The sequence below is a fragment of the Lolium perenne genome, chromosome 3 (genome assembly GCF_019359855.2).
Source record: "Lolium perenne isolate Kyuss_39 chromosome 3, Kyuss_2.0, whole genome shotgun sequence".
Lineage (NCBI taxonomy): Eukaryota > Viridiplantae > Streptophyta > Magnoliopsida > Poales > Poaceae > Lolium > Lolium perenne.
In genome coordinates, this window is record NC_067246.2 from 179,211,596 (window position 1) to 179,283,684 (window position 72,089).

General features: G+C 43.7%; 1 protein-coding gene, 1 long non-coding RNA gene and 1 other non-coding gene across 3 annotated transcripts; 1 reads left to right on the plus strand and 2 right to left on the minus strand.

Moving 5' to 3' along the window:
- Window positions 1–14,387: 14,387 nt before the first annotated feature.
- On the minus strand, window positions 14,388–16,960 carry LOC139837605 (uncharacterized). Its single transcript, XR_011754160.1, has 3 exons — window positions 16,879–16,960; window positions 15,793–15,855; window positions 14,388–14,619 (listed from the first exon to the last, which is right to left on the minus strand). It is a non-coding gene; the product is annotated as an uncharacterized lncRNA (long non-coding RNA).
- A 12,677-nt stretch (window positions 16,961–29,637) lies between these two features.
- Window positions 29,638–32,588, plus strand: LOC139838056 (uncharacterized). The gene is made up of 5 exons (XM_071827407.1): window positions 29,638–30,514; window positions 30,674–30,943; window positions 31,057–31,304; window positions 32,142–32,278; window positions 32,378–32,588. The coding sequence occupies exons 1-5, from the start codon at window positions 29,638–29,640 to the stop codon at window positions 32,586–32,588; spliced, it is 1,743 nt and encodes a 580-aa protein (XP_071683508.1).
- LOC127346261 (small nucleolar RNA R71) lies at window positions 30,007–30,110 on the minus strand. Its single transcript, XR_007879431.1, has one exon. It is a non-coding gene; the product is annotated as a small nucleolar RNA R71 (small nucleolar RNA).
- Window positions 32,589–72,089: the final 39,501 nt, after the last annotated feature.

Consider the following 72,089-nt stretch of genomic DNA (forward strand, 5'->3'; position numbering starts at 1 on the left):
AAGTGTTCCGGCATGGGTTCTACTGGCCCACGACACTAGAAAACGCTGAGGATTTGGTACGAAAATGCAACGGGTGCCAGAGGTACGCCAAGCAAAACCATACCCCAGCATCCGGTCTCAAGACTATACCATTAACTTGGCCGTTCGCTGTTTGGTGCCTTGACATGGTTGGTCCATTCAAAACTTCAAGGGGAAACATGACCCACATCTTGGTAATGGTGGATAAATTCACCAAGTGGCTGGAAGTGAAACCTATCGCAAAGTGTGATGGGCATATGACGGTGAAGTTCTTGAAAGATGTTATCTTGCGGTATGGATACCCGCATAGCATCATCACTGACAATGGGACAAACTTTGCCCAAGGAGAGTTTAAACGATTCTGTGAGGATAACAATATCCGGTTGGATTTGTGTTCGGTAGCACACCCGCAAGGCAATGACCAAGTGGAAAGAACTAACACTCTGGTGCTTTCTGGTATCAAACCAAGGCTGATTGAACCGCTTGAAAGGACACCGGGATGTTGGCTCGACGAGCTATGATACGTCTCCAACGTATCTATAATTTCTGATGTTCCATGCTAGTTTTATGACAATACCTACATGTTTTGCTCACACTTTATAATGATTTTATGCATTTTCCGGGACTAACCTATTAACAAGATGCCGAGGTGCCAGTTCCTGTTTTCTGCTGTTTTTGGTTCCAGAAAAGTTGTTCAGGAAATATTCTCGGAATTGGACGAAACGAAAGCCAAACCTTCTATTTTACCGAGGCGGACCCAGAACACCGAAGGAGAGACGGAGAGGGGCCAGGGGCCCCACACCACCTGGCGGCGCGACCAAGGAGGGGGGCGCGCCCAGGTATGGGTGGGCCCCTCGGGACCCCTCCGACGCCGCCCTTTTGCCTATATATTCCTCGCGACACGAAAACCCTACAACGAATCGATCATATTCCAGAAAGGCTCCAGGGGCGCCGCCGCCATCGCGAAACCAAGATTCGGGGGAAATAATCTCTGTTCTGGCACGCCGCCAGGACGGGGAAGTGCCCCCGGAAGCCATCTCCATCGACGCCACCGCCTCCATCATGCTCCGTGAGTAGTTCCCCCATGGACTATGGGTTCTAGCAGTAGCTAGTTGGTACTCTCTCTCCCATGTACTTCAATACAATGATCTCATGAGTTGCCTTACATGATTGAGATCCATCTGATGTAATCGGTGTTGTGTTTGTTGGGATCCGATGAATTGTTACATTATGATCAGTCTATCTATAAAGTTTGTGAAGTTATTGTTGCTGCAATCTTGTTGTGTTTAATGCTTGTCACTAGTGCACGAGTGGCATGATCTTAGATTTAAGCTCTATAATTATTGCTTAGATTGTATCTACAAGTTGTTTGCACATGTCTATGTCCGGAACCCGAGGCCCCGCAGTGACAAAGCTGGGATAACTGGAGGGGAAGGCTTAGATATGAGGATCACATGTTTTCACCAAGTGTTAATGCTTTGCTCCGGTGCTCTATTAAAAGGAGTACCTTAATTACCAGTAGATTCCCTTGAGGCCCGGCTGCCACCGGCTGGTAGGACAAAAGATGTTATGCAAGTTTCTCATTGCGAGCACGTATGACTATATATGGAAAACATGCCTACATGATTAATAAACTGATGTTCTGTCTTAATGATATTTCAATCCTATCAATTGCCCAACTGTAATTTGTTCACCCAACACTTGTCACTTGTTATTGGAGAGTTACCACTAGTATAGATAGCTGGGAACCCCGGTCCATCTTTCATCATCATATACTCGGTCCTATATGTCATTAGAAGTAGTATCAACTATTTTCTGGTGCCATTGCTGCTGTGTTACTGTTACTATTGCTCTCATATTACTGCTGCTTTCACATCACCCATGTTACTAGTGCTTTTCCAGGTGCAGCTGAATTGACAACTCAGTTGTTAAGTCATATAAGTATTCTTTGTCTCCCCTTGTGTCGAATCAATAAATTTGGGTTTTACTTCCCTCGAAGACTGTTGCGATCCCCTATACTTGTGGGTTATCAAGACTATTTTCTGGCGCCGTTGACGGGGAGGCATAGCTCTACTCATAAGTTCACCTGGGGAGTACACTCTACCTCTCTCTCTGTTTTTTGTTTTGTTTTGCTTAGTTTACTTTTGTCTAGTTTATTTGTGCTTAGTTTATTTCTGTCAAGTATTATTTTGCTTAGTTTACTTTTGTCTAGTTTTTTTGTCTTGTTTTATTTTTCTTATATACCCAAAAATCCAAAAAAAATTGAAAAACCGAAAAATTAAAAACTGTTGTTATGGAAGAACCCATAACCATGATGGAGCTTATAAAATTATATATGAATTATAGAGAATGAAGAAAGGGTAAAGTCATGAGTGTCATGTTAGAAAAATTGAATACAATTGCTAAAATCTTTCTTAAACGCCATGATATAAACTGTTGCTCTAAACAGGATACTAAACATCTTAAATTTCAATGTGGCTTTAGTGAAGAAGTTTTAATTATGAACTATCATTGGAATAACTATATTCATCTTGGGTTCGAAGAAGTAGAACAATTTGTCTTTTTTATGGGAGCCTCTGAGATAGAATCCTTCATGGCTAAAAATTATGAAACTTGTATTGCTTGTAAGAACCTTACAGATTATGTCTCTTCTATCCTTGATTTTTGCATAGAAAGTTACAACAATAATCCTTATATCATTGATTATAAAGAGAGACTCATTCATGCACAAGAATGCACTCACAATTTGCAGGAACCTATGGAAATTGATGAACCTGAAAGCTCATTGGATGAAAAAGAGCAGGAGAGTGATGAACAAAAGGAGGAAGAATGGATTAGCTACCCATGCCAACCTTCTAATGAGAGTAACTCTTTATCTCTTACACTATTTGATTGTCCTCCATGCTTACCAAAGGAGGATGAATGTTATGTTCCTGTGGATTCTCTTGAAATATTTCCTATGAGTAAAACTTGTGAGAATAATTATGCTACTGTTATCTATGATAATCCATGCTATTTTGATAAATCTTATGATAATGCTTTGTTTGTGCCTGATATCGAAATGCATGGTACTAAAGAGTTTTTCTTGGCAAATGTTTATGATAAAGCTCTAGATGATGGTCCTATGTTACTTGATAATATTAATTGTACTACTAATGAAAATGGGATTGGAAAGGTCTTGACTTTATCTAGTAGTCCCATATCTCTTGAGATTGATCAATCATCTTGTTATATTATTGATAAAAGTGGGTTTGGAAGTTTTAATCCCATTATTTTTTAGCTTGATAAAAATTATGTGTTTGTAGATCATGAAAAACATGCTTTATGTGATAGTTATATTGTTGAGTTTATTCATGAAGCTACTGAAAATTATTATGAGAGAGGAAAATATGGTTGTAGAAATTTTCATGGTACTAAAACACCTCTCTATATGCTAAATTTTTTGAAGTTACTCTTGTTTTATCTTCCTATGCTTGTCACTTTGTTCTTCATGAATTTATTTGTGTACAAGATTCCTATGCATAGGAAGCGGGTTAGACTTAAATGTGTTTCTTATTTGCTTTTGATGCTCTCTTTTGCTTCAACTCTTATTTCTTGCGAGAGCATCATTAAAATTACTGAGCCCATCTTAATGGCTATAAAGAAAGCACTTCTTGGGAGATAACCCATGTTTTTATTTTGCTACTGTTTTGTTGTGTCTTGGAAGTTGTTACTACTGTAGCAACCTCTTCTTATCTTTATTTTATCGCATTGTTGTGCCAAGTAAAGTCTCTAATAGAAAGTTGATACTAGATTTGGATTTCTGCGCAGAAACAGATTTCTAATTGTCACGAATTTGAGTAGGTCTCTCTGTAGGAAACTTAGAAAAATCTGCTCAAATTCATGAGTGATCCTGAGATATGTACGCAACTTTCATTAGTTTTGAGTTTTCTGATTTGAGCAACGGAAGTACCTCGAAAAAAATCATGTTTATTGGCTGTTCTATTTTGACAGATTCTGTCTCTGTTTTTTGCATTGTCTCTTGTGGACTTTAAGTAAGGCTTTCTAGATGTGGAGAGCTGTAGCTAATGTTTTATTGAGTTCTTGCAATATGTCACTACAGGACTAAAGTGGATTAAAGTTTTTTGAGTACTAACCCCTCTAATGAAGTTTATGAGAAGTTTTGGTGTGACAGAAGTTTTCAAGGGTCAAGAGAGGAGGATGATATATGATCAAGAAGAGTGAAAAGTCTAAGCTTGGAGTTGCCCCCGTGGTTCATCCCTGCATATTTCAAGAAGACTCAAGCGTCTAAGCTTGGGGATGCCCAAGGCATCCCCTTCTTCATCAACAACTTATCAGCTCACCTCTAGTGAAACTATATTTTTATTCGGTCACATCTTATGTGCTTTACTTGGAGCGTCTGTATGTTTTTATTTTTGTTTGTGTTTGAATAAGATCGGATCTTAGCAATCCTTGTGTGGGAGAGAGACACGCACCGCTTTTTCATATGAACATTGGTGTTCTTCGTTTTACTTTAAATGTTCATGGCGAAAGTTGGAAGCTACTGCATTTATTGCTATTTGGTTGGAAACAGAAATGCTTCATATTGTCTTGAATAATTTGATACTTGGCAATTGTTTTTTGTTCTCAAGTACATCATGTTTAAGCTCTTGCATCATGTAGTTTAAACCTATTAGTGGAGAACTACCGTAGAGCTTGTTGAAATTTGGTTTGCATGATTGGTCTCTCTAAAGTCTAGATATTTTCTGGTAAAAGTGTTTGAGCAACAAGGAAGACGGTGTAGAGTCTTATAATGCTTGCAATATGTTCTTATGTAAGTTTTGTTGTACCGGTTCATACTTGTGTTTGCTTCAAACAACCTTGCTAGCCAAAGCCTTATACTGAGAAGGAATGCTTCTCGTGCATCCAAAACCTTGACCCAAAACCTATGCCATGTGTGTCCACCATAACTACCTACTATGTGGTATTTTTCTGCCATTCCAAGTAAATACTTCATGTGCTACCTTTAAACAATTCAAAAGTTATCATCTCTTATTTGTGTCAATGTTTTATAGCTCATGAGGAAGTATGTGGTGTTTTATCTTTCAATCTTGTTGGGCAGACTTTCACCAATGGACTAGTGGCTTCATCCGCTTATCCAATAATTTTGCAAAAAGAGCTGGCAACGGGGTTCCCAGACCCAGTTAATTAACTTTCATTAATAATTCTCTTCACATGTTTTGCCCTGATTCATCAGTAAGCAACTTAATTTTGCAAATAGACACTCCTCCATGGTATGTGAAATGTTGGAAGGCACCCGAGGATTCGGTTAGCCATGGCTTGTGAAAGCAAAAGGTTGGGAGGAGTGTCATCCATAAATAAAACTAAAGTACATGTGTAAACAAAAGAGAAGAGGGATGATCTACCTTGCTGGTAGAGATAACGTCCTTCATGGGAGCCGCTCTTTGAAAGTCTGTTTGATGAGGGGGTTAGAGTGCCCACTACCATTCGTTGACAACAACAAACACCTCTCAAAAGTTTACTTTTATGCTCTCTATATGATTTCAAAACTTGAAAAGCTCTAGCACATAATTTAATCCTTGCTTCCCTCTGCAAAGGGCCTTTCTTTATTTTATGTTGAGTCAGTTTACCTAATTCTTTCTATTTTAGAAGCAAACACTTGTGTCAACTGTGTGCATTGATTCTTACATACTTGGTTATTTGCACTCATCATATTACTTTGTGTTGACAATTATCCATGAGATATGCATGTTAAAAGTTGAAAGCAACAGCTGAAATTTAAATCTTCCTTTGTGTTGCTTCAAAACCTTCTATTAAGAATCTATTGCTTTATGAGTTAACTCTTATGCAAGACTTGTTGATGCTCGTCTTGAAGTACTATTCATGAAAAGTCTTTGCTATATGATTTAGTTGTTTAGTCATTATCTATTTGTTAACAAACTATAGACCATTGCTTTGAATCACTTCATTTATCTCATATGCTTTACAATAGTATTGATCAAGATTATGATGGTAGCATGTCACTTCAGAAATTATCCTTTTTATCGTTTACCTACTCGAGGGCGAGTAGGAACTAAGCTTGGGGATGCTTGATATGTCTCAAACGTATCTATAATTTCTTATGTTCCATGCTAGTTTTATGACAATACTCACATGTTTTATATACACTTTATATCATTTTTCTGCATTTTCCGACACTAACCTATTAACAAGATGCCGAAGCGCCAGTTCCTGTTTTCTGCTGTTTTTAGTTTCAGAAATCCTACATAGGAAATATTCTAGGAATTGGACGAAACAAAAGCCCACGGTCTTGTTTTCCACGGAGTCTTCCAAAACACCGAAGAGGAGACGAAGAGGGGCCACGAGGCGGCCACACCATAGGGGGGCGCGGCCCCACCCCTGGCCGCGCCGCCATATGGGGTGGGCCCCTCGGGCGTCCCCCGACTCTGCCCCTTCGCCTATATAATCCTTCCGTCGCGAAAACCCTAGTACTGAGAGCCACGATACGAGAAAAGTTCCTGAGACGCCGCCGCCGTCAACCCCATCTCGGGGGGTTCTGAAGATCGCCTCCGGCACCCTGCCGGAGAGGGGAATCATCACCGGAGGGCTCTTGTGAGAACCGGAACTTAACATTCCGACCCCCCTGTGTTACTCGTCAATCCCAAGATCAAGTTGACGACACAGCGAAATGAATATCATTGCAGAACGTGCAAAGAGTAATAATTATTACAAAGTTTGAGCCACATAGTGAAATGTCTTGTGACATTTATTACAACCAGAAAGCACAGCGGATAATAAAATGCGAAGTAACTCCATCTCAGCCACAGGCAGTCGATGTAGTCCACGAGGCCTCACTCCTCAACGTCGTTGTAGTCGCCATAGTCTTCACCATCTTCATAGTACTCTGAATATCAACAAATTTTTTGCCATGAGTACATTTCGTACTCAACATGCCCCCTCGATGCAAACCTACTAAATCTACATGAGGCTTCAAAGGAAGGTTGTAGGTTCTTTTGCATAAAAGCCAATTTTATTTGCAATATATTTGATAAAAGCAGTTTTCGACGAAAACATGTTTTATAATGAGTGTAATATTTCTCATCAATGTGGTTGTCCTCGACAACTCACGTATCTCATAGGATTCAGATTCTAAGGGAAAGAGAAGGAAAGGAAAGAGAGGGGAAGAGGGAAATAGCAAGACAGGTTCCTGTATGTCAAGAAGGATTCATGTGTCGTCCATGACTGTGGACACGACTAGTCGAATAGTTTTAACTCTGCGGAGGTTGTACACTTTGCCCACACGACACAACCCCGTCTTGTTGCCCACCAGTGGCCTCTGGTTTAGTACACACCATTTGGTGTACCGGCAGAGGGATTGTGACAAGGTCTTTTAGCTAGATCCCCCAAAGATGTGACATGCCCACCGGGTCTGGCGCACGGTACTGAGAGTACGTCCTCAAACCGGTCCCCCCATCTGTGCCGAAGGTTCTCCCGTAGGCAGCCACCTCATCTGCGGTACGGCGACATCAACACCTAAGGCTGACTAACTTACTTAACCAGGCCAGTGCCCATATAGCATGTGGTTGTACGGTTGTCACAATCTTCAAATCCAAGACTTATTAGGACCCTTATACGGCACGAACGACGGATTGCTCCCTCCAACTTGTGAAGGGCAGCCAATCGCTCCTTCAACATTTGATTCAGCTGTCGCCCGCGCCATGTTTAGATGGTAAGTTTCACCCAGAGTAGAAGAGAGAGAGTAGAGGAAGCAACAACGGCTAATCAGCCTAGCTCAACGAGCTCAACAACTTTCAAAAGGGTATGTTTGACCCGAAGGTCGATCAATTCCTCCAAAGAGGCAATAGTCCTAATGAATATTTAGCATGCTAAGCATCTCTACTCTATCAGGATAATTATATAATCTCTACTCAGGGTATCAAGTAAAAGGCGACAAGCAGATCAAGGTTGGTGTGTCAATCGACACGCTAGCTACTGGAATAAAATAGCATATATATTTGTAAAACATAAAATAGCATGCAATTTGTAAAACTGGGATAAATATGATGAGAGGGCATGCCTTCGTTGTCAAACTCCTGCTCTCCACTTCCTTGGTCGTGATTGTACCACTCTCCGTTCACTCCTAATCGTCGTATCGAAGCAATAATCAATACAAATGAATACAAACAATACGACGAATAAGATGCAAATGAAAAGTGAATAAGATTCAAATGAAAAGATCCAAATAAGAGGTATTGTCTCGGTCGTTCGGCTTACATAGAGTACACGAAAAGACCGGAATGGCTCGTACGGGATTTGGATTATCTAAGACATATGGCGTGAGGATCGCTCTAAATCGGGTAACAAAATATTCTAGAAAACATATTGAGCGGAAGTCACACATGTATAGATGGCGTTGATGTAAAATGCGATGTGCAAACAACTACATGCTAATGCATAGGTAAAATATTTACTAGCACATGTGATGGTGCAATATCTAAAGTCCATCGGCATATTAACTGAGTAAGCTAGCATGGCATTAATGCATTGATCAACAGATAAGTGCATCAAGCTTTAATATCGACCTATAGCTCTATATGCAAGCAAATAAATCTTATGAATACTCTAATCTACTAGCATGATGAACAGACAATGCTACTACTGAATATAATCAAACTAATTGACGCGGAAGAATATATGCTGGTATGACATGGATTAAAAACCTATAGCTCTATATGCAAACAAATGCAATTGCTGAGATCAAATCGTCCTCTCCTGAGTAAAGAAGTAGTTAGCAGCAGTATGGTAGGCAATATGCAACTACAGACATATGCATGCTCATGCGCTTCAATTTACACGTACATGCATGTGCATAGGCTTCCAGTATATAACAACTTCAACATAAGTTTTCAAAAACAGTTATAAACAACGAATATACACTCCACTAATCGCAGTACTGGCTTCGCAGAGTCCAATGGTACATATCATGTGTTGGGATCAATATCAGAAAACGAGTGCAGGATAGGCTAACACGACCATGCCGTTCCGTGGCATTCGGTTCACCGGCAGCGCGACGAACTACCGAACTAAGGCTGAGGATCATGTCTAGGAGGTAGCTCTATGGATGGAGATCGCGTTCCGGGCAAAAACAAACGGCTGGTTCTCACCGAGTTCGTCGCAGTTTGAGGTAGACGTCGGTGGCCGGAGTCGATCGCGTTGCCGTGGGTGTCGTCGGTGATCAGCAGCTCGGCCTTCTGGTTCTGTGAATGAACTTCCCTTCCTTCCGTGATCCTCCTTGTGCAGCAGCTCCTTCGGTCGTAGACCGAGTCGCCGGGAACGTGGGCGGCGTTCGTCGACGGCCTTGCGAGTCTGGTTTGTTGTGTGAGCCTATGGCTCCAGCGATGGTGTGGATGAAAGAGGAGAGCGGGGCGTCGGTTTGAGGCTGTGTAGGAGAAGTTCGGGCGTTCTAAGGGACGTGGTTAATGACAGGTTTATGGCGAGGTAATTGCAGCAGTTTGCTAGCGTTTATGGCTGGCGTTTCGCGTCGTGAGTTCGTGTGCACGTTAGAGAAGACGAAGCAGCTGCAACGCTTCGCCTGGTCGTGGCCCCGTAGGACTGTGTCTTCTTCGTGCAAAAATAAGAGCGACCGAGGGCTTCTACCTGGGCTGACTCGGCTGGGCTTAAGCGGCCTTGTTCGTAACGATTGTGCTCAGTAATTAGACGTAAGGCCCTAGGTTGCTAATCGGTAGAAAAGAAAAGAATAGGTAGAAGTACTAGTACGTACGGGAAGAAAGGAAAAGGAGCACTATGTGCCGGTGCAGGTGCAACCTAGAATGGCCTGCATGCTCGTGCATGCATGTGGTTGACTAATGTGTATTTTGGAAAGAACCAAATAAGAAAGGAATTGGCAAATTTAAAACAGATCCACTAGAAGAAATACTATGAGAAAATATTCTCCTTCTTTTATATATCAAATTAATTTCAAAACTTTTGAAATTAATTTTAACAACTCAAAATAAAATATTTATTTTTATTCGACCGTGTTGCAACATCCTTTGTTTAGAAAAAAAATCCAGACCGTAAAAAATCAGGATGTTACAATTCTACCCCCCTTAAAAGGAATCTCGACCCCGAGATTCGGCCTAAGAGAAAAGATTTGGAAACTCCTTCCGAAGGGCATCTTCCCGCTCCCATGTCGCTTCTTCCTCGCTATGGTTGCTCCATTGAACTTTGCATAACTTGATCACATTCCTTCTAGTTGTTCTCAATTGTTCGTCAAGAATTTTCACGGGGTACTCTTCATAAGTCAAGTCATCTTGAACTCCTATGGCATCCAACGAGGTTTTCCGAGCCTCTTCTTCCGGCTTATTAAAACATTTCTTAAGCTGGGACACGTGAAACACATTATGCACTTTCGATAGCTTCTCGGGTAGTGCTAACTCATAAGCAACCTCGCCACGCCGGGCGGTGATCATAAACGCTCCAATGTATCGAGGTGCGAACTTTACCTTGAGTCCAAAACGTCGCATCCCGCGAAGTGGGGATACCTTCAAGTACACCTCATCACCTTTCTCAAAAGATAACTCATGTCGACGTCTATCGGCATAGACCTTTTGTTTAGACTGGGCAGCCCGTAGCCTTTCCTGGATCATCTTCCCTTGCTTGTCTGCCTCCTCTAGAGTATCGGGTCCAAACACTTGGTTCTCTCCCACTTCATGCCAATTGAGTGGGGTATAACACTTCCGTCCATATAAGGCTTCAAATGGAGACATCTTCAAGCTTGCTTGAAAGCTATTATTGTAAGAGAATTCAGCGTATGGCAAACTCTTGTCCCAAGTGCGCTGGCAAGTTAGAGCACATGCCCGAAGCATGTCTTCCAAGATTTGGTTCACTCGCTCGGTTTGTCCATCAGTCCGCGGATGGTAAGCGGTACTAAAATTTAACTGTGTGCCTAGAACTTCATGTATCTTCTTCCAAAACCTCGAGGTGAACTGAGTACCTTGATCAGATACAATCTTTTTAGGAACTCCATGTAGGCAAACAATTCTAGCCATGTATAATTCGGCCAATTTCTTCCCCTTAAAAGTCGTCTTCACCGGGATAAAGTGAGCCGACTTGGTCAACCTATCGACGATGACCCAGATAGAATCATATCCTGCTGTCGTCCTCGGGAGTCCTGTAATGAAGTCCATCCCGATTTCTTCCCATTTCCACTCGGGGACTTTGAGTGGTTGAAGCAGTCCCGCAGGCTTCTGATGCTCCGCCTTGACTCTGCGACATACATCACACCTAGATACATACTCGGCAATCCCTCGCTTCATGCTAGACCACCAGAAACTATCTCGAAGATCGTGATACATCTTTGTGCTTCCCGGGTGTATGGAGTATGCTGATTCATGCGCTTCCTTCATGATTGAATCCTTGAGATCCTTTTGGTCTGGCACCAATAAACGATCTCGGAACCAAATATTTCTCTTTTCATCCTCCTTATACTCAAGCGCTTCTCCTGACTTGATTTTTGCTCGAATCTCTTCGATTCCCTTATCATTTTTCTGGGCTTCTCTAACTTGACCCTCTAGAGTGAACTTGACTTCTAGCACATCCACATTCTCAGCGAGGCTCACGTTCAAGTTTAACTTCCTGAATTCTTCATGAAGTTCTGGTTGAGCTTCTTGAATCATCAAGTTATTACAATAAACTTTTCTGCTCAACGCATCAGCTACGACATTTGCTTTACCAGGGTGGTAATTGACGCCAATATTGTACTCCTTAATTAATTCAAGCCATCTCCTTTGTCTGAGGTTCAAATCTAGTTGAGTGAAAATATACTTCAAACTTTTGTGATCCGTATATATTTCACAACGGTTACCAATAAGGTAGTGCCTCCAAATTTTCAAAGCATGTACCACGGCAGCCAATTCCAAATCATGAGTAGGATAGTTCACTTCATGGGAACGTAATTGTCTTGATGCATAGGCTACAACCTTGCCTTGTTGCATGAGCACACAACCCAACCCTTGTTTAGAAGCATCACAATAGACTTCAAAGTCCTTTCGAATATCCGGCAGTATTAACACCGGAGCAGATGTCAATCTTCTCTTGAGTTCTTGGAAACTTGTTTCGCAAGCTGGTGTGCACTCAAACTTATTATCCTTCTTGATCAATTGTGTCATCGGCCTTGCAATTCTTGAGAAATCTTCTATGAAGCGGCGGTAGTATCCTGCAAGTCCGAGGAAACTGCGTATCTCTGATACATTCTTTGGTTGTTTCCAGCTAAGTACTGACTCCACTTTAGCTGGATCCACTGCTACTCCTTCAGCTGAGATAACATGACCAAGAAAGTCCACTTGCTTCAACCAAAACTCGCACTTACTAAACTTTGCATAGAGTTGATGTTCTCTAAGCCTTTCCAAAACAATTCGAAGATGTTTCTCATGCTCTTCTTCATTACGAGAGTAGATCAATACATCATCAATAAACACCACAACGAATTTATCCAAGCAATCCATGAACACTTTGTTCATGAGATTCATGAAGTAAGTTGGTGCATTTGTGAGTCCAAATGACATCACCAGAAACTCATACAGACCATACCGAGTAACAAAGGCTGTCTTGGGTATGTCTTCTCGTCGGATCTTCAACTGATGGTATCCTGACCTGAGATCTATCTTTGAGAAGACAGAAGCTCCTTTCAACTGATCAAACAAATCATCGATCCTCGGCAAAGGATATTTGTTCTTGATGGTTACTTCATTTAGGGCACGATAATCCACACACATGCGCATGGTACCGTCCTTTTTCTTCACAAACAACACGGGTGCTCCCCAAGGTGAGGTGCTCGGTCTAATATATCCCTTCTCTATAAGCTCTTGAATTTGCTTCTTCATCTCAGTTAGCTCATTTGCTGGCATTCTATACGGTCTCTTTGCTATAGGAGCGGTGCCTGGGACTAACTCGATGGCAAACTCTATCTCACGGTCTGGTGGTAGACCTGGTAACTCATCCGGAAAAACATCTGGGTATTCCTTAACAACTCTAACATCTGACACAACCATCTCCTTCAAGCTATTCAACAAGCTGTCAGCTGCAGTATGGCTTGTTGACTTGGGTTTGTAGTCCACAACAATTCCTTTATTACTGGTTAACGAGACCGTCCTAAGGCCACAATCTATCATTGCCTTGTGTTTTCCTAACCAGTTCATGCCCAGAATGACATCTAACCCTTTAGAGTCTAACACTATGAGGTTTGCTAGAAACTCTACTCCTTCGATCGTTATGATCACGTTAGGGCATTTTAAACCCGTGGTAAGAATTCCCCCAGGTGATTGTACCGCCATTGCCCGACTCATACCCTCAGTTTTCAATTGATGTTTTTCAACAAATTTCTTTGAAACGAATGAATGGGAAGCTCCAGAATCAAATAGTACTGAACCATAACATGAGTTGATCGGGAACATACCAAGAACAACATCTGAGGCTTGATGAGGTTGTTCTGCTGTGATGTGGTTGACTTGACCACGTCCAGGCTGTCCTGAGGCTTGATGTCCACCTCCTGGTGTAGGCAGTATGCCTCGTCCACGTCCCGCTGCTGGTGTCTTAGCTGCCGACCCTAAATTGAACTTGACTGGCGTCACCCCCATGTTCTTGCTCGGGCACCCAGCAGCAAAGTGACCCTCTATGCCACAATGGTAGCATGCCCTTCCTGCAGTGTTGGCATGATTTCCTCCAACTTCAGCCCTTGGGGTACGGTAGGCATTATGCTGGAAGTTATTAGGTTTTGCAGTTTTGGTACTTGCTCCTCGATAACCTGGCTGGTTATTATTCTTTTGACGTGAGCTTCCTGCTCCATGTTGACCTTGTGGTGCTTTGCGCTTGCGATGTTCATCTTTTTTTTTGCGAGGAAGAGGACGGTTTCATAAAAGCTTCGATCTTACAGAAAAGCCCAGAAAACAAGAAAAATTACACTGAAGTCCTTCTGAGCTCCGATTTCGCCGGCGTCCAGAACGAGAAGGTGGCGCGCCGCTGCCGCTGCTCGTCAACTTGCCTTGGTTGGTAACTCCCTCTTGGAGTTCTCTTGCAGAATAGCCTTGTTGACCAAGCTTTGGAAATTGGCGAACTCATGCGACACCAATCTGTCCTTCAGACCTAGGTTCAAACCCCTCAGAAATTTAGAAATCTTATCTGCCTCAGTGGGAATATCCGCTCTTCCGTAGCGAGATAATTGGGTAAAACGATCCCAGTATTCAGAAACTGTCATCTTCCCTTGAACTAGAGCTCGAAATTCATCCATCTTCAGCTCTGATACCACTTCTGTGAGAACCGGAACTTAACATTCCGACCCCCCTGTGTTACTCGTCAATCCCAAGATCAAGTTGACGACACAGCGAAATGAATATCATTGCAGAACGTGCAAAGAGTAATAATTATTACAAAGTTTGAGCCACATAGTGAAATGTCTTGTGACATTTATTACAACCAGAAAGCACAGCGGATAATAAAATGCGAAGTAACTCCATCTCAGCCACAGGCAGTCGATGTAGTCCACGAGGCCTCACTCCTCAACGTCGTCGTAGTCGCCATAGTCTTCACCATCTTCATAGTACTCTGAATATCAACAAATTTTTTGCCATGAGTACATTTCGTACTCAACATGCCCCCTCGATGCAAACCTACTAAATCTACATGAGGCTTCAAAGGAAGGTTGTAGGTTCTTTTGCATAAAAGCCAATTTTATTTGCAATATATTTGATAAAAGCAGTTTTCGATGAAAACATGTTTTATAATGAGTGTAATATTTCTCATCAATGTGGTTGTCCTCGACAACTCACGTATCTCATAGGATTCAGATTCTAAGGGAAAGAGAAGGAAAGGAAAGAGAGGGGAAGAGGGAAATAGCAAGACAGGTTCCTGTATGTCAAGAAGGATTCATGTGTCGTCCATGACTGTGGATACGGCTATTCGAATAGTTTTAACTCTGCAGAGGTTGTACACTTTGCCCACACGACACAACCCCGTCTTGTTGCCCACCAGTGGCCTCTGGTTTAGTACACACCATTTGGTGTACCGGCAGAGGGATTGTGACAAGGTCTTTTAGCTAGATCCCCCAAAGATGTGACATGCCCACCGGGTCTGGCGCACGGTACTGAGAGTACGTCCTCAAACCGGTCCCCCCATCTGTGCCGAAGGTTCTCCCGTAGGCAGCCACCTCATCTGCGGTACGGCGACATCAACACCTAAGGCTGACTAACTTACTTAACCAGGCCAGTGCCCATATAGCATGTGGTTGTACGGTTGTCACAATCTTCAAATCCAAGGCTTATTATGACCCTTATGCGGCACGAACGACGGATTGCTCCCTCCAACTTGTGAAGGGCAGCCAATCGCTCCTTCAACATTTGATTCAGCTGTCGCCCGCGCCATGTTTAGATGGTAAGTTTCACCCAGAGTAGAAGAGAGAGAGTAGAGGAAGCAACAACGGCTAATCAGCCTAGCTCAACGAGCTCAACAACTTTCAAAAGGGTATGTTTGACCCGAAGGTCGATCAATTCCTCCAAAGAGGCAATAGTCCTAATGAATATTTAGCATGCTAAGCATCTCTACTCTATCAGGATAATTATATAATCTCTACTCAGGGTATCAAGTAAAAGGCGACAAGCAGATCAAGGTTGGTGTGTCAATCGACACGCTAGCTACTGGAATAAAATAGCATATATATTTGTAAAACATAAAATAGCATGCAATTTGTAAAACTGGGATAAATATGATGAGAGGGCATGCCTTCGTTGTCAAACTCCTGCTCTCCACTTCCTTGGTCGTGATTGTACCACTCTCCGTTCACTCCTAATCGTCGTATCGAAGCAATAATCAATACAAATGAATACAAACAATACGACGAATAAGATGCACATGAAAAGTGAATAAGATTCAAATGAAAAGATCCAAATAAGAGGTATTGTGTCGGTCGTTCGGCTTACATAGAGTACACGAAAAGACCGGAATGGCTCGTACGCGATTTGGATTATCTAAGACATATGGCGTGAGGATCGCTCTAAATCGGGTAACAAAATATTCTAGAAAACATATTGAGCGGAAGTCACACATGTATAGATGGCGTTGATGTAAAATGCAATGTGCAAACAACTACATGCTAATGCATAGGTAAAATATTTACTAGCACATGTGATGGTGCAATATCTAAAGTCCATCGGCATATTAACTGAGTAAGCTAGCATGGCATTAATGCATTGATCAATAGATAAGTGCATCAAGCTTTAATATCCACCTATAGCTCTATATGCAAGCAAATAAATCTTATGAATACTCTAATCTACTAGCATGATGAACAGACAATGCTACTACTGAATATAATCAAACTAATTGACGCGGAAGAATATATGCTGGTATGACATGGATTAAAAACCTATAGCTCTATATGCAAACAAATGCAATTGCTGAGATCAAATCGTCCTCTCCTGAGTAAAGAAGTAGTTAGCAGCAGTATGGTAGGCAATATGCAACTACAGACATATGCATGCTCATGCGCTTCAATTTACACGTACATGCATGTGCATAGGCTTCCAGTATATAACAACTTCAACATAAGTTTTCAAAAACAGTTATAAACAACGAATATACACTCCACTAATCGCAGTACTGGCTTCGCAGAGTCCAATGGTACATATCATGTGTTGGGATCAATATCAGAAAACGAGTGCAGGATAGGCTAACACGACCATGCCGTTCCGTGGCATTCGGTTCACCGGCAGCGCGACGAACTACCGAACTAAGGCTGAGGATCATGTCTAGGAGGTAGCTCTATGGATGGAGATCGCGTTCCGGGCAAAACAAACGGCTGGTTCTCACCGAGTTCGTCGCAGTTTGAGGTAGACGTCGGTGGCCGGAGTCGATCGCGTTGCCGTGGGTGTCGTTGGTGATCAGCAGCTCGGCCTTCTGGTTCCGTGAATGAACTTCCCTTCCTTCCGTGATCCTCCTTGTGCAGCAGCTCCTTCCGTCGTGGACCGAGTCGCCGGGAACGTGGGCGGCGTTCGTCGACGGCCTTGCGAGTCTGGTTTGTTGTGTGAGCCTATGGCTCCAGCGATGGTGTGGATGAAAGAGGAGAGCGGGGCGTCGGTTTGAGGCTGTGTAGGAGAAGTTCGGGCGTTCTAAGGGACATGGTTAATGACAGGTTTATGGCGAGGTAATTGCAGCAGTTTGCTAGCGTTTATGGCTGGCGTTTCGCGTCGTGAGTTCGTGTGCACGTTAGAGAAGACGAAGCAGCTGCAACGCTTCGCCTGGTCGTGGCCCCGTAGGACTGTGTCTTCTTCGTGCAAAAATAAGAGCGACCGAGGGCTTCTACCTGGGCTGACTCGGCTGGGCTTAAGCGGCCTTGTTCGTAACGATTGTGCTCAGTAATTAGACGTAAGGCCCTAGGTTGCTAATCGGTAGAAAAGAAAAGAATAGGTAGAAGTACTAGTACGTACGGGAAGAAAGGAAAAGGAGCACTATGTGCCGGTGCAGGTTAAGGATGGCAATGGGCAGGGTATGGGCAGGGTAGACCAATACCATACCCATACCGGTATAGTCAATGGGTATAAACTTCTACCCATACCCGTACCCATGGGTATAAACCATTACCCATACCCGTACCCGGCGGGTATCCGTACCCATTGGGTACCCGGTGGGTAGGTTAAATTGTACACAAGTTAATCACAATTTTACGTTTATCGATAACAATTTCGATTGAAAAAATTAATTATCTCAACTAAATAACAAGTAGTTGAGTACATAACAATTAACATAATTTAAAAATCACATTCTCATATTCTAACTCATAAGTTAACAGAAATAGACGTGTCACGTAAAAATTTAACAATAAACGGGCAGGATATGGGTATACCCGCGGGTACGAGGCTATACCCGTGCCCTGCCCATGACTTAATGGGCAGGGTATGGGTACTACCCATGGGCATAAAAGTGTGCCCATACCCTGCCCATGCGGGCACGGTACCCGCGGGTACCCGTACCCATGGGTAAAATTGCCATCCTTAGTGCAGGTGCAACCTAGAATGGCCTGCATGCTCGTGCATGCATGTGGTTGACTAATGTGTATTTTGGAAAGAACCAAATAAGAAAGGAATTGGCAAATTTAAAACAGATCCACTAGAAGAAATACTATGAGAAAATATTCTCCTTCTTTTATATATCAAATTAATTTCAAAACTTTTGAAATTAATTTTAACAACTCAAAATAAAATATTTATTTTTATTCGACCGTGTTGCAACATCCTTTGTTTAGAAAAAAAATCCAGACCGTAAAAAATCAGGATGTTACAGCTCTACATCACCATGCCCGCCTCTGGACTGATGCGTGAGTAGTTCATCCTTGGACTATGGGTCCATAGCAGTAGCTAGATGGTTGTCTTCTCCTCTTGTCCTATCATGTTTAGATCTTGTGAGCTGCCTATCATGATCAACATCATCTATTTGTAATGCTACATGTTGTGTTTGTTGGGATCCGATGAATATGGAATACTATGTCAAGTTGATTATCGATCTATCATATATGTGTTGTTTATGATCTTGCATGCTCTATGTTGCTAGTAGAGGCTCTGGCCAAGTTGATACTTGTAACTCCAAGAGGGAGTATTTATGCTCGATAGTGGGTTCATGTCTCCATTGAATCTGGGGGAGTGACAGCAACCCCTAAGGTTGTGGATGTGTTGTTGCCACTAGGGATAAAACATCAATGCTTTATCCCTAGTGGCAACAGCACATCCATAACCTTAGAACTTTCTGTCACTATCCCAGATTCAATGGAGGCATGAACCCACTATCGAGCATAAATACTCCCTCTTGGAGTTACAAGTATCAACTTGGCTAGAGCCTCTACTAGCAACGGAGAGCATGCAAGATCATAAACAACACATATATGATAGATCGATAATCAACTTGACATAGTATTTCATATTCATCGGATCCCAACAAACACAACATGTAGCATTACAATAAGATGATCTTGATCATGATAGGCAGCTCACAAGATCTAAACATGATAGCACAAGAGGAGAAGACAACCATCTAGCTACTGCTATGGACCCATAGTCTAAGGACGAACTACTCACGCATCAGTCCGGAGGCGGGCATGGTGATGTAGAGCCCTCCGGTGATGATTCCCCTCTCCGGCAGGGTGCCGGAGGCGATCTTCAGAATCCCCCGAGATGGGATTGACGGCGACGGCGTCTCTGGAACTTTTCTCGTATCGTGGCTCTCGGTACTAGGGTTTTCGCGACGGAAGCATTATATAGGCGAAGGGGCAGAGTCGAGGGACGCTCGAGGGGCCCACCCCATAAGGCGGCGCGGCCAGGGGTGGGGCCGCGCCCCCCTATGGTGTGACCGCCTCGTCGCCCCTCTTCGTCTCCTCTTCGGTGTTCTAGAAGGCTCCGTGGAAAATAAGACCGTGGGCTTTTGTTTCGTCCAATTCCGAGAATATTTCCTGTGTAGGATTTCTGAAACCAAAAACAGCAGAAAACGGGAACAGGCGCTTAAAACATGTGAGTATTGTCATAAAACTAGCATGGAACATAAGAAATTATAGATACGTTTGAGACGTATCAAGCATCCCCAAGCTTAGTTCCTACTCGCCCTCGAGTAGGTAAATGATAACAAGGATAATTTCTGAAGTGACATGCTACTATTATAATCTTGATCAATACTATTGTAAAGCATATGAGATGAATGAAGTGATTCAAAGCAATGGTAAAGATAATGACTAAACAACTGAATCATATATCAAGGAATTTTCATGAATAGTACTTTCAAGACAAGCATCAACAAGTCTTGCATAAGAGTTAACTCATAAAGCAATATATTCTTAATAGAAGGTTTTGAAGCAACACAAAGGAAGATTTAAGTTTCAGCTGTTGCTTTCAACTTTCAACATGTATATCTCATGGATAATTGTCAACACAAAGTAATATGATGAGTGCAAATAAGCAAGTATGTAAGAATCAATGCACACAGTTGATACAAGTGTTTGCTTCTAAGATAGAAGGAAGTAGGTAAACTGACTCAACATAAAGTAAAAGAAAGGCCCTTCGCAGAGGGAAGCAGGGATTACTCATGTGCTAGAGCTTTTTTATTTTGAAAACATGGAAACAATTCTGTCAACGGTAGTAATAATTCATGTGTGTTTTGCATAAAACCTCCTATAAGTTGCAAGCCTCATGCATCGAATACTAATAGTGCTCGCATCTTGTCCTAATTAGCTCGGATTTCCATGGGTTATCATTGCATTACATATGTTTCAACCAAGTGCCACAAAGGGGTACCTCTATGCCACCTGTATAAAGGTCCAATAAGATAAATTGCATTTGATTTCTCAATTTTGATAGATCTCAACTTGCGGACATCCATACCGGGACAACATAGAAAACAGATAATGGACTCCTCTTTAATGCTTTAAGCATTCAACAACAGATAATATTCTCATAAGAGATTTGAGGATTAATGTCCAAGCTGAAACTTCCACCATGATACATGGCTTTGGTTGGCGGCCCAATGTTCTTCTCTAACAATATGCATACTCAAACCATTTAATCATGTCAAATCTCCCTTACTTAAGACGAGATGAACATGCATAGCAACTCACATGATATTCAACAAATGTGTAACAGGTTGATGGCGTCCCCAGAAACATGGTTACCGCTCAACAAGCAACTTATAAGAAATAAGATACACAAGCGACATATTCTTTACTACAATAGTTTTTTAGGATACTTTCCCATGAGCTATGTATTGCAAAGAAAAGGAATGAAATTTTTAAAGGTAGCACACAAGCAATTTACTTTGGAATGGCAGAAAAATACCACATAGTAGGTAGTTATGGTGGACACGAATGGCATAGATTTTGGCTCAAGGTTTTGGATGCACGAGAAGCATTCCCTCTCAGTACAAGGCTTTAGCTAGCAAGGTTGTTTGAAGCAAACACAAGTATGAACCGGTACAGCAAAACTTACATAAGAACATATTGCAAGCATTATAAGACTCTACACTGTCTTCCTTGTTGCTCAAACACTTTTACCAGAAAATATCTAGACTTTAGAGAGACCAATCATGCAAACCAAATTTCAACAAGCTCTACGGTAGTTCTCAACTAATAGGTTTAAACTACATGATGCAAGAGCTTAAACATGATATACTTGAGAACAAAAAACAATTGCCAAGTATCAAATTATTAAAGACAATATACCAATTACCACATGAAGCATTTTCTGTTTCCAACCAAATAACAATAAACGAAGCGACTTTCAACTTTCGCCATGAACATTAAAAGTAAAACTAAGAACACCAGTGTTCATATGAAACAGCGGAGCGTGTCTTTCTCCCACACAAGGATTTCTAGGATCCGAATTTATTCAAACATAAACAAAAATAAAAACACACAGACGCTCCAAGTAAAGCACATAAGATGTGATGGAATAAAAATATAGTTTCACTAGAGGTGACCTGATAAGTTGTTGATGAAGAAGGGGATGCCTTGGGCATCCCCAAGCTTAGATGCTTGAGTCTTCTTGAAATATGCAGGGATGAACCACGGGGGCATCCCCAAGGTTAGACTTTTCACTCTTCTTGATCTTATTATATCATCCTCCTCTCTTGATCCTTGAAAACTTCCTCCACACCAAACTCAAAACAATATCATTAGAGGGTTAGTGCATAATCAAAAATTCACATGTTCAGAGAGGACACAATCATTCCCAACACTTCTGGACATTACCCAAGGCTACTGAAATTTAATGGAGCAAATAAATCCACTCAAACACAGTAAAGGAGGCAATGTGAAATAAAAGGCAGAATCTGTCAAAACAGAATAGTCCGTAAAGACGAATTTTTTAGAGGCACTTAAAATGCTCAGATGAAGAAGCTAAAATTGAATGAAAGTTGCGTACATATATGAGGATTACTCATGAATTTTTACAGAATTTTTAGATTCTCCTACAGAGAGAACAGCTCAAATTCGTGACAGCTAAAAATCTGTTTCTGCGCAGAAATCCAAATCTAGTATCAACTCTCTATCAAAGACTTTACTTGGCACAACAATGCAATAAAGTAAAGATACAAAGGTATTGCTAAAATAGTAACAAGCACCTTGACTCAAATATAAAATAAAAATTGCAGAAATAAAACAATGGGTTGTCTCTCATAAGCGTTTTTCTTTAACGCCTTTCAGCTAGGCGCAGAAAGTGTAAATCAAGTAACATCAAGAGAAGAAGCATCAACAGAGGAGTTGGGGGTTTTCTCAACAATGCATTTTATCTTATCTATGTAAGTTTCAGAAGCTCCTGTTTCATTACTTTTAGGCTTACTATCCTCCTCAAATAAATTTTTGGGAACAATCCAATCAAAATTCTTTTCTAGTGCCTCATGCATTCCTATGAGCTTATAAGGTATTGGTACTTTATTCTCCCCCTCACAATTGGCTTCATTAGTGTACTTTAGCCTATCTTTTTCCATCTTTTCAAGGGTACTTGCAAAATTGGTATAAAAGTCAAGCATCTTATGTTGAATAAAGACTTTTCTAGCTTCTCTAGCTACATCACCAAATTATTTAAGAAGGGTTTCTAAAACAAAATCTTTCTTCTCTCCTTCTTCCATATCACAGAGTGTAAGAAACATGTGTTGCATTATAGGATTAAGATTAACAAATCTAGCTTGCAACATGTGCACTAAAGAGGCAGTAGCAATTTCATAATTAGGAGCAAGTTTCACCAATGATCTATCTTCAAAATCTTTAACCGTACTAACATGAGTGAAAAATTCTTCTATATTATCTCTTCGCATGATAGACCCACGCCCTACTGATATATCTTTCAAAGTGAACTTAGGGAGAAGCATGATGAAATAAACTAAGGTAAACTGATAAATAAAGTAAATGCAAGTAACTAATTTTTTTGTGTTTTTGATATAAAGAAAGCAAACAAGACAGAAAATAAAATAAAGCAAGACAATAAACAAAGTAAAGAGATTGGATGTGAGAGACTCCCCTTGCAGCGTGTCTTGATCTCCCCGGCAACGGCGCCAGAAAAAGGTCTTGATGGCGCGTGATGCACACGTCCGTTGGGAACCCCAAGAGGAAGGTGTGATGCGCACAGCAGCAAGTTTTTCCCTCAGTAAGAAACCAAGGTTATCGAACCAGTAGGAGATGAAGGCCACGTGAAGGTTGTTGGTGAAGGAGTGTAGTGCGGCGCAACACCAGGGATTCCGGCGCCAACGTGGAACCTCCACAACACAATCAAAATACTTTGCCCCAACTTAACAGTGAGGTTGTCAATCTCACCGGCTTGCTGTAAACAAAGGATTAAACGTATGGTGTGGAGAATGATGTTTGCTTGCAAAGAACAACAAAGAACAATGATTGCAGTAGGTTGTATTTCAGATGTAAAAGAATGGACCGGGGTCCACAGTTCACTAGTGGTGTCTCTGCAATAAGATAAATAGCATGTTGGGTGAACAAATTACAGTTGGGCAATTGACAAATAGAGAGGGCATAACAATGCACATACATATCATGATGACTACTATGAGTTTTACTTAGGGAATTACGACAAAGAACATAGACCGCTATCCAGCATGCATCTATGCCTAAAAAGTTCACCTTCGGGTTAGCATCCGCACCCCTTCCAGTATTAAGTTGCAAACAATAGACAATTGCATTACGTACTGTGCGTAATATAAACAATACAAATATCCTTAGACAAAGCATTGATGTTTTATCCCTAGTGGCAACAGCACATCCATAACCTTGGTGGACAGTGACAGAAAGTTCTAAGGTTATGGATGTGCTGTTGCCACTAGGGATAAAACATCAATGCTTTATCTAAGGATATTTGTATTGTTTACATTACGCACAGTACGTAATGCAATTGTCTATTGTTTGCAACTTAATACTGGAAGAGGTGCGGATGCTAACCCGAAGGTGGACTTTTTAGGCATAGATGCATGCTGGATAGCGGTCTATGTTCTTTGTCGTAATTCCCTAAGTAAAACTCATAGTAGTCATCATGATATGTATGTGCATTGTTATGCCCTCTCTATTTGTCAATTGCCCAAATGTAATTTGTTCACCCAACATGCTATTTATCTTATTGGAGAGACACCACTAGTGAACTGTGGACCCCGGTCCATTCTTTTACATCTGAAATACAACCTACTGCAATCATTGTTCTCTGTTGTTCTTTGCAAACAAACATCATTCTCCACACCATACGTTTAATCCTTTGTTTACAGCAAGCCGGTGAGATTGACAACATCACTGTTAAGTTGGGGCAAAGTATTTTGATTGTGTTGTGCAGGTTCCACGTTGGCGCCGGAATTCCTGGTGTTGCGCCGCACTACACTCCTTCACCAACAACCTTCACGTGGCCTTCATCTCCTACTGGTTCGATAACATTGGTTTCTTACTGAGGGAAAATCTTGCTGCTGTGCACATCACACCTTCCTCTTGGGGTTCCCAACGGACGTGTGCATCACGCGCCATCACACCTAATAACTTCCAGGTTGCCTCCCAGGAAGAGCTTCCTTTAAAGCCATATAGCTAGGCTTTGATGCTCCATTATTATTTTAAAGAATGAACTAGAATTATGCATTTTACCTTAATGGGGTTTGGAGCATCTCATAGTAGAGTACGATCGAAGTCGTACCCGCTTGCAGTGCATCAACATCTTGTAGATGAATAAGTTCTCGCTTTCAAGCGAGTGTGGATGCACCAAGCATGGTGAGCATACCTTCCTATGTGGCTGCAAGAAAAAGGTTAGGGATTCATGAATAAATTTTAAATATTTAGCTTGGCTTTCATTGTAAGGGAACACTTCATAGTATTCTTCTTTCGCATAAGAAATTTGTTCCTGCATATTAGCATCGAAAGATTCATAGCAAGGTTCTATCTCTAGTTCATCATTAGTAATGATCTCCTCGTGAGTATCTAGGCACAAGGCCTTCGCATATAAATTATGTTTAGTTTTAGCATTACAAGAATCATCACTAAAGAGAGATGCATCATTAACAATAATAGAATTTGTAGTGTGCAACTCGTTGTCGACCTCACCTTCTTGGTGTTCCTCCTCTTTATCTTGCGAGTCCTTCAAATGGTTATTTTCGGGAACTACAAATTTGCATCGTTCCTTACTCTTTATCACAAGTGCATTATCAATAAGATGTTCATGACAATAATCAACAATATACTTCAATGTTTTGTATGCCATTTGTAAAAATTCATTATCACTACTCATCATAAGTATCATAATTTTTTGAAGTAGCTCATGGGCACCTTTATAAATAATATACACTATCAATTCCCTATTAGCATCATTATTATGGAAATACGCCAAGGATTCATAATAAGTATTAGAACAATTAAAGCAAAAATGATAGGCACACATACATACATGACATATTATTTGATAAGAAGAACATAATGTGTGAGCACAACATATCACTTGATAATACATGTCGTTTACCTGTGCCTCGCCACTAGTTATGTGTTCTTCTTCATTGTACAATTTGTCCTTTTCTTGAGCAGCCATGTGTAGGTATTCATCGTATCCCTTCTCCTCCATTGCAAGTTGCATCTGTTCTCGAATAGACATATTGGAAGACATGATTAGTAGAAACAATTTTTATAGTTTTGGTTTTATAACTTTTTTCTTTTCAAGTAAACGCAGTAAAATAGCAACAAACAGAAATAAACTATGTGCGAGTGGGTAGGTAATAACCAAGCGCTATGCTCCCCGGCAATGACGCAAAGTTGATATTTGGGTTCGTGTGCTCAACAACAGGGTTGTTGCAGTACTTGTAGCAGCAACTATTTATTAGAAAGTTCGTCCCAAAGGAGCTTTGCAAATGGCAATAAACACAACCCCACAATTGCGTTGTCAGGTGGAGCCATGTTCGCACCCAAAATGTGGTTTGAAAATAGCCTATACTATAAGGTGCTAAATAGATGGTTATGATTTGAGGGTGGTTTGAAGTAACTATTAATAAAGAACTAAACAAGAACAAAGTAAACTAAAAAGGTATTGTAGCTATAAGATTGAATGGAATTAGAGGTAGTTTCTAGGCTTCGGTCTCACTGGTACTAGATGGACGAATAAATGTGTGATCCGTTATTTACAAGAGATTCCGTAGAAAAATAAATGCTCCCCATTTGATTACCAGGCTGTGCCACAACGTGTACAATGCATAATCTTACATGTCACTTACAAGACAGAGGTACATTTTTGGGTCAAAGGGTTTCGTGAACTCATCTTTGTAACTCATGTACATAAATACTATATCACCATACATTCTAGCTTAGCGCACTAGATCATACCTCGACCTAGAAGTGGAACAATCACTCACCCATGGATGAATAATAATAAAAGTAAACTAAAGCCAGAGAGCGTGTTAGTGATATGGTTGAGGGGTTCTCAAGGAGTGTAGGTTACACCTACAGTATTGCTATTACTTATGATTAGAATGACTTATATCTTTGTCGTGCTATGTGTGGGAAGAGCTCCATAATAAGATGCACCCAGAAAGAAATCGATCATCGCATCTCTAAATAACCACAACAGCTAGTCTTCTGCAAGCCACATATTGATTATTGCTATTAAGGGTTTCCCCATGGTTATCGATATGAGCTTAGTGAATCCCTCCTTATCCCCCTCATCCATGTATTAGAGCACCGATACGATAATGTCACTTCCCGCTTTTAAATCTACCAGACGTCTAAGGGTAGTTCCCTCTCAAGACCATAAGGCAAACATTATGTGCTGCACTTCACATAACATCAAGAGAGAAAACTAATACATATTCATGGATAAAAGGTATAAAACATATTTATTTCACATCATAATATTACTAGGGTTTCTCCATATCTCCTCAAGAACAAAGGAAGTACTCATACATGAAGGGGATCAACATCATATCAATATGAATATGAAGGTACAATTGCATACAAGTGTAAATCCTAATAGGGTTCGGATTACAACCAAGTAGACAAAGGGGGCGAAGATGTAGACATTGTTGATGATGATGATGATGGAGATCGATGTGTTGCCCTTCAAGATCCTAACCTCCTCCTCCTCTTCTGTGTTGGTGTAGATGGTGATGGAGGAGGCGACTTGTGGAGATGGCGGCTGCGGTGGCGGAGCAGCAGGGCTCCGCTCCTAGGGCGTGGATGATGAAGTGGTGCCTCTCCTTGCCTCCTCCCCTCCTTACATAGGCGTTGGAGGTCGGTTTTGCGAACCGACGAAGCCTGGGGCCGAATATGCCCATCGGGCCTTCACAAATGTTGTTCCAACTAAACGGGCCCGACGGAGCCCGATACGGCCGTACGGTACGGGTGGGTCTGCCCGTACTGATGGTCGCCAAAGTTAGTGAATGTTTTCGTATTCTGGACGTCATTTCTTCATACGAACTCCGATTTGGGTGTTCTTCATCTCGTTGAACTTGTATGAACAAGGGCTACAACCCCACGGCCTTAGATCTTAAATATAATATGTTGAAAAATGTCACTTTTCCCACACATCACATGGCTAAGTCCGGTGCATGTAACTCTTCCACATTGTGCCCTCTTGGTCCCTTTTCTCCCTTTTCCATGATCGCCAGTAACACCTAAACACATATCAAAGATAAGGGAAACATAATAAAATTATACTAATACTACTAAATATGCGAAACTCATATGAAAATGAACAAGAACTCGTAAGTATGCAAAATAGGCATAGGTGTATCTAGCTGGAGCATGAAATGAGTGACAATATGAGTAATAGTATACTTAGAAACCTCAGTAGAATAGTGCTAAATTTTGAGCTATCAAACTTTCTCCTGCTTTGTGCCCCTCTTCCTCAAGCTCTTGGCGGTGAGAATGGAGGGCGGAGTAGGCGTCATGGCAGGTCTAATGCTGGCACCTATTGGACGATTCCATGGCGATATACTGCTTTGGTGGTGATCGCTCCCACATCCTAATCCCCTTCTAGCTTCTTCCGTTGAAGAGTCTTCACGATGTGTGCAAGCGGCGCCGGAGGGAGGCGAGGTTTCTTCTGTTTGTTGGTGATATACATCATATATATACTCATTTCTACCCATTTGCTCTGTCATTTCTGGATATTTGTCCCATATTTTCCACTTAATTTACAACATAAATGGACCAGAGAAGGGTTTGACTAGTCTATGAATATGCTTTGCAGGTATGGGCGAAAAAGGCCCTAAACTCTCTCTGTGTCAAGCAATACATACTGAGAAGGATCATCTTGTGGAGGAAGAATAGAAGATGAGGGGTGGAGCTGCAAATTTCCTGATCAGATCAACTGAAAGGGGAGTCACGGGCTCCATTCTCAGGTGTTCCTGGCTTCTATCCCCAATCCCCAAAGCTCCTGCTCCACCTCCGGCCGCCGCGGCGGCCAGGCCAGCGTGGCGACGCACCGCCAAGAAACAACCACATACCTGCTGCTCCTCTTCTTCGACGAACGACTGCTCGTCAACAACGCCGGAGACGAAACGGGTCGTGCGCCCCGAACTGCTGCAGCTGCTCTTCTCCAATCCTCACGTTGCTGCACTTCCCCAAGACCAGATCGACCTGAAGCTCTTCTCCCTGCAACCCTTACTGTTGTTCCTCCTCACCAAACTGAAGCTCCTCTTATGTTGGTTCAATCCGATTCCTCTCCCTCTCTTTATTCTCTGCAATTTTCTGTGAACTAGTGTTGTGATACGAATTGGTCGGTTTGACATACAAACTTGTTTTTGTTCTGCTGATCTGTGGGAATTAGACTAGCATGTAACCTTGTTCGTACATGTGTGTGTGCTTGTTAAACCTGCAACTTGTAAAACGTGGTACTTCCTTAGCTGATGTTGTCAATGTGCTCGTAAATGTTATTCTGTCCCTTTCCCCATATACTTGCTTCTTCCCTGTCTTTATGTTTGCTAGTGAAATTTAGTTCATGTTTGTGGCGTGATAATTCTCTCCCTATCCCAATCTTGCTTCTCTCCCAATCTTATGTATATACTAGTAATCTTGTTTGTCTAAATATTAGTAGTTATTCACAAAGTTAATATCTGAAACAAAAATCACAAAAATAGAATCCAATTCCAGTAACTACAATTCTGTCTCTTTCTTCAATCTTTGCTCGTTTGTCTTGCCCAAATTGATTAGTCTAGGTTTATATTTCTTGCAAGCCATTCCCTGTTTTGTGTGGCTTAGCTTTAGCCGAAACTTGATAGTCTTTGCCTAGTCCCTGCAGAGAACACGACAACCTGCAGATTGGGCGTAATACCCACTGCTATATAGCATCGATCATTTTGGCGCCATTGCCGGGGATTAGTGTCGAACAATTGAGTTAGGCTATAGACTAGGTCCTTGTGTTCTTGTATTCTATTGAGTGGTTCTATGGATATTTGGATTTGCTTCACTAACCCTTAACCAGTTCTTGGTTGTGAGTGCGTGCAGCAAACTAGATACATTAGATCGAAGTGGAATGTTATATGCAACCAGAAGATTCAGACGGTCTAGCCCCTTTTGACCCAGAAATTGAGAGGACTTTCCGCGAGAGAAGAAAAGCATTGAAGTTACAGAACAAGGCCGTAAAGATGGGAGACAAGATTTTGCGTGATCTATGGATCCCTCAGGACCTATGCCCAGAAGGAGATCAACCTGGCATTCCAGCCAACAATTTTGAGCTTAAGCCTGCTTTGATTTCTATGATTCAGCATAACCAGTTTGGTGGCACAGGGCTGGAGAGTCCTCACACCCATATCAGGAATTTCTTGGAGTACTGTAATACTCTGAAATACAATGGAGTGCCTCATGACTACATCAAGATGCAGTTGTTCCCCTTTTCATTGAGAGATGGCGCCAAACATTGGTTCCATGCTATGCCTCCTCATCACAAGGATACTTGGGCACATCTCTTACAGGCGTTCTACAGAAGATATTTTCCACCCACTAAAGCAGCTGAGTACCGCGACAAGATTAATAGATTTATCCAGTTTGATGGTGAAAGCCTATATGATGCATGGCAAAGGTATCAAGGTTTGATCAAGATGTGCCCTAATCATGGACAAGAACCGTGGTTACTATTACAGACCTTTTACAAGGGCCTTACATCCCAAACCAGAGCCCATGTAGACTCGGCTGCAGGCGGAGGCATAATGAACAAAACACTAGATGAAGCCACTGAATTGATTGAAAGGATGGCATCTCATGATTTCTCCTGGACAAACGATAGAGCACTGCACAACCCTTTGCCAGGAATTCACAAGATTTCCCAACCTGACTCAGTTGCAGCCCAATTGGAAGCTATCACTAAACAGTTGTCTAGCATCAGGTCTGATTCATCATCCGTAGTCTCAGCAGTTCAGTCCATTGGAAACTGTCAAGCTTGTGGAAATGCAGGGCACCAAACTCATGAATGCATGTCATTTGCTTCTGGGGATCCAATAGTATCTAAAGTTGCTTATACTCAAGGTTAAGGCCCTTTTTCTCAAAGTTATAATCCTCATTGGCGAAACCATCCAAATCTGTCTTACAAGAACTCTCAACAGTTTAGTAATGGATCACATCAAGGTCAAGGGTTCAGACAACCAAGCAATGGTAGTGTCTCATCCTATCCCTCATCTGTTGCAGGATACCATAACCAGAATAGTCAGTATAATCAAAATTCAGAAATGAAGGAGTTCATGCAGCAACAGCAAGCTATGATGAATGGGTTACAAGAAACTATTCAGAAGCAATCTGATGCTTTCCTTAGCACTCTCCAGCGGCTGATTGCAAATCTGCAGCCTGCTCCAAACCATGACCCAAGATTGCCCTCAAAGACCGAACCTAATCCAAAGAGCCATTGTGGAGCAATCAGTGCAGTCGAGGCAGTCACGACAAGAAGTGGAATCAACACTGGTCCAATTCTTACTACCCCACCTACACCACTGTATGTCTCCCTAGCATTGAGGAACACTGTTACTCCTCCTAGAGTTGCTCAACAACAAACACAAGAGAAATGCATGAAACAGCTTCTGCAAGACCAAGTGCTAAGGAAAAGCTGACACCGCCACCAGAGGCTAGTGTTCCAATGACAGTTCCCTTTCCAGCCAGACTAGAGAAAAGCAAGGATGAAAAACAGTATGCCAAGTTTATAGATAAAATGAAAGAGGTGCAAGTCACCATACCTATTCTAGATGCAGTTCTCCATGTCCCCATGTACGCTAAGTTCTCCAAGGAACTTCTAACTAAGAAGAGAAACTTGGAAGATGTGGAAGTGGTCATTATGACTAAGCAATGTAGTGCAGTATTGCAATATTCTCTACCAGAGAAACTGGAAGATCCTGGCAGCTTCTGTGTTGGGGGGATGACCCCCGGTATGCCAAAGGCATGCCAAACCGGATGGTTTAGGCCATCAAAGTACCGGTTTAAAAGTTGTTCCGGATAGCGAAAGTTGATTCAGAGAATCATACCGGTATCCCAAGGAGGGGGATACTGGAACTAGCTAAGAGCGTACCGGAATACCGGAACAGGCTACATTGTAGCACGTCGGCAAAGACCAGTCAAAGATGCTCTCCAGAGTTAGAAGACAAAGATGAGCGAAGCACTTCAGCTTTAATCGAAGCCATGACGCCAAAGGCAAAGGATGACGTAAAAGGTGCCGGAGGATGTCACGGCTTCTGATTAAAGGCATACCGGCATCACCGGTAGCTAAAGTAGCTTTGTAAAGTAGTTTGTCTAGTCAAAGATCCCATTAGGGTTTCTAGGGTTCCTTCCCTTGTAAGCCACCCTCTCCCCTATATAAGGAGAGGGGGCACAGCCCTTCGCGGACACGATGAGATGTACGATAAAACCTGTATGCACTTGTGATGAAGAAATAGAGAGATCTAGTGTTGTCCTTGTTCTTGAGTTCATCATCTTCTTCCGTCGGCCAAGGCCAAGTTCTTGAGGAATCCATCCGGAAACCTCACCATCCACATCAAAAACCCTCCCCCGAATCCTCTAGCGTCCATTCGGCCCCAAGATAAGCCATCCCATGGCATCTGTCTGTTCACCACGACGACAGTTGGCGCCCACCGTGGGGCCAGCAGCGGCGCTTGCTGGAGTTCATATTCAGGCGGGCCTCCTCACCGTCGGCGGCGAGTGTGTTGTCACCGCGCTCGTCAACCGCATCCGCGACATGCGCTTCATCAACGATAACACGGGCTGCTTCTCCAACGGAGGTAAGTTCCCCAAGAACGGTCGCGTCATTGAGTTCGGGAGCATCCTCGTCTACTACGGCACCGTCCCCGAGCGCCAGTGCCCCTCACCGGTGCTGGTGGCTCCGGATCCGCCAAGATCTGCGCTTCGCAGCGGCCGTGCCGCCGGTAGCGTCGAGGTGCTGGTCGTTGGTGCTAGCGACGCCGGCAAGGGAGCTACGGCGGAAGGCGCTGGCCGGACTAAGTCCGCGCGTACAGCCAAGCCGCCAACTGAGCGCGACCAGGAGGCCACAGGCGCTTCCGCACCACCACCAGAGACTCCACTCCAAGCGTCCATGAGCGTCCTGGCTACGCCCATCGCGTAGAACATCGACCCGGCGGTAGCTCAGGCGGAGCTGGAGGCGCAACGCCAGAAGCTGCTCGCGAACGGCGCCGACATCGTCCGGGCGCAGCGCGAGCTGAACCTAACCCTACGTGAGTATAACGCAGCCCACGGCTTTGCTTCTGTTAGCGCTCAGGCTGCAAGGATACCGGAAAATCGGCTTAGAGCCCACAACTTAGATCAGGATCTGCGTAAGGAGATTCTTATCGGAAAAAGCACTTCTGCGTCGTTGAGCATGGTAGAGAAACCTAAGTATAGCACTCCGGATAAAACCATAAAAGCTGCTAAGGCTGCACTAGAGCTGTGTGAATCCCTTTCCGGAGATGCTTTGGCAAAACAGCAAGAGCGTGTCAGGGAGTTGCTTGATACCATCGAGCAGCAAAATGCTGAGCAGCTTGCAAAGTTGAACAAGGCTGCGGCTTCAAAATCTGTGCGTTCAACAAAGAATGCCGGAAGCAAGTCCCAGGGGCAGGCATCGTCCCCCCATCCGGACAAGAGAAAATAAAAATAGGTGAATGCGCAGCAGATGACTGTGTACGATCCGGTTCTTGCCGGAAAACAACAAGTCGGGCGACATGAGGCCGGTAGAAAAAGCCAAGGGGCAGATCGTGGCTACGCCAGATACGGCTATGCCAGAGATGAGTATGCTGGTAGAGGTGAAACCAGGAAAAATTATCGTGCACCAAGAGCTGCTTATGCAGAGGAGGAAATGCCTCCGCCAAGGTACCGGCAGGCAAGGGCCGCGGTACCGGAAAGATATGATGAAGCTGATTCAGCTACCGAAAGAGTCGGAACCTACCGGAACCCTTTGGGGGAAAGGTTGGGAGAAAGATGCCTACCAGACCGGGATGCGAGGCACATGCTGGATAGGATGTACTTATCTGAGATGGTTGAGGCAGAAGGTCCTCCGGGTCCCAAGTGTTTTGGCCCGCGGATCATGAAAGAGGAACCACCGGTTCGCAACTTCACGTTGCCCCGTGACACGAAAACGTACGATGGTAGCACTAAACCGGAAGATTGGCTCGCAGACTACGTGACCGCAGTTTACGTTGCCGGCGGCGGAGGAACTATCGCTGGTGGAGGAAACCGGCGTTGGGCCGTAAGAATCGTACCGTCCTTCCTGGTAGGGTCAGCGCGCATCTGGCTGAACAACTTGCCGGCAGGAAGTATAAACGGCTGGTTGGACTTTGAGGAAGCTTTTGTGAGCAACTTCAGCAGTACCTACCGGAGGCCAAACAGGCCGCAACAGCTTGCTCTATGCACGCAGCGCTCGAACGAAACAGACCGGGATTACCTGACCCGGTGGAACTCCACAAGGAACTCTTGTGAAGGGGTAATCGAAGCGCAAGCCATAGCTTGGTTTTGCAATGGGTGCAGAAGAGGTTCACCTTTGTGGCAAAAGCTGCAAAGGAACATGCCAACAACTTTGGCAGAAATGATACGTGTGGCGGATAGCTACGCATTGGGAGAATCAATGCAACCGGCAGTGCAGGAAGAGCCAGCACAAACAAGCCAACCACGCCAATATCAGTACCGGGATAACCGGCATAACAAAAGAAGGGAAGAATTCCCGGATCGGAGGTACGGTCCGCAGCAAGTTGCTGTTGTGCAAGAAAATTCTGGTGCCAGCGGCAGCCAGAGGCAGAAAACCGGATCGCAGCCATGAGCGGGTCCTAGGAAGCAATGGGTTGAAAAGAAACCCTGGGGCCAGAAAAAGAACTGGCAAGAACATGCAAAATACACCATGGAAGCAGCTATGGACCAACCTTGCCGGTGGCACACGCCGAATCCGGCTAATCCGTCTAACCATTTGACGAAGGATTGTTCCTGGACCAAGTACCTGATGCTGAAAGGTGCGGTAAAAGATGCGCAAGCACAGGGCTGTACCACGATGCTACCACCATCGCAAGATATGCTGCATCAGCATCCCTTACCACCACCACCGCCGCTTACCGGAGCGAATGCTCTACCGGTACAGCCTCAGCCAAACCGGCAGCAACACCAGCAAGTTCATTAGGTAGGTGATGGCAATGGCCAACCGCCACCGCCGGCGCCTTTGGGCCAGAATGTTTACCAAGATCCCGACTTATGCTGTGTTGTGTTCGTTACTGAGCCAACCGACAAGCAAAGCTTGTATCGCCGTTCCATGGAAGTGAACGCGGTAATGCCGGCAGTACCAAGGTACATGCTGTGGTCAGATCAGGAAATCACCTGGTCGTTCAAGGATCATCCGAAAATCATGCCCAATCCGGGTGGTTATGCTCTTGTTGTGGACCCTATCATGCATGGGCCAATGACTCGAGTGCGGTTCAGCAAGGTGCTGATTGACAATGGAAGCAGTATAAACATTATGTACCGGCACACCATGCGTACGTTGGGAATCACTGAAAACATGTTGCAACCAACTCACACTACTTTCCACGGGATCGTTCCGGGTTTGTCCTGCTCGCCCATGGGAAAGATCCGGGTGGATGTGTCGTTTGGTGGACGTGCCAATTGCAGGGTGGAAAATGTTCTGTTCGAGGTGGTGGACCTGGACAGTCCCTATCATGCGCTGCTGGGAAGACCGGCGTTGGCCTTGTTCATGGCCTCAACTCATACGGCGTATCTCAAGATGAAGATGCCGGCACCATCTGGACCCTTGACCGTGGTGGGAAATTACAAAATCTCACTGGAAACCGCTTCCGCCGGATCGAATCTTGCCGAATCGCTGGTGATCGCAGAAGAAAAAAGAAGAATGCAAACTGCGGTTGCGCTAGCTCAGTCCTCACAGTTGAGTTTAGCTGCAATGAGTGGCAACCTTGGCACACCGACATTCAAGCCACACTACAAGAAAAACCTTCCAGAGAGACATTTTACTAGAGACACTTACTACTTTGCCTCTTTAAAAAACACATTGAGACACTTTGCATGTTGTAGTGGCACTTTTTGAGACACTTCGGAAATAGTCTCATATGTAGGGACGTTAGTTGAGACATTTTTGTAAGGGGTTGCAATTTTCATTCTATAGACAACTTATGAGACACTCCAAAATGTCACAAATAAGTTATCAAGAGGCAATCCGTGAAACACTTCCTTGAATGTCTTTAATTTTTATCTAGAGGCAATGTTTGAGGCATTTTGCTTGTTCTCTAGAGACATTTGTTCTTTATTTGGGTCATGGTGGGCAATACTAATTAGAAATTTGTTCCAAGTATCAACATATACTTGTGAAAGGGTGAGATGGTTAATGGAATAAGTCTTAATCACTAAGGTCATGAGTTCGAGTATTGCTTTTCACATGGTTTCTTTACATTTATTTACTCTAGAGACACAATATAATGCCTCTTTTATGTCTTCTAAAATGTAAAGACATTATTACTATTGTCCTTACCACGTAGAGACACCGCCCGTAGTGACAGTTTCGAGACAATATGGAAAGTGCCTCTATAACTGCGTAGGAGCAATTTAAGTGTCTCTACTGGACCAAAATAGTGTCTCTACATGCCAATTCTCTTGTAGTGCCAACCGAGGAAACAAAAGACATCGTGCTGGACCCGGCTTACCCTGAGCGCACCGTTCGTATTGGTGCCGGTCTCAGTGAGGCATAGGAAAGCGCGCTCGTCAACTTCCTCCGTGAGAATCGGAATATCTTTGCCTGGTCTACTGATGACTTGGTAGCTGTTCCGAGGGAGTTGGCTGAGCACTCTCTGAACGTCCGGAAGGATGCGAAGCCGGTAAGGCAGCCGTTGCGCCGGTTTGCTGAAGACAGGAGAAAAATTATCGGAGAAGAGGTGACAAAGTTGTTAGTTGCTGGTTTCATTGTGGAAGTACTGCACACTGAGTGGCTAGCCAATCCGGTGCTGGTCGAGAAGAAAAAAGAGGAGAACCCTGAGGCAAAAGCTCCAAAGGTGTGGCGCATGTGTGATGGCGTGTACATCACACGTCCGTTGGGAACCCCAAGAGGAAGGTGTGATGCGTACAGCGGCAAGTTTTCCCTCAGTATGAAACCAAGGTTTATCGAACCAGTAGGAGCCAAGAAGCACGTTGAAGGTTGATGGCGGCGAGATGTAGTGCGGCGCAACACCAGGGATTCCGGCGCCAACGTGGAACCTGCACAACACAAACCAAGTACTTTGCCCCAACGTAACAGCGAGGTTGTCAATCTCACCGGCTTGCTGTAACAAAGGATTAGATGTATAGTGTGGATGATGATTGTTTGCAGAAAACAGTAGAACAAGATTGCAATGAGATTGTATTTCAGTATAGAGAATTGGACCGGGGTCCACAGTTCACTAGAGGTGTCTCTCCCATAAGATAAACAGCATGTTGGGTGAACAAATTACAGTTGGGCAATTGACAAATAAAGAGGGCATGACCATGCACATACATATTATGATGAGTATAGTGAGATTTAATTGGGCATTACGACAAAGTACATAGACCGCTATCCAGCATGCATCTATGCCTAAAAAGTCCACCTTCAGGTTATCATCCGAACCCCTTCCAGTATTAAGTTGCTAACAACAGACAATTGCATTAAGTATTGCGCGTAATGTAATCAGTAACTACATCCTCGAACATAGCACCAATGTTTTATCCCTAGTGGCAACAGCACATCCATAATCTTAGAGGTTCTTGTCACTCCTCCAGATTCACGGAGACATGAACCCACTATCGAGCATAAATACTCCCTCTTGGAGTTACTAGCATCAACTTGGCCAGAGCATCTACTAATAACGGAGAGCATGCAAGATCATAAACAACACATAGACATGAATTGATAATCAACATAACATAGTATTCTCTATTCATCGGATCCCAACAAACGCAACATATAGAATTACAGATAGATGCTCTTGATCATGTTCGGCAGCTCACAAGACCCGACAATTAAGCACAATGGGGAGAAGACAACCATCTAGCTACTGCTATGGACCCATAGTCCAGGGGTAGACTACTCACACATCACTCCGGAGGCGACCATGGCAGCGTAGAGTCCTCCGGGAGATGATTCCCCTCTCCGGCAGAGTGCCGGAGGCGATCTCCTGAATCCCCCGAGATGGGATTGGCGGCGGCGGCGTCTCGATGGGTTTTCCGTATCGTGGCTCTCGATCTTTGGGGGTTTCGCGACGGAGGCTATTTGTAGGCGGAAGGGCAGGTCAGGGGGCCACACGAGGGGCCCACACTATAGGTCGGCGCGGCCAGGGCTTGGGCCGCGCCGCCCTATAGTCTGGCCACCTCGTGGCCCCACTTCGTCTCCTCTTCGGTCTTCTGGAAGCTTCGTGGCAAAATAGGACCCTGGGCGTTGATTTCGTCCAATTCCGAGAATATTTCTTTACTAGGATTTCTGAAACCAAAAACAGCAGAAAACAGCAACTGGCACTTCGGCATCTTGTTAATAGGTTAGTTCCAGAAAATGCACGAATATGACATAAAGTGTGCATAAAACATGTAGATATCATCAATAATGTGGCATGGAACATAAGAAATTATCGATACGTCGGAGACATATCAGCATCCCCAAGCTTAGTTCCTGCTCGTCCCGAGCAGGTAAACGATAAACAAAGATAATTTCTGGAGTGACATGCCATCATAACCTTGATCATACTATTTGTAAAGCATATGTAGTGAATGCAGCGATCAAAACAATGTATATGACATGAGTAAACAAGTGAATCATATAGCAAAGACTTTTCATGAATAGTACTTCAAGACAAGCATCAATAAGTCTTGCATAAGAGTTAACTCATAAAGCAATAATTCAAAGTAGAAGCATTGAAGCAACACAAAGGAAGATGAAGTTTCAGCGGTTGCTTTCAACTTGTAACATGTATATCTCATGGATATTGTCAACATAGAGTAATATAATAAGTGCAATATGCAAGTATGTAGGAATCAATGCACAGTTCACACAAGTGTTTGCTTCTTGAGATGGAGAGAAATAGGTGAACTGACTCAACATAAAAGTAAAAGAAAGGTCCTTCGAAGAGGAAAAGCATCGATTGCTATATTTGTGCTAGAGCTTTGATTTTGAAAACAAGAAACAATTTTGTCAACGGTAGTAATAAAGCATATGTATCATGTAAATTATATCTTACAAGTTGCAAGCCTCATGCATAGTATACTAATAGTGCCCGCACCTTGTCCTAATTAGCTTGGACTACCGGGATCAACGCAATGCACATGTTTTAACCAAGTGTCACAAAGGGGTACCTCTATGCCGCCTGTACAAAGGTCTAAGGAGAAAGCTCGCATCGGATTTCTCGCTATTGATTATTCTCAACTTAGACATCCATACCGGGACAACATAGACAACAGATAATGGACTCCTCTTTTATGCATAAGCATGTAACAACAATTAATTTTCTCATTTGAGATTGAGGATATATGTCCAAAACTGAAACTTCCACCATGGATCATGGCTTTAGTTAGCGGCCCAATGTTCTTCTCTAACAATATGCATGCTCTAACCATAAGGTGGTAGATCGCCCTTACTTCAGACAAGACGAACATGCATAGCAACTCACATGATATTCAACAAAGAGTAGTTGATGGCGTCCCCAGTGAACATGGTTATCGCACAACAAGCAACTTAATAAGAGATAAAGTGCATAAGTACATATTCAATACCACAATAGTTTTTAAGCTATTTGTCCCATGAGCTATATATTGTAAAGGTGGAGAATGGAAATTTAAAGGTAGCACTCAAGCAATTTACTTTGGAATTGCGGAGAAATACCATGTAGTAGGTAGGTATGGTGGACACAAATGGCATAGTGGTTGGCTCAAGTATTTTGGATGCATGAGAAGTATTCCCTCTCGATACAAGGTTTAGGCTAGCAAGGCTATTTGAAACAAACACAAGGATGAAGCGGCGCAGCAAAACTCACATAAAAGACATATTGAAAACATTATAAGACTCTACACCGTCTTCCTTGTTGTTCAAACTCAATACTAGAAATTATCTAGACCTTAGAGAGACCAAATATGCAAACCAAATTTTAGCATGCTCTATGTATTTCTTCATTAATGGGTGCAAAGCATATGATGCAAGAGCTTAAACATGAGCACAACAATTGCCAAGTATCACATTATCCAAGACATTATAGCAAATTACTATATGTATCATTTTCCAATTCCAACCATATAACAATTTAACGAAGAAGAAACTTCGCCATGAATACTATGAGTAGAGCCTAAGGACATACTTGTCCATATGCTACAGCGGAGCATGTCTCTCTCCCACAAAGTGAATGCTAGGATCCATTTTATTCAAACAAAACAAAAACAAAAACAAACCGACGCTCCAAGAAAAGCACATAAGATGTGATGGACTAAAAATATAGTTTCAGCGGAGGAACCTGATAATGTTGTCGATGAAGAAGGGGATGCCTTGGGCATCCCCAAGCTTAGACGCTTGAGTCTTCTTGATATATGCAGGGGTGAACCACCGGGGCATCCCCAAGCTTAGAGCTTTCACTCTCCTTGATCATGTTGTATCATCTCCCTCTCTTGATCCTTGAAAACTTCTTCCACACCAAACTTAGAACAACTCATTAGAGGGTTAGTGCACAATCAAAATATACATGTTCAGAGGTGACATGATCATTCTTAACACTTCTGGACATTGCACAAAGCTACTGAAAGTCAATGGAATCGAAAAATCCATCGAACATAACAAAACTGGCAATGCAAAATAAAAGGCAGAATCTGTCAAAACAGAACAGTTCGTATTGACGAATTTTATCGAGGCACCAGACTTGCTCAAATGAAAATGCTCAAATTGAATGAAAGTTGCGTACATATCTGAGGATCACTCACGTAAATTGGCATAATTTTCTGAGTTACCTACAAAGAATTTTGCCCAGATTCGTGACAGCAAAGAAATCTGTTTCTGCGCAGTAATCCAAATCTAGTATGAACTTTACTATCAACGACTTTACTTGGCACAACAAAACACTAAACTAAGATAAGGAAAGGTTGCTACAGTAGTAAACAACTTCCAAGACACAAAATAAAAACAAAGTACTGTAGTAAAAACATGGGTTGTCTCCCATAAGCGCTTTTCTTTAACGCCTTTCAGCTAGGCGCAGAAAGTGTGTATCAGGTGTTATCAAGAGATGGAGCATCATTATCATGAGCTCCCCCATCAGTAGTGGTACTAAGGGCTTTGTCAATTTTAGGCCTATAATAATACTTCTTTGGTTTAGGCACTTTAGAGACATACATAAACTTTTGCTCCTTACCCACATAAGCTTTCTCCTTATATTTAAGAGAAGAAAATGTTGAACCCAAGGTTCCCATAGCTTTTTCAAGTTCGTCAATCCTATTGGTTTGATCATCATGGACAACACAAGTTCCTAGGACACTAATTCTTTCATCAATTCCTCCTAAGAATTTATCAAGTTCATCAGTTTTATCAAGTAACATTTCCAATTTAGTTTCAACACTTGGAAAAATTTTCTCTATGGTTTCCAATTTTTTCATAACATCTTCAAGAGAGATTTCAGTTTTAACTTCATCAACAGGGGGTATTCCAAATAGACTCTCAATAATGCAGCTAGCTTCTAATGCAGGAGTACTTAGGAAGTTACCTTTCGCGAGACTATCAAGAACATACCTATTCCAGCTAGAGATACCAACATAAAAATTCCTGAGTAAAATAGTGGTGGAGTGTTTCTTAGTGCACCTATTATGGGCATTACTAATTCTATACCAAGCATCTCTTAAAAATTCTCCCCCCCCCCCCCCCCCCGTTGCTTAAACGTACGAACTTCAACTTCAGGATTACTCATTTTAGCAGCAGTAAATAAAGCAAACTAGATAAAGTAAATGCAAGTAACTAATTTTTTCTGTTTTTGATATAGCAAACAAGATAGCAAATAAAGTAAAACTAGCAACTAATTTTTTTGTATTTTGATTTAGTGCAGCAAACAAATTAGTAAATAAAACTAAGCAAGACAAAAACAAAGTAAAGGGATTGGGATGTGGAGACTCCCCTTGCAGCGTGTCTTGATCTCCCCGGCAACGGCGCCAGAAAAATTGCTTGATGGCGTGTACAGCACACGTCCGTTGGGAACCCCAAGAGGAAGGTGTGATGCGTACAGCGGCAAGTTTTCCCTCAGTATGAAACCAAGGTTTATCGAACCAGTAGGAGCCAAGAAGCACGTTGAAGGTTGATGGCGGCGAGATGTAGTGCGGCGCAACACCAGGGATTCCGGCGCCAACGTGGAACCTGCACAACACAAACCAAGTACTTTGCCCCAACGTAACAGCGAGGTTGTCAATCTCACCGGCTTGCTGTAACAAAGGATTAGATGTATAGTGTGGATGATGATTGTTTGCAGAAAACAGTAGAACAGTATTGCAGTAGATTGTATTTCAGTATAGAGAATTGGACCGGGGTCCACAGTTCACTAGAGGTGTCTCTCCCATAAGATAAACAACATGTTGGGTGAACAAATTACAGTTGGGCAATTGACAAATAAAGGGCATGACCATGCACATACATATTATGATGAGTATAGTGAGATTTAATTGGGCATTACGACAAAGTACATAGACCGTTATCCAGCATGCATCTATGCCTAAAAAGTCCACCTTCAGGTTATCATCCGAACCCCCTCTAGTATTAAGTTGCTAACAACAGACAATTGCATTAAGTATTGCGCGTAATGTAATCAGTAACTACATCCTCAAACATAGCACCAATGTTTTATCCCTAGTGGCAACAGCACATCCATAATCTTAGAGGTTCTTGTCACTCCTCCAGATTCACGGAGACATGAACCCACTATCGAGCATAAATACTCCCTCTTGGAGTTACTAGCATCAACTTGGCCAGAGCTTCTACTAATAACGGAGAGCATGCAAGATCATAAACAACACATAGACATGAATTGATAATCAACATAACATAGTATTCTCTATTCATCAGATCCCAACAAACGCAACATATAGAATTACAGATAGATGATCTTGATCATGTTCGGTAGCTCACAAGACCCGACAATTAAGCACAATGGGGAGAAGACAACCATCTAGCTACTGCTATGGACCCATAGTCCAGGGGTAGACTACTCACACATCACTCCGGAGGCGACCATGGCGGCGTAGAGTCCTCCGGGAGATGATTCCCCTCTCCGGCAGAGTGCCGGAGGCGATCTCCTGAATCCCCCGAGATGGGATTGGCGGCGGCGTCTCAGTAAGGTTTTCCGTATCGTGGCTCTCAGTACTGGGGGTTTCGCGACGGAGGCTATTTGTAGGCGGAAGGGCAGGTCAGGGGGCCACACGAGGGGCCCACACTATAGGTCGGCGCGGCCAGGGCTTGGGCCGCGCCGCCCTATAGTCTGGCCACCTCTTGGCCCCACTTCGTCTCCTCTTCGGTCTTCTGGAAGCTTCGTGGCAAAATAGGACCCTGGGCGTTGATTTCGTCCAATTCCGAGAATATTTCTTTACTAGGATTTCTGAAACCAAAAATAGCAGAAAATAGCAACTGGCACTTCGGCATCTTGTTAATAGGTTAGTTCCAGAAAATGCACGAATATGACATAAAGTGTGCATAAAACATGTAGATATCATCAATAATGTGGCATGGAACATAAGAAATTATCGATACGTCGGAGACGTATCAATGTGCATCGACTACACCAACCTGAACAAAGCTTGCCCGAAAGATCCTTTCCCTTTACCCCGGATCGATCAAGTGATTGATTCCACTGCTGGATGTGAACTGTTGTTGTTCCGGGATGCCTATTCCGGTTTCCACCAAATTCCCTTGAAAAAGGAAGATAAAATAAAAACTGCGTTTATCACCCCGCACGGGGCTTATTGCTATGTTACTATGCCTTTCGGTTTGCGCAACACTGGTGCAACGTACCAGCGCTGCATGCAAAAGTGTTTGTTTGATCAAATCGGTAAGAATGTGCAAGTCTATGTGGATGACATTGTGATAAAAACGAAGGTCAAGGAAACCTTGATCGATGATTTGAAGCAAACGTTTGATAACCTAAGAAGGTTCCGGATGAAACTTAATCCGGCAAAATGCACTTTCGGTGTTCCATCCAGAAAATTGCTTGGCTTTCTTGTGTCTAGCTGGGGCATTGAGGTTAATCCGGTAAAGATCCGGGCCATAGAAAGAATGGCAATACCGCAAGAGCTCAAACATGTGCAAAAGTTTACCGGAAGCTTGGCATCGCTAAGCCGGTTCATAGGCAGGTTGGGGGAAAAGACCCTACCACTCTATGCTTTGATGAAAAAATCCGACACCTTCATCTGGACCCCTCAGGCAGACGCAACGTTTAAAGAGCTGAAAACAATGCTAGCCACTGCACCGATATTGGCTTCGCCTCTAGAAAGAGAGCCCATGCTGTTGTACATAGCAGCAACAAACCGGGTTGTGAGTGTGGTAGTTGTGGTCGAAAGAGAAGAGGAAGGAAAACCGTGCAAAGACCGGTATACTACCTGAGCGAGGTGCTCTCCCTCTTGAAACAAAACTACCATCACTTCCAGAAAATGACTTACGGCGTGTTCATGGCTGCCACAAAGCTTAAGCACTACTTTGAAGAACATCCCATGAAGGTAGTGAGCGAGGCACCAATTTCCGATATCATGGGCAACAAGGATGCTAGCGGCAGGATTGCCAAGTGGGCAATTCAGGTATCACCATACGTACCGGAATACGAAAGAAGGGACGCCATAAAATCACAAGCTTTAGCTGATTTCTTGGTTGATTGGGCGGAAATGCAATACAAACCACCAGAACACAAGATAGAGTACTGGAAGATGCACTTTGATGGATCCAAACTCAAGGAGGGTCTAGGCACCGGAGTGGTGATTACTTCACCTAAGGGAGATCATCTCCGGTACGTTTCACAAGTGCACTTCAGAGCATCGAACAATGTTGCTGAGTACGAGGCTCTGATTCATGGGCTCAAAGTCGCAAAAGAAATTGGTGCGAACCGGATCGTTTGCTATGGAGATTCAGATCTTGTGGTGCAGCAGTGTTCCGGAGATTGGGACGCAAAACATGCCGACATGGCCTCATACCGGTTTCATGTGCAAAATATTGTCGGATTCTTCGAAGGCTGTGAGTTTCACCATGTGCCGCGCGCGGAAAACGAAGCCGCGGATGCTCTCTCTAAGCTAGGTTCCTCCCGGCAGGAAATTCCTCCCGGAGTGGCTTTGGCTCACCTAAGGACTCCATTGATCAAACCGAGTCCGGAATCAGAGTCAATTTTTGTACCGGAGTCACACGTGGTGCCAATGGACATTGATGAAGGAAACCCGGGGACTGTTCCGGTAAACCCGGGGGCTGCAGTGTCTAAGCTGGAAGAAGCTATGCTGGTGGACAGTATGGAGGTAGACGTACCGGTATTTCTAGTCCGGGAAGCACCAACTTGGGTTGAACCTATTAAGGAATTCCTGATCAACGGCACCTTGCCGGTTGACGAAAACGAGTCGAGAAGGATCCAAAGAAGGTCCAAGGCCTACACTATCATCAATGGAGAAGTATACAAAAGAAGTGTTACCGGTGTCCTCTAGAGATGTGTGGAACCGGAAGAGGGAAAATAAATGTTGGTAGAAATTCACCAAGGAGAATGTGGGCACCATGCCTCTTCAAGGGCCTTAGTGGCAAAAGTGTTCCGGCATGGGTTCTATTGGCCCACGGCTTTGGAAAATGTTGAGGACTTGGTACGAAAATGCAATGGGTGCCAGCGGTACGCCAAGAAAAATCATACCCCAGCGTCCGGCCACAAAACTATACCATTGACTTGGCCGTTTGCTGTTTGGTGCCTTGATATGGTTGGTCCATTTAAAACTGCAAGGGGCAACATGACCCATGTACTAGTGATAGTGGATAAGTTTACCAAATGGCTGGAAGTGAAACCTATCGCAAAGTGTGATGGGCATACGGCTGTAAAATTCTTAAAAGATGTGATCTTGCGGTATGGATACCCGCATAGCATCATCACTGACAATGGCACAAACTTTGCTCAAGGTGAGTTCAAAAGGTTTTGTGAGGATAACAAAATCCGGTTGGATTTGTGCTCCGTAGCACACCCGCAAGGCAATGGCCAGGTTGAAAGGACAAATGCTCTGGTACTTTCCGGTATCAAGCCAAGGCTGATTGAACCGCTTGAAAAGTCACCAGGGTGTTGGCTGGATGAGTTACCATCCGTACTGTGGAGCATCCGGACAACACCAAACCGGTCCACCGGATACACTCCGTTCTTCATGGTTTACGGGGCGGAAGCCGTAATTCCAACCGATATCATTCACGATTCACCAAGGGTTCAACTCTATACCGAAGAAGAGGTAAAAGAGTCCCGAGAGAATGATGTGGACTTGCTAGAAGAAGCAAGAGAGTTGGCTTTGGCAAGAACAGCAATATACCAGCAAAACCTCAGACGCTATCATAGCCGGAAGGTTAACCCGAGGGTTTTCCGGGAAGGAGATCTGGTGTTACGCCTAGTGCAGCGCACTGAGGGACGCCACAAGCTCTCACCTCCGTGGGAAGGACCTTTCATTGTGAGCAAGGCTCTGCACAATGATGCATACTACTTAATCGATGCACAGGAATCAAAGAAAGGCAAGGCGGACAGGTCCGGAGAGGAAACCAAGCGCCCATGGAACATAGCACTACTGCGTCCTTTCTATTCCTGAAGTTGTGTTGTAAGAAGTTCCTTTTTGTACCTTAATGCTATGAATAAAGATGCTGGCACCTCAAATGAATCTCGGGGACTGCCTCTACCGAAAATTGCATGTAATGTGTTTATTTTTTCAGTTTACCGGTTGCTTGGTGAACATTTTTTCTTTCCGGTTTAGTAACGTGCTAAAACTACCGGAGTCTTTGACTATGCTGTTGTCCGTAGACCGGCTTCATGGCAAGCAAGATAAACCGGTAGGAACTAAGCACGTGAAACACGAAGAGGATGAATGGGAACAATCAATCCGGAAAAGTTTAACTAACCCCGTTTATACCGGTTTTTTGTGAAAAATTTCGAATTTTTTCTAAGTTCAAGAAAGTGCTTGCTTGGCGAACTTTGTGACTCATACGCCAAAAAACCCAGAGAGGTAGGCAGAGGCAAAGCAAAAGAACCAAGTGTGCATCGGATTGGATGCCGAAACAATTCCGGAATCTTCACAGTGCAAGATCAAAGCAAACGATATGTAAAATGCTAAGTTAGCGCATAAAACTTAACTTAAATAGTTACCGGTAAAGACATACCGGCACAATTGTTGTAGCACAGCAAAAGGCATGACTGTTTTAACTTACATCTCAAACCCCGGCATTCCGGGGTAGAATTTAACAAGCTGGAAGTTTTGAAGCAATAGATATAAAGGGGCACAAGATAAGAGGTTCAGGCAATGGGAGGCTACTCGTCAGCCGCGGGAGCTTCCGGAGGAGCGTCGCCTTCTTCCGGATCCGCCGCGTCCTCTTCGGCATCCTCATCCTCCTCGTCCTCGACGGTTCCTTCGTCATCAGAAATTGCATCCTTGACGTCGGGGGGAGGAGGGATAAAGGTGCGCACGTGAGCGAACTCAGCAATGCGGTAGGCGCGGTCCTAGCGCTTGGCGACGCGAACCGGGTCCTTGTCAGCAGGCGAGTCGCCACGGAGGGCGTGGAAGGCGTCCAGGTCCAGGTCATCATACCAGGAGCATGCGATGCGCAGCGCCGCATCCGCTCCGGCACGAGCAGCTGAGCACCTCCATTCGCGGATCCTCCGGCCTGCGTCCTTCAGGCGCTCAGCAACAAGCGTGACGTTGTCCGGAATCGGCTCCCCAGGCCAGAGCACCTTCAGGACCTGGATCGCAGCATCCGGAAGATCGGCAAGATGCCGGTCCACGGAACGCATATGCTGGATCCGGGCAGAAAGTGCGACCAAGTAGTCGTAGCTGTCCCAAGGCGCATCCGGGCTCGGCAAGTTTTGCGTGGCTCTGTGACCTTGGCAACAGCATGCGCCTGGGAGTCCGGGAAGATCCCTATAAAAGGAAAAGCAACCGGTGTAAGAACATACCGGTATGAACTAGAAGCTTCTAAGCAAGAGAAAAAAACGAGGAATCGCTTACTGCACGCGAGGGCGTCGATCTGCATCACCATCCGATCGTAGTCGGCTTGATCGGTGGTGAGCTGGGTGATCTTGTCCTTCGCGGCCTTCCGCGCGGCCGTCTTCTCCTCCAGCTCTTTCCGCAGCCCAGCAGTGGAGTATGTATACTCCTGCAGAGTTTCATGAAGTTTGGCCTCTGCTGCGGCTTTGGCCTCCTTGAGCTCGCGCGCGTGCCGGAGCTCAGCCTACGTGGCCTGCTCCTTCATCTCGCGGTGCACGGAGGTGAGCTGCTCCTTTTCAGCTGAATCCGGAAAAGTTTTGTTAACAAACGGAAATCTGGTATGATGAAACATGCAAAGCAAGTAAAAACAAAGAAGAGATAGTACCTTTGAGCGCGGCAAGCTCAGCGGAGAGATCCTCGAAGGAGACTTCCGGAAGCGCTGAAATGCAAAAAGTTAATCAAGTACTGGAAAGCAAAAGGAACCGATAAAAAGAAGCCGGAGGAGCAAGGACTAACCTTGGCACTTGTTGTGCGCCTCGGACAGCTCCCGGTGCTCCCACAGCAGCTCCTCAAAGAGCTGCTTCTGGGTGTCCGCCGTGCTCTGTTCAAGTTCAGAAGGTTTTCGGTAAAAAAGATGCCGGCAAGGATAACAAAGTTTCGCGCTAAGTGCTGCGCTCTCAACCCAAAAATCGGGGACTGGCTATGCCGGTTTTTTGTATTTCTAACAAAGTTTCGCGCTAAGAACTACGTTCTCAACCCGAAACTCGGGGACTGGGAGGATATACATAATCTTCAAATTTTGGAAAGAAAAGATTTCGGCAAGGATGTAAAAGAGATTGAGTTGTGCGGCTTACCGTCACGTTGCTGTTGGCATCGTGCCAGGCGTTGTCAAACTCCTTGGCCGCGCGCCGCAGCCGGCCAAAGTGTTGGACGGTGCTGCGAGGGCCGGAGGGGTCGACTACCGGAAGCTTGTCCTTGCCAAGGCCCCGCGTCGCCGGCGTCAGATCCGCTCGATTCCACTTATCAGCGTAATCGAGCAGGTGGCCCAGCTTGGCTCCTTGGCGTTGGAACTCGGTAATCCGGCCAATCTGGGCGGAGGCAACCTCGGAGGCCACCACGGCGGCACGGCCGGTGTGCAGGACCATTGTCCGCGAGCCGGAAGAGGGATCCGTGGCTGCGGTCACCACCGCAGCAGGTTGTTGGGCGGTGAGCTTACCGCTCTCTGGCGGCGTTGGCTTGGCGGCCGTCGGCTTGCTGGCCGGGGCAGCCGGAGGAGGTGTTGGTGCAGTTTTGGGCGGCGCAGGAGCTTCGGGAGCATCCTTTGCCGGAGGGGAGCTGGCCGGCTTGGAAGACTCCGGCACGGCCTTGGAGGGGGAGGAAGGAACCTTCTTCTTTTTCTTCTTCAGGACAGGAGGAACCAGAGGTTCCGCCTGCCCGGCTTCTTCGGTGCCGGTGCTGGTGTTGCTGGCGCCTGTGTCTTGGATCTCAGGAGGGGAGACAAAGTCCCCCTCCGCGCGGTGATCAGAAGGTTTTGGGGCCGCGCGCCCCGAACTTGTGTTGCCCCCCCAGGGGGGAGGCAGAAAGGTTGCTGGCACCAGATGGTACCGGACTTTGCTGAGGAGGAGGGGAGCCCCTGGCGGCGTCCCCAGAAGTCTCTGGCCTTATGCCAGAGGCGCTCTTGGAGATCTTCAGAGGAGGCCTGGAAAGAAGAAAAAAGAAGTTCAGAAAAGTAACCGGTAAAAGAGAATCTGGAGACAAAAGAGAAACCGGAAGCAAAAAGAGTCAAGAGACAAATAAGTAAAAGCGGAAACTCACCCGGTAGCCACCGGCATCTCCCATTTCCGGTAGCGCTTGGTGGTCACCGTCTTCCCGGCGATCTCAATCCGGGAGCGCTTGGCCGGAGGGATCTCGCTGGAGCCGACCTCGGGCGTAGGCGCCTGATACGTCTCCAACGTATCTATAATTTCTGATGTTCCATGCTTGTTTTATGACAATACCTACATGTTTTGTTCACACTTTATGATGATTTTATGCGTTTTCCAGAACTAACCTATTGACGAGATGCTGAAGTGCCAGTTCTTGTTTTCTGCTGTTTTTGGTTTCAGGAATCCTAGTAAGGAAATATTCTCGGAATTGGACGAAATCAACGCCCAGCATCTTATAATTCCACGAAGCTTCCAGAACACCCGGGAGGGACCAGAGGAGAGCCACAGGCCCACCACACAGGTGGCCGGCGCGGCCCGAGGGGGGGCGCGCCCCCCTATTGTGTGGCGCCCCCGTCAGCCTTCCGACTCCGCCTCTTCGCCTATAAGAAGCCCCCTGACCTAAATCTTCGATACGAATAAGCCACGGTACGAGAAACCTTCCAGAGTCGCTGCCATCGCGAAGCCAAGATCTGGGGGACAGGAGTCTCTGTTCCGGCACGCCGCCGGGACGGGGAAGTGGCCCCGGAAGGCATCTCCATCGACACCACCGCCATCTTCACCGCCATTTTCATCACCGCTGCTGTCTCCCATGAGGAGGGAGTAGTTCCCATCGAGGCTAAGGGTTGTACCGGTAGCTATGTGGTTAATCTCTCTTCCATGTACTTCAATACAATGATCTCATGAGCTACCTTACATGATTGAGATTCATATGAGCTTTGTATCACTATTCATCTATGTGCTACTCTAGTGATGTTATTAAAGTACTCTATTCCTCCTTCATGATGTAATGGTGATAGTGTGTGCATCATGTAGTACTTGGCGTAGTTTATGATTGTGATCTCTTGTAGATTATGAAGTTAACTATTACTATGATAGTATTGATGTGATCTATTCCTCCTTTCATAGTGTGATGGTGACAGTGTGCATGCTATGTTAGTACTCGTATAATTGCGTTGGTCTATCATGCACTCTAAGGTTATTTAAATATGAATATCGAATGTTGTGGAGCTTGTTAACTCCGGCATTGAGGTGCTCTTGTAGCCCTACACAATTAGTGGTGTTCATCATCCAACAAGAGAGTGTAGAGTGGTTTTATTATGTGATCAATGTTGAGAGTGTCCACTAGTGAAAGTATGATCCCTAGGCCTTGTTTCCAAATACTGCAATCATCGCTTATTTCTTGTTCTCGCATCTGTACTTCCTGCAATATTACCACCATCAACTGCACGCCAGCAAGCTATTTTCTGGCACCGTTACTACTGCTCATATTCATTCATACCACCTGTATTTCACTATCTCTTCGCCGAACTAGTGCACCTATACATCTGACAAGTGTATTGGGTGTGTTGGGGACACAAGAGACTTCTTGTATTGTGGTTGCAGGGTTGCTTGAGAGGAATATCTTTGACCTCTTCCTCTCTGAGTTCGATAAACCTTGGGTGATCCACTTAAGGGAAAACTTGCTGCTGTTCTACAAACCTCTGCTCTTGGAGTCCCGACACTGTCTACAGGAGAAGAAGTGTGAGTAGACATCAGCGCCTTCTTCTTGCGGCCTTCGGAGGCAAGCTTCTCCATAAACTCGACCCCGCACTTGGCCTGAAGCGGGGTGGCGCGCTCCACAACCTGTGGGTTGGCGTTGGCTGAAGGAGCGGCTACAGAAAGATGTGATACATGAGAAAACGGAAAGAGAAAGATACCTCCAGTATAGTAACTTCATCATCAGAACCGGAGTCCTTGCCAGAAAAGTTACCGGGACGCGGAGTCTGAGAGCGGCTCATCTTGCTCTTGGTCCAAATCACCGGAAAAGTAACCGGAAAACAATCCGGATTACTCAAGTTCTTACATCAGCAGTTGGAGGGTTCATGGCGCTAAGAGGAAGATGGCCCCACTTCCAGTCCAGGGGCATATCCGTATTACAGATTTGCCTGGCCTTGAGCACTACATCCTCCGTGCTCAGGGCCAAGCCGGTGATTTTCGTGGGATCACGGGGGCCGCACATCTGGCTCATCTTATGAGCTCGGCGCTGGAGAGGAAGCACCCGGCGTGAGATAAACGCACGGATGATATCGTCGAAGAAGATCCTCGTGTCCTTCTTGAGGCTCTCCAGGAACCGGACTATCCGGTTGGTCTCGATATGATTGGTCCCCGGATGGTATCCCCAGTTGGTCTTTGTGGGCGTCGCCAGATTGTAAGCCGGCAAGTTGATAAAATCTGAGGAACCTTTGTTCCTCACATAGAAAAAAGTCTCCTGCCAGGCCCGGCAAGAATCCAGGCCGGAGAACTTGAAAAAGGGCTCCCTTGGCGGGAACCCACGATGCAGGACCCGCACTGCACCGGAGGTTTTGGCTTGGGGATGTCTTTGCCTTGGACCGAGTTGATCCGAAGGCAGAAGAAGCGGGCGAAAGCTTCTTTGGTGGGAAGGAGGCCAACGTAGGCCTCCATAAAAGAACCATAGCAGGAGAGGTAGAAGATGGCGTTGCCACGAAGGTGATGAGGTTGGAGTTTATAAAAGTCAAGGAACTGACGAAAGAAATCGGAGGCAGGAAGGCCGAAGCCGTGCTCAAAACGAGAGACGAAAACAACAAACTCTCCGGGCTCGGGCTTGGGTTCCACCTCGTCACGTGGAATCCGGCAAGATACCTGTACCGGTATCCTCCGGGAGCGGAACAGCCAATCAATATCTTTTTGGGTAACATTGGAGCCCTTCCAAGCTCCCCGAGTGATGTTAGCCAAGTCCACACCGGAGGCTTGGCGGGAGCTGCTGGCTTCCTGGCCCTTCCTAGAACTAGAATCCGGAACGGATGAGGAAGCTCCCATCCGGTCCAGCTCAGCTTCAAGCTCGCCGGAAGCCTGACTGTGGCGGCTGCTGGAAGCCGAATCGGAAAGATAAAGGTCGGAAGACATGTGTGTCGATAGATGCCGGAATCTACCTAGAAACAGATTTCCCAAGATCAAGCCCCGCGCGAAGACCTACGAATAAGAGGAAAAGCAAAAGAAAAGGGAAGGTAAATACCCTACCGGCCCAAGAACTGAAAGGCGAAAGGGAAAGAGGCAAACGGGAATGGAAGCTAACCTGAGGCGGCGGAGGCGCTGACGAAGAAGGTCGCCGGAGGAGCGACGGGCTCGAGGTCGACGGAGAAGGCCGGCGGCGTAGATGAGCAGAAGGTGCCTGTGGGAACCCGATGCAGCAGCGCAGAAGGGGCTTCGAAGATCCTCAGCGCGGCGGAGAGTCCCAGCGCAGCGCGAGGAACGGCAGGAGTTCGTCGGAGTAGCACTTCGGCGGAGAACGGCGTCGACGGGAGCGCAGGAGGCAAGAGGCTCTGAGCGCGAGAAGAAGGGGGCAAATGCGAGAAGAGGAAGAAGAAGAACCGCACCCCCATTAAATAGGAAAGATGGGAAGTGGGCCGGCAACCGCTGGGCCACGGCGGTTCGGATCGTGGGCCGCCACGTGGCGCGCATATGCACGTGCTGAAAATAAAAAGACACAGGGAGGCCACACAGATCCGGAACGGCAGCACGGATCCGGTGCGGCGCCATAAATGCTGGCACAGAAGACGAACCGAAGTGACCACTGACACTGTTGCGCGCCAGGCAGAGTGCGCATGTCACTGATAGGCACGGTACTCGAGATATTCTCGACTTTGTCGAGGAGAGGTTTAATGACAAGAGATGCCGGAGAAAACCGGTACGGAGACATAAGTTCGGCAAGGACGCCGAAGAGTTTGATCCGGATTCCGGAAGGGTTAAACCGGTACCTTGAGGAAGGAAAACCTGGCATGGTCCGTTGGATAGGATCCACCGGACTATACCAGCTTCGGGGACTAATGTTTGGGGGATGACCCCCGGTATGCCAAAGGCATGCCAAACCGGATGGTTTAGGCCATCAAAGTACTGATGCGCGTGGTTGACGTATTGTCTTTTCGTTCGACACGCGTCCGTTGGGAACCCCAAGAGGAAGGTGTGATGCGCACAGCGGCAAGTTTCCCTCAGTAGAAACCAAGGTTTATCGAACCAGTAGGAGTCAAGAAGCACGTTGAAGGTTGATGGCGGCGAGATGTAGTGCGGCGCAACACCAGGGATTCCGGCGCCAACATGGAACCTGCACAACACAAACCAAGTACTTTCCCCAACTAAACAGCGAGGTTGTCAATCTCACCGGCTTGCTGTAACAAAGGATTAGATGTATAGTGTGGATGATGATTGTTTGCATAAAACAGTAGAACAAGTATTGCAGTAGATTGTATTTCAATATAGAGAATTGGACCGGGGTCCACAGTTCACTAGAGGTGTCTCTCCCATAAGATAAACAGCATGTTGGGTGAACAAACTACAGTTGGGCAATTGACAAATAAAGAGGGCATGACCATGCACATACATATTATGATGAGTATAGTGAGATTTAATTGCGCATTACGACAAAGTACATAGACCGCTATCCAGCATGCATCTATGCCTAAAAAGTCCACCTTCAGGTTATCATCCGAACCCCCTCCAGTATTAAGTTGCTAACAACAGACAATTGCATTAAGTATTGCACGTAATGTAATCAGTAACTACATACTCGAACATAGCACCAATGTTTTATCCCTAGTGGCAACAGCACATCCATAATCTTAGAGATTTCTGTCACTTCCCCAGATTCACGGAGACATGAACCCACTATCGAGCATAAATACTCCCTCTTGGAGTTAATAGCAAAAACTTGGCCAGAGCCTCTACTAATAACGGAGAGCATGCAAGATCATAAACAACACATAGATATAAATTGATAATCAACATAACATAGTATTCTCTATTCATCGGATCCCAACAAACACAACATATAGAATTACAGATAGATGATCTTGATCATGTTCGGTAGCTCACAAGACCCGACAATTAAGCACAATGAGGAGAAGACAACCATCTAGCTACTGCTATGGACCCATAGTCCAGGGGTAGACTACTCACACATCACTCCGGAGGCGACCATGGCGGCGTAGAGTCCTCCGGGAGATGATTCCCCTCTCCGGCAGGGTGCCGGAGGCGATCTCCTGAATCCCCCGAGATGGGATTGGCGGCGGCGACGTCTCTGGAAGGTTTTCCGTATCGTGGCTCTCGGTACTGGGGGTTTCGCGACGAAGGCTATTTGTAGGCGGAAGGGTAGGTTAGGGGGCGACGCGAGGGCCCCAGGAGACAGGCTGGCGTGGCCAGGGCTTGGGCCGCGCCGCCTGCCCTCCTGGCCACCTCGTGGCCCCACTTCGTTGACTCTTCGGTCTTCTGGAAGCTTCGTGGCAAAATAGGACCCTGGGCGTTGATTTCGTCCAATTCCGAGAATATTTCCTTACTAGGATTTCTGAAACCAAAAACAGCAGAAAACAGCAACTGGCACTTCGGCATCTTGTTAATAGGTTAGTTCCAGAAAATGAACGAATATGACATAAAGTGTGCATAAAACATGTAGATATCATCAATAATGTGGCATGGAACATAAGAAATTATCGATACGTCGGAGACGTATCAGCATCCCCAAGCTTAGTTTCTGCTCGTCCCGAGCAGGTAAACGATAAACAAAGATAATTTCTGGAGTGACATGCCATCATAGCCTTGATCATACTATTGTAAGCATATGTAATGAATGCAGCGATCAAAACAATGTATATGACATGAGTAAACAAGTGAATCATATAGCAAAGACTTTTCATGAATAGTACTTCAAGACAAGCATCAATAAGTCTTGCATAAGAGTTAACTCATAAAGCAATAATTCATAGTAAAGGCATTGAAGCAACACAAAGGAAGATTAAGTTTCAGCGGTTGCTTTCAACTTATAACATATATATCTCATGGATATTGTCAACATAGAGTAATATAACAAGTGCAATATGCAAGTATGTAGGAATCAATGCACAGTTCACACAAGTGTTTGCTTCTTGGGGTGGAGAGAAATAGGTGAACTGACTCAACATAAAAAGTAAAAGAATGGTCCTTCAAAGAGGAAAGCATCGATTGCTATATTTGTGCTAGAGCTTTGATTTTGAAAACAAGAAACAATTTTGTCAACGGTAGTAATAAAGAATATGTGTCATGTAAATTATATCTTACAAGTTGCAAGCCTCATGCATAGTATACTAATAGTGCCCGCACCTTGTCCTAATTAGCTTGGATTACCGGGATTATCGCAATGCACATGTTTTAACCAAGTGTCACAAAGGGGTACCTCTATGCCGCCTGTACAAAGGTCTAAGGAGAAAGCTCGCATCGGATTTCTCGCTATTGATTATTCTCAACTTAGACATCCATACCGGGACAACATAGACAACAGATAATGGACTCCTCTTTTATGCATAAGCATGTAACAACAATTAATTTTCTCATATGAGATTGAGGATATTGTCCAAAACTGAAACTTCCACCATGGATCATGGCTTTAGTTAGCGGCCCAATGTTCTTCTCTAACAATATGCACGCTCTAACCATAAGGTGGTAAATCTCCCTTACTTCAGACAAGACGAACATGCATGGCAACTCACATGATATTCAACAAAGAGTAGTTGATGGCGTCCCCAGGAACATGGTTATCGCACAACAAGCAACTTAATAAGAGATAAAGTGCATAAGTACATATTCAATACCACAATAGTTTTTAGGCTATTTGTCCCATGAGCTATATATTGTAAAGGTAGAGGAATAGAAATTTAAAGGTAGCACTCAAGCAATTTACTTTGGAATGGCGGAGAAATACCATGTGGTAGGTAGGTATGGTGGACACAAATGGCATAGTGGTTGGCTCAAGTATTTTGGATGCATGAGAAGTATTCCCTCTCGATACAAGGTTTAGGCTAGCAAGGCTATTTGAAACAAACACAAGGATGAACCGGTGCAGCAAAACTCACATAAAAGACATATTGTAAACATTATAAGACTCTACACCGTCTTCCTTGTTGTTCAAACTCAATACTAGAAATTATCTAGACCTTAGAGAGACCAAATATGCAAACCAAATTTTAGCATGCTCTATGTATTTCTTCATTAATAGGTGCAAAGTATATGATGCAAGAGCTTAAACATGAGCACAACAATTGCCAAGTATCACATTATCCAAGACATTTTAGCACATTACTACATGTATCATTTTCCAATTCCAACCATATAACAATTTAACGAAGAAGAAACTTCGCCATGAATATTATGAGTAGAGCCTAAGGACATACTTGTCCATATGCTACAGCGGAGCGTGTCTCTCTCCCACACAAAGAATGCTAGGATCCATTTTATTCAAACAAAACAAAAACAAAAACAAACCGACGCTCCAAGCAAAGCACATAAGATGTGATGGAATAAAAATAAAGTTTCAGGGGAGGAACCTGATAATGTTGTCGATGAAGAAGGGGATGCCTTGGGCATACCCAAGCTTAGACGCTTGAGTCTTCTTGATATATGCAGGGGTGAACCACCGGGGCATCCCCAAGCTTAGAGCTTTCACTCTCCTTGATCATGTTGTATCATCTCCCTCTCTTGATCCTTGAAAACTTCCTCCACACCAAACTCAAAACAACTCATTAGAAGGTTAGTGCACAATCAAAATATACATGTTCAGAGGTGACATAATCATTCTTAACACTTCTGGACATTGCACAAAGCTACTGAAAGTCAATGGAATCGAAATATCCATCGAACATATCAAAACAGGCAATGCGAAATAAAAGGCAGAATCTGTCAAAACAGAACAGTTCGTATTGACGAATTTTATTGAGGCACCAGACTTGCTCAAATGAAAATGCTAAAATTGAATGAAAGTTGCGTACATATCTGAGGATCACTCACGTAAATTGGCATAATTTCCTGAGTTACCTACAGAGAATTTTGCCCAGATTCGTGACAGCAAAGAAATCTGTTTCTGCGCAGTAATCCAAATCTAGTATGAACCTTACTATCAACGACTTTACTTGGCACAACAAAACACTAAACTAAGATAAGGAGAGGTTGCTACAGTAGTAAACAACTTCCAAGACTCAAATATAAAACAAAGTACTGTAGTAAAAACATGGGTTGTCTCCCATAAGCGCTTTTCTTTAACGCCTTTCAGCTAGGCGCAGAAAGTGTGCATCAAGTATTATCAAGAGACGAAGTGTCAACATCATAATTTGTTCTAATAATAGAATCAAAAGGTAACTTCATTCTCTTTCTAGGGAAATGTTCCATACCTTTCTTGAGAGGAAATTGATATTTAATATTACCTTCCTTCATATCAATGATAGCTCCAACAGTTCGAAGAAAAGGTCTTCCCAATATGATGGGACAAGATGCATTGCATTCAATATCCAAGACAACAAAATCAACGGGGACAAGGTTATTATTAACGGTAATGCGAACATTATCAACTTTCCCCAAAGGTTTCTTTGTAGAATGATCAGCAAAATTAACATCCAAATAACAATTTTTCAGCGGTGGCAAGTCAAGCATATTATAAATTTTCTTAGGCATAACAGAAATACTTGCACCAAGATCACATAAATCATTACAATCAAAATCATTGACCTTCATCTTAATGATGGGCTCCCAACCATCCTCTAGCTTTCTAGGAATAGAAGCTTCGAGCTCTAATTTCTCTTCTCTAGCTTTTATGAGAGCATTTGTAATATGTTTCGTGAAAGCCAAATTTATAGCACTAGCATTAGGACTCTTAGCAAGTTTTTGTAAGAACTTTATAACTTCAGAGATGTGGCAATCATCAAAATTCAAACCATTATAATCTAAAGCAATGGGATCATCATCCCCAATGTTGGAAAAAATTTCAGCAGTTTTATCACAGGCAGTTTCAGCAGTTTTAGCAGTTTCAGGCAGTTTCTCGCGCTTTGCATTAGAAGTGGAAACATTGCTAATACCAATTCTTTTATTAGTAATAGTAGGAGGTGCAGCAACTTGTGTAGCATTAGCATTACTAGTGGTGGTTATAGTCCAGACTTTAGCTATATTATCTTCTTTTTCATTTTCTTCTCTTTCCCACCTAGCATGCAATTCGGCCATCAATCTTATATTCTCATTAATTCTAACTTGGATGGCATTTGCTGTAGTAGTAATTTTATTATGATGATTTTCATTAGGCATAACTTTCAATTTCAAAAGATCAACATCAGCAGCAAGACTATCGACTTTAGAAGCAAGTATATCAATTTTCCCAAGCTTTTCTTCAACAGATTTGTTAAAAGCAGTTTGTGTACTAATTAATTCTTTAAACATGGCTTCAAGTCCAGGGGGTGAATTCCTATTATTGTTGTAAGAATTCCCATAAGAATTACCATAGCCATTGCCATTATTATAAGGATATGGTCTATAGTTGTTACTGGAATTGTTCCGGTAAGCATTGTTGTTGAAATTATTATTTTTAATGTAGTTTACATCAACATGTTCTTCTTGAGCAACCAATGAAGCTAACGGAACATTATTAGGATCAATATTTGTCCTATCATTCACAAGCATAGACATAATAGCATCAATCTTATCACTCAAGGAAGAGGTTTCTTCGACAGAATTTACCTTCTTACCTTGTGGAGCTCTTCCCGTCTGCCATTCAGAGTAATTGATCATCATATTATCAAGAAGCTTTGTTGCTTCACCAAGAGTGATGGACATAAAGGTACCTCCAGCAGCTGAATCCAATAGGTTCCGTGAAGAAAAATTCAGTCCTGCATAAAAGGTTTGGATGATCATCCAAGTAGTCAGTCCATGGGTTGGGCAATTTTTAACCAAAGATTTCATTCTTTCCCATGCTTGTGCAACATGCTCAGTATCTAATTGTTTAAAATTCATTATGCTACTCCTCAAAGATATAATTTTAGCAGGAGGATAATATCTACCAATAAAAGCATCCTTGCATTTAGTCCATGAATCAATACTATTCTTAGGCAGAGATAGCAACCAATCTTTAGCTCTTCCTCTTAATGAGAAAGGGAACAATTTTAATTTTATAATGTCACCACCTACATCCTTATACTTTTGCATTTCACATAATTCAACAAAATTGTTGAGATGGGCAACAGCATCATCAGAACTAACACCAGAAAATTGCTCTCGCATAACAAGATTCAGTAAAGCAGGTTTAATTTCAAAGAATTCTGCTGTAGTAGCAGGTGGAGCAATAGGTGTGCATAAGAAATCATTATTATTTGTGGTTGTGAAGTCACACAACTTAGTATTTTCAGGAGTACCCATTTTAGCAACAGTAAATAAAGTAAACTAGATAAAGTAAATGCAAGTAACTAATTTTTTTGTGTTTTTGATATAGCAAACAAGATAGCAAATAAAGTAAAACTAGCAACTATTTTTTTTGTATTTTGATTTAGTGCAGCAAACAAAGTAGTAAATAAAACTAAGCAAGACAAAAACAAAGTAAAGAGATTGCGATGTGGAGACTCCCCTTGCAGCGTGTCTTGATCTCCCCGGCAACGGCGCCAGAAATTTTGCTTGATGCGCGTGGTTGACGTATTGTCTTTTCGTTCGACACGCGTCCGTTGGGAACCCCAAGAGGAAGGTGTGATGCGCACAGCGGCAAGTTTCCCTCAGTAGAAACCAAGGTTTATCGAACCAGTAGGAGTCAAGAAGCACGTTGAAGGTTGATGGCGGCGATATGTAGTGCGGCGCAACACCAGGGATTCCGGCGCCAACGTGGAACCTGCACAACACAAACCAAGTACTTTGCCCCAACTAAACAGCGAGGTTGTCAATCTCACCGGCTTGCTGTAACAAAGGATTAGATGTATAGTGTGGATGATGATTGTTTGCAGAAAACAGTAGAACAAGTATTGCAGTAGATTGTATTTCAGTATAGAGAATTGGACCGGGGTCCACAGTTCACTAGAGGTGTCTCTCCCATAAGAATAAGCATGTTGGGTGAACAAATTACAGTTGGGCAATTGACAAATAAAGAGGGCATGACCATGCACATACATATTATGATGAGTATAGTGAGATTTAATTGGGCATTACGACAAAGTACATAGACCGCTATCCAGCATGCATCTATGCCTAAAAAGTCCACCTTCAGGTTATCATCCGAACCCCCTCCAGTATTAAGTTGCTAACAACAGACAATTGCATTAAGTATTGCGCGTAATGTAATCAGTAACTACATCCTCGAACATAGCACCAATGTTTTATCCCTAGTGGCAACAGCACATCCATAATCTTAGAGATTTCTGTCACTTCCCCAGATTCACGGAGACATGAACCCACTATCGAGCATAAATACTCCCTCTTGGAGTTAATAGCAAAAACTTGGCCAGAGCCTCTACTAATAACGGAGAGCATGCAAGATCATAAACAACACATAGATATAAATTGATAATCAACATAACATAGTATTCTCTATTCATCGGATCCCAACAAACACAACATATAGAATTACAGATAGATGATCTTGATCATGTTCGGCAGCTCACAAGACCCGACAATTAAGCACAATGAGGAGAAGACAACCATCTAGCTACTGCTATGGACCCATAGTCCAGGGGTAGACTACTCACACATCACTCCGGAGGCGACCATGGCGGCGTAGAGTCCTCCGGGAGATGATTCCCCTCTCCGGCAGGGTGCCGGAGGCGATCTCCTGAATCCCCCGAGATGGGATTGGCGGCGGCGGCGTCTCTGGAAGGTTTTCCGTATCGTGGCTCTCGGTACTGGGGGTTTCGCGATGAAGGCTATTTGTAGGCGGAAGGGTAGGTCAGGGGGCGACGCGAGGGGCCCAGGAGATAGGCTGGCGCGGCCAGGGCTTGGGCCGCGCCGCTGATACGTCTCCGACGTATCGATAATTTCTTATGTTCCATGCCACATTATTGATGTTATCTACATGTTTTATGCACACTTTATGTCATATTCGTGCATTTTCTGGAACTAACCTATTAACAAGATGCCAAAGTGCCAGTTCCTGTTTTCTGCTGTTTTTGGTTTCAGAAATCCTAGTAACGAAATATTCTCGGAATCGGACGAAATCAACGCCCAAGTTCCTATTTTCACCGGAAGCATCCAGAACACCCGGGAAGGACCAGAGGGGGGCACTGGGCCCCCAGGACCATAGGCCGGCGCGGCCCAGGCCCCGGCCGCGCGCCGCCCTATGGTGTCGTCGCCCTTCGACCCTCTGCGCCGCCTCTTCGCCTATATAAAGCCCCTGGATCGAAAACCCTGATACGTTCGACGAAAACCACAGAAACCTTCCAGAGCCGCCGCCATCGCGAGGCCAAGATCTGGGGGACAGGAGTCTCTGTTCCGGCACGCTGCCGGAGCGGGGAAGTGCCCCCGGAAGGCTTCTCCATTGACACCGCTGCCATCTCCACCGCCATCTTCATCACCGCTGCTGCTCCCATGAGGAGGGAGTAGTTCTCCATCGAGGCTCGGGGCTGTACCGGTAGCTATGTGGTTCATCTCTCTCCTATGTACCTCAATACAATAATCTCATGAGCTGGTTTACATGATTGAGATTCATATGAGTTTGTATCACAATTTATCTATGTGCTACTCTAGCAAAGTTATTAAAGTAGTTCTATTCCTCCTGCACGTGTGTAAAGGTGACAGTGTGTGCACCGTGTTAGTACTTGGTTTATGCTATGATCATGATCTCCTGTAGATTATGAAGTTAACTATTGCTATGATAATATTGATGTGATCTATTCCTCCTACATATGCATGAAGGTGACAGTGTGCATGCTATGTTAGTACTTGGTTTAGTTGTATTGATATATCTTGCACTATAAGGTTACTTAAATATGAACAAATTGTGGAGCTTGTTAACTCCGGCATTGAGGGTTCGTGTAATCCTACACAATGCGTTCATCATCCAACAAGAGTGTAGAGTATGCATTTATCTATTCTGTTATGTGATCAATGTTGAGAGTGTCCACTAGTGAAAGTCTAATCCCTAGGCCTTGTTCCTAAATACTGCTATCGCTGCTTGTTTACTGTTTTACTGCGTTACTACTGCTGCAATACTACCACCATCAACTACACGCCAGCAAGCTATTTTCTGGCACCATTGCTACTGCTCATATATATTCATACCACCTGTATTTCACTATCTCTTCGCCGAACTAGTGCACCTATTTGGTGTGTTGGGGACACAAGAGACTTCTTGCTTTGTGGTTGCAGGGTTGCATGAGAGGGATATCTTTGACCTCTTCCTCCCTGAGTTCGATAAACCTTGGGTGATCCACTTAAGGGAAAACTTGCTGCTGTTCTACAAACCTCTGCTCTTGGAGGCCCAACACTGTCTACAGGAAAGGAGGGGGAACGTAGACATCAAGCTTATTTTCTGGCGCCGTTGCCGGGGACCAGAAAGCTACACCACAGGGATTTCCTCCCTCGTCAACCCCGCGCCAGTCCTGGACAGCATCAAGTATTTTCTGGCGCCGTTGCCGGGGAGGAAAGGTAAAAGGTACTCACACTCCGGACCTCGGCTACCAAGCTAATTTCCGTTGTTGTAAGTACTCGAAGCTATTTCCTTTAGATCCTGCAATTGCATCTTTTTGTTTCTTGTTTACACTAGTAAGGCATAATGGACAACAATGAGCTTTTTACTCTATTTCCTGATTTAAGACATGGATGGTTTGATCCGAAAATTAAAAAACCCATGGAACATGTTAGTATGAACACTTTGAATACCATTGTTGCTAATGATATGGAAAATTCTAAGCTTGGGGAAGCTGGTTTTGATGAGCATGATCTTTTTAGTCCCCCGGGCAATGAGGAGGAAATTTACTTTGATGATACTTTGCCTCCTATTTATGATGATTATAATGATAGAAGTCTTTTGTTGCCACCTGTTATGGAGGATAAATTTGATTATGATTACATTATGCCTCCTATATTTGATGATGAGAATAATAATGATAGCTACTTTGTTGAATTTGCTCCCACTACATGTACTAAAATTGATTATGCTTATGTGGAGAGTAATAATTTTATGCATGAGACTCATGATAAGAATGCTTTGTGTGATAGTTACATTGTTGAGTTTGCTCATGATGCTACTGAAAGTTATTATGAGAGAGGAAAATATGGTTGTAGAAATTTTCATGTTACTAAAATACCTCTCTATGTGCTGAAATTTTTGAAGCTACACTTGTTTTATCTTCCTATGCTTGTTACTTTGCTCTTCATGAACTTGTTTATTTACAAGATTCCTATGCATAGGAAGCATGTTAGACTTAAATTTGTTTTGAACTTGCCTCTTGATGCTCTCTTTTGCTTCAAATACTATTTCTTGCGAGTGCATCATTAAAACTGCTGAGCCCATCTTAATGGCTATAAAGAAAAGAACTTCTTGGGAGATAACCCATGTGTTATTTTGCTACAGTACCTTGTTTTATATTTGTGTCTTGGAAGTTGTTTACTACTGTAGCAACCTCTCCTTATCTTAGTTTTGTGTTTTGTTGTGCCAAGTAAAGCCGTTGATAGAAAAGTAAGTACTAGATTTGGATTACTGCGCAGTTCCAGATTTCTTTGCTGTAACGAATCTGGGTCTACCTCCCTGTAGGTAGCTCAGAAAATTAAGCCAATTTACGTGCATGATCCTCAGATATGTACGCAACTTTCATTCAATTTGGGCATTTTCATTTGAGCAAGTCTGGTGCCATTTTAAAATTCGTCAATACGAACTGTTCTGTTTTGACAGATTCTGCCTTTTATTTCACATTGCCTCTTTTGCTATGTCGGATGAATTTCTTTGATCCATTAATGTCCAGTAGCTTTATGCAATGTCCAGAAGTGTTAAGAATGATTGTGTCACCTCTGAATATGTTAATTTTTATTGTGCACTAACCCTCTAATGAGTTGTTTCGAGTTTGGTGTGGAGGAAGTTTTCAAGGATCAAGAGAGGAGTATGATGCAACATGATCAAGGAGAGTGAAAGCTCTAAGCTTGGGGATGCCCCGGTGGTTCACCCCTGCATATATCAAGAAGACTCAAGCGTCTAAGCTTGGGGATGCCCAAGGCATCCCCTTCTTCATCGACAACATTATCAGGTTCCTCCCCTGAAACTATATTTTTATTCCATCACATCTTATGTGCTTTTCTTGGAGCGTCGTTTTGTTTTTGTTTTTGTTTTGTTTGAATAAAATGGATCCTAGCATTCACTTTATGGGAGAGAGACACGCTCCGCTGTAGCATATGGACAAGTATGTCCTTAGGCTCTACTCATAGTATTCATGGCGAAGTTCTTCTTCGTTAAATTGTTATATGGTTGGAATTGGAAAATGATACATGTAGTAATTTGCTAAAATGTCTTGGATAATGTGATACTTGGCAATTGTTGTGCTCATGTTTAAGCTCTTGCATCATATACTTTGCACCCATTAATGAAGAAATACATAGAGCATGCTAAAATTTGGTTTGCATATTTGGACTCTCTAAGGTCTAGATAATTTCTAGTATTGAGTTTGAACAACAAGGAAGACGGTGTAGAGTCTTATAATGTTTTCAATATGTCTTTTATGTGAGTTTTGCTGCACCGGTTCATCCTTGTGTTTGTTTCAAATAGCCTTGCTAGCCTAAACCTTGTATCGAGAGGGAATACTTCTCATGCATCCAAAATACTTGAGCCAACCACTATGCCATTTGTGTCCACCATACCTACCTACTACATGGTATTTCCCGCCATTCCAAAGTAAATTGCTTGAGTGCTATCTTTAAAATTCCATCATTCACCTTTGCAATATATAGCTCATGGGACAAATAGCTTAAAAACTATTGTGGTATTGAATATGTAATTATGCACTTTATCTCTTATTAAGTTGCTTGTTGTGCGATAACCATGTTCACTGGGGACGCCATCAACTACTCTTTGTTGAATTTCATGTGAGTTGCTATGCATGTCCGTCTTGTCTGAAGTAAGAGAGATCTACCACCTTATGGTTAAGCATGCATATTGTTAGAGAAGAACATTGGGCCGCTAACTAAAGCCATGATCCATGGTGGAAGTTTCAGTTTTGGACATATATCCTCAATCTCAAATGAGAAAATTATTAATTGTTGTTACATGCTTATGCATAAAAGAGGAGTCCATTATCTGTTGTCTATGTTGTCCCGGTATGGATGTCTAAGTTGAAGAATAATCAATAGCGAGAAATCCAATGCGAGCTTTCTCCTTAGACCTTTGTACAGGCGGCATAGAGGTACCCCTTTGTGACACTTGGTAAAAACATGTGCATTGTGATGATCCAGTAGTCCAAGCTAATTAGGACAAGGTGCGGACACTATTAGTATACTATGCATGAGGCTTGCAACTTATAAGATATAATTTACATGATACATATGCTTTATTACTACCGTTGACAAAATTGTTTCATGTTTTCAAAATCAAAGCTCTAGCACAAATATAGCAATCGATGCTTTTCCTCTATGGAGGACCATTCTTTTACTTTCAATGTTGAGTCAGTTCACCTATTTCTCTCCACCTCAAGAAGCAAACACTTGTGTGAACTGTGCATTGATTCCTACATACTTGCTTATTGCACTTATTATATTACTCTATGTTGACAATATCCATGAGATATACATGTTACAAGTTGAAAGCAACCGCTGAAACTTAATCTTCCATTGTGTTGCTTCAATACCTTTACTTTGAATTATTGCTTTATGAGTTAACTCTTATGCAAGACTTATTGATGCTTGTCTTGAAGTGCTATTCATGAAAAGTCTTTGCTATATGATTCACTTGTTTACTCATGTCATATACATTGTTTTGATCGCTGCATTCACTACATATGCTTTACAAATAGTATGATCAAGATTATGATGGCATGTCACTCCAGAAATTATCTGTGTTATCGTTTTACCTGCTCGGGACGAGAAGAACTAAGCTTGGGGATGCTGATACGTCTCCGACGTATCGATAATTTCTTATGTTCCATGCCACATTATTGATGTTATCTACATGTTTTATGCACACTTTATGTCATATTCGTGCATTTTCTGGAACTAACCTATTAACAAGATGCCGAAGTGCCAGTTGCTGTTTTCTGCTGTTTTTGGTTTCAGAAATCCTAGTAACGAAATATTCTCGGAATCGGACGAAATCAACGCCCAAGTTCCTATTTTCACCGGAAGCATCCGTAACACCCGGGAAGGACCGGAGGGGGGCACTGGGCCCCCAGACCATAGGCCGGCGCGGCCCAGGCCCTGGCCGCGCCGCCCTATGGTGTCGTCGCCCCTTCGACCCTCCTGCGCCGCCTCTTCGCCTATATAAAGCCCCTGGATTGAAAACCCTGATACGTTCGACGAAAACCACAGAAACCTTCCAGAGCCGCCGCCATCGCGAGGCCAAGATCTGGGGGACAGGAGTCTCTGTTCCGGCACGCTGCCGGAGCGGGGAAGTGCCCCCGGAAGGCTTCTCCATCGACACCGCTGCCATCTCCACCGCCATCTTCATCACCGCTGCTGCTCCCATGAGGAGGGAGTAGTTCTCCATCGAGGTTCGGGGCTGTACCGGTAGCTATGTGGTTCATCTCTCTCCTATGTACCTCAATACAATAATCTCATGAGCTGCTTTACATGATTGAGATTCATATGAGTTTGTATCACAATTTATCTATGTGCTACTCTAGCAAAGTTATTAAAGTAGTTCTATTCCTCCTGCACGTGTGTAAAGGTGACAGTGTGTGCACCGTGTTAGTACTTGGTTTATGCTATGATCATGATCTCCTGTAGATTATGAAGTTAACTATTGCTATGATAATATTGATGTGATCTATTCCTCCTACATATGCATGAAGGTGACAGTGTGCATGCTATGTTAGTACTTGGTTTAGTTGTATTGATATATCTTGCACTATAAGGTTACTTAAATATGAACAAATTGTGGAGCTTGTTAACTCCGGCATTGAGGGTTCGTGTAATCCTACGCAATGCGTTCATCATCCAACAAGAGTGTAGAGTATGCATTTATCTATTCTGTTATGTGATCAATGTTGAGAGTGTCCACTAGTGAAAGTCTAATCCCTAGGCCTTGTTCCTAAATACTGCTATCGCTGCTTGTTTACTGTTTTACTGCGTTACTACTGCTGCAATACTACCACCATCAACTACACGCCAGCAAGCTATTTTCTGGCACCATTGCTACTGCTCATATATATTCATACCACCTGTATTTCACTATCTCTTCGCCGAACTAGTGCACCTATTTGGTGTGTTGGGGACACAAGAGACTTCTTGCTTTGTGGTTGCAGGGTTGCATGAGAGGGATATCTTTGACCTCTTCCTCCCTGAGTTCGATAAACCTTGGGTGATCCACTTAAGGGAAAACTTGTTGCTGTTCTACAAACCTCTGCTCTTGGAGGCCCAACACTGTCTACAGGAAAGGAGGGGGAACGTAGACATCAGCCGCCTGCCCTCCTGGCCACCTCGTGGCCCCACTTCGTTGACTCTTCGGTCTTCTGGAAGCTTCGTGGCAAAATAGGACCCTGGGCGTTGATTTCGTCCAATTCCGAGAATATTTCCTTACTAGGATTTCTGAAACCAAAAACAGCAGAAAACAGCAACTGGCACTTCGGCATCTTGTTAATAGGTTAGTTCCAGAAAATGCACAAATATGACATAAAGTGTGCATAAAACATGTAGATATCATCAATAATGTGGCATGGAACATAAGAAATTATCGATACGTCGGAGACGTATCAAGTACCGGTTTAAAAGTTGTTCCGGATAGCGAAAGTTGATTCAGAGAATCATACCGGTATCCCAAGGAGGGGGATACCGGAATTAGCTAAGAGCATACCGGAATACCGGAACAGGCTACACTGTAGCACATCGGCAAAGACTAGTCAAAGATGCTCTCCAGAGCTAGAATACAAAGATGAGCGAAACACTTCAGCTTTAATCGAAGCCATGACGCCAAAGGCAAAGGATGACGTAAAAGGTGTCGGAGGATGTCATGGCTTCTGATTAAAGGCATACCGGCATCACCGGTAGCTAAAGTAGCTTTGTAAAGTAGTTTGTCTAGTCAAAGATCCCATTAGGGTTTCTAGGGTTCCTTCCCTTGTAAGCCACCCTCTCCCTTATATAAGGAGAGGGGGCACAGCCCTTCGCGGACACGATGAGATGTACGATAAAACCTGTATGCACTTGTGATGAAGAAATAGAGAGATCTAGTGCTGTCCTTGTTCTTGAGTTCATCATCTTCTTCCTTCGGCCAAGGCCAAGTTCTTGAGGAATCCATCCGGAAACCTCACCATCCACATCAAAAACCCTCCCCTGAATCCTCTAGCGTCCATTCGGCCCCAAGATAAGCCATCCCATGGTATCTGTCTGTTCACCACGACGACATTCTGCATCCCTTGCAATATTGGGACCAAACAATTTATGGCTCTCTGTGACTTGGGCTCAAGTGTTAGTGTGATTCCACTCTCAATATGTAAGCAGATGGCACTGGGTGAGTTAAGGTCAACATCTATGACTCTCCAACTTGCAGATAGATCCATCAAAAGACCTTCAGGAATATTAAGGGATGTGCCAGTGATAGTTGACAAGTTTGCATACCCAGTCGACTTTGTGGTCCTCGAAATGGAAGATTTATCTGAAGTAGTGATATTGGGCCGAGCATTCTTAGCCACAGCCGGGGCAATAATTTATGTCAAGGGATCAACCCTTAAGTTGAAGTTTGGAGAAGAGGAAGTTATATTTGACATGAAGCATGCTACTCATCTACCAGCCTTGAGTAGTGATTGCATGTCAATTGACATTATGGACTATTGTGTGAAGCAAACGCACGAAAAATGCGGGAACCAAGTGGAATTTGATGAGGAAATCATGCAACAACTAGACAAGGAGTACATAGCAGAAACCTTCCTCTTCGAAGCTGTGGATGGACCTCAGATTTTGACAGCCACCCCAAGATCAGTGGAATTAAAACCTCTGCCTGACCATGTCACTTACCAATTCCTTGAACCTAAGGGTAGATGCCCAGTCATTGTCAGTTCATTGCTCAACGAGGAGCAGAATGAAGCATTGCTAAAAATACTCAGAAAGTACAAAAAGATAATTGGGTACGCTATCGAAGACATGATTGGTATCAATCCTTCTATATGCACTCATAGAATCCACTTAGAAGAGGGAAGTGCACCAGTCAGGGAACATCAGCGCAGGTTAAATCCTCAAATGCATGAGGTGGCTAAGAAAGAGGTACTAAAACTCCTTGGAGCCGATATTATCTACCCCATCTTTGACAGTGAATGGGTTAGCCCAGTTCATGTAGTACCAAAAAGGGAGGAATTACAGTGGAAGAAATAGGGGCCGAACAAGATGTCCTAGTTAAAAAGGTAGCTAAATGGAGATTGGTAACTGACTACAGGAAACTGAATGAGGCGACCAGAAAGGGCCATTTCCCCTTACCATTCATTGACCAGATGCTTGAACGACTAGCAGGTCATGAGTACTTTTGTTACTTAGATGGATATTCTGGTTTTCTGCAAGTGCCCATTCATCCCCTTGATCAAGATAAAACTACATTCACATGCCCCTATGGTACTTTTGCATATAAGAGGCTACCCTTTGGGTTATGCAACACCCCTGGAACCTTCCAAAGATGCATGTTATCAATATTCTCTGATCTTATTGAAAGTAAAATGGAGGTTTTTATGGATGACTTCACAGTGTATGGGCACAGCTTTGAGGAATGCTTGAGTAACCTGGAACTAGTGTTAAAACGATGCTTAGATCACAATCTGGTACTAAACTGGGAGAAGTGCCATTTCCTAGTTAAAGGGGGAATTGTTCTTGGACACCTAATTTCTAAAAAAGGAATTGAGGTGGATAAGTCTAAGGTGGAAGTAATTGCAAGGCTTCCTCCTCCAACCAATGTCAAGGGAATAAGGAGTTTTCTAGGCCATGCTGGATTCTACAGGAGATTCATCAAGGATTTTTCCAAAATAGCCAAACCCCTGACAAATTTGCTAAACAATGAGGTCCCATTCCATTTTGATGAGAGATGTATGGAAGCCTTCCTTAGACTCAAAGAAGCACTGACTACTGCCCCAGTGGTGCAACCCCCAGATTGGTCTAAACCTTTTGAGTTGATGTGTGATGCTAGTGATTTCTCTGTGGGAGCGGTGCTCGGCCAAAAGGGAGAAAAAGACTCACATGTAATTTATTATGCAAGTAAAACTCTAAATGATGCTCAAATCAAATACACCACTACTGAAAAGGAGTTGCTTGCAATCGTCTATGCCTTTGATAAATTCAGACCATACTTGGTAGGAAATAAATGCACAGTTTACACTGATCATGCTGCCATCAAACACCTGATGAACAAAAAGGACGCCAAGCCAAGATTGATTAGATGGATTTTGATGTTGCAAGAGTTCGATATTCAGATTAAGGATAAAAGTGGAGCTGAGAACCTGGTTGCTGATCACCTATCCAGATTACCTAGCGATTCTCGCAACCACATGGACATACATGATTGCCTCCCAGGTGAGCAGTTGTTGCAAATATCTGAAACCCCAAGAGGATCCCCATGGTATGCAGACCTGGTGAACTACTTGGTCTGTGGTATCTATCCCCCTGATGCCACTCACCAACAGAAGAAGAAATTTCTACATGAAGCCAAGTATTTCTATTGGGATGAACCATATCTCTACAAACATTGTGCTGATGGGATAATAAGGAAATGTGTCCCAGAAGAGGAGGTCAAGCAAGTTATAGAACACTGTCATTCCTCACCCTATGGTGGACATGCGAGCACCTCAAAAACGCAAGCCAAGGTCTTACAGGCAGGATTCTATTGGCCCAGCATGTTCAAGGACATTCACCAACGGATCAAAATGTGTGATCCTTGTCAGAGAACAGGAAAAATAGGAAGACGACATGAAATGCCACAAAAGGGGATTTTGGAGGTTGAGTTGTTCGATGTATGGGGAATCGACTATGTTGGCCCTCTTCCTTCTTCTAAGGGTTACAAGTTTATACTGGTAGCAGTTGATTATGTATCAAAATGGGTGGAGGCAGTTCCAACTGTTAATGCTGATGCCAAGTCTGTTTGCAAATTGTTCAAACAAGTTATTTTTCCAAGATTTGGAGTCCCTCGCATTGTCATAAGCGATGGTGGCAATCACTTCAACAACAATCAATTTGAGGCTCTGCTGGCTAAATATGGTGTTCATAACCACAGAGTCACCACACCATACCACCCTCAAGCTAATGGACAAGTGGAGTTGTCAAACAGGGAAATAAAACAAATCCTAGAGAAGACAGTCTCTACCTCCAGAACAGATTGGTCATCCAAGCTACATGATGCTTTATGGGCATATAGGACTACATATAAAACTGATACGTCCATTTTGCATCACTATTTTATATCATAATTTGCTATTATTCATTGATATATTTCATACTTGGAGATGATACTTATGTTATTTCATCTATTTTGCATGTTTCATGATTATTGGAGGATCGCGCACCGGAGTCAGGATTCTGCTGGAAAAAGCGCCGTCAGAATGCAATATTTCGGAAGATCAACAATTGACGAAATTTATATGAAAATTCCTATTTTTCCAGAAGACGAA

Excerpts from the sequence above, each read along its gene's own strand:
- LOC139838056 (XM_071827407.1), top strand. The coding sequence starts at position 29,638 with ATGGGAGACAAGATTTTGCGTGATCTATGGATCCCTCAGGACCTATGC. Across the intron at positions 30,515-30,673 it reads TAAAGTTGCTTATACTCAAG|GATACCATAACCAGAATAGT; the intron begins GTTAAGGCCCTT and ends CATCTGTTGCAG. Across the intron at positions 32,279-32,377 it reads AAGAACGGTCGCGTCATTGA|CGGCCGTGCCGCCGGTAGCG; the intron begins GTTCGGGAGCAT and ends TGCGCTTCGCAG.